Below are 72,089 nucleotides of genomic sequence, written 5' to 3' on the forward strand. Positions count from 1 at the left end.
AGTTTTAGACTAAACCCTCCAAACAACTGCCCAAATTTGTACCATACCCTCTAAAACCAAAACCTAAAAAAGTACTGAAATCAATAGATGAAAACCTAATAGAGAAACGAATCACCAAACTTTGTACTGTTCCTTTTAATATTTCTATTCTCTAAGTTAAGAAAAAGAAAAAAAATTCAAAAGGCGGTGATATAAATTTGTCCAGAACCCCCAGAGTATAATAGTGATTGCCCACTTTCTATAGCACCAAACTAAAATATGCTTTCATCTTTGGTGTACAATGAAGTTGAATATTTTGCAGCTATAAATCTGTTTTTGATTCTTTCAGCATCTTTAATTCAAAGAGTTATCTGCTTATTTTCTCCTGAGAAACTCAGTAATACCTATTTGTATTTATGACTATAGTGTTTGTTGAGATACCCTCTTAATTTTTAAAATTTCTTAACAAGGACCTCAAGGGACTTACATTTCCCTATATTCTGCCAATATATTGGTCAGCCTTGTTTTACTCTAAAGTTCAGCTCAGCTCTAGGACTGACTCCATCTAGCTACTTATTTGTTTTATTTTTAATAGGCTATAAGCTTTCTGAAGAGAAGCAAAAATTTTATCAAAGTATATTATTAGCTGCAGTACAATTTATACTAAAGAGGTAAATGTCTCACTCTTGAAATGTTAGTAACCATTCAGAATTTTTCCCAGTTAGTAACTAAGAGATCATAACAGATTATTCCTTGGCTATGGAAACAAAAAAAAAAAAAAAAAAAAAATCTTCACTGGCAGTTTTCAACATAGCTGTTTGTCTCTCAGGCTGGCTGGAACTTCTTTTGCTTTTATGGCTTTCACCTGATTAAGTCAGTCCCACCCAGAGTAATGTCTCTTGGATCATTCAAAGTCAACTAATTAGAGACCTCAATTACATATGCAAAATCCTCCCTTCTTTGTCATGAACATAATCTAATCATTTAAGTGCCCTTGATCATAATCTACCTACCTACAATGGGAGAAGATTACACAAGGGCATGTATCTCTGGGAATTTGGGGGGTCATTTTAGCATTCTGCCTGCTGTACTGATTTTCAGAAATTGACTCAATACTATATCACTTAACCAAGTTTTTCTTAACCAAATCTCTTAACAGGGAATTTATGCATATATAGGCTTTAAAATTTGTGCATACATAGGCTTTACACATATATTTTGTGCTTTAAAAATGAACTCTTCAGCAACCTCTCATTATTGGCCTACCGCATCACGAATCTTGTTACCTATTCATACATAAGAGATATGAACAAGCGAAATCTCTATTCTGACTTACCTTTATGGAATCATCACAGACCGATATCATACCACTGTTTTTCTATTGACCCAATGTCAAAATCCTACTCATCTAAAGTCAAAAGCAGTAGTTGCCAACTTGGCAGAGGCTTCTACTAACATGATTTTATGATCTACCTTAAACTTAATTGTTCTTTATGTTGCCAATCTTTGATGTCCACTGAAAATATGCAATATTTCCTAGCAAAGTAGGCTTACTTACTGAAATTTTATTACTGTCTTCCTCCCATATTTCTATTTGTCATTGTAATACTTTACTGCTACCTTTTTTCTATCAGAAGATGTAAGCTCACGACTCCCTAACCACTGTTTATTAAATATCCAATAGATTTATTAAACAGCCTAATAAATTTATTAAAACATTCCCAGAAATCTAGATTTAATCTTGTTTGTTTATAGGTCATATCCTAAGAATGAAACCAGAAAATATCAGCCAGGATACATTGGAACATATCTTAACTCACCACTAGAATTTGATCCCCTCCCTAGAGGCAAAAATATGCCTAGTTGACAGAATGTGTTGTGTTCCTAATAGTTTTCTGGCTGAATAAAGAGAAGATGGTTTATATACAGTAATCATAGAAATGCTTTGGGATAGTCTGTGATTTTGGAAAGCTTTAGAAAAATTAAAGGTGCTTAACCTAACTAGGATCCCTAATTTAGAATCGTTAGTGGATCAAAGGCATTTTAATAACTCTAATATTTCCTAAGGGGTTGGCTACTAGATGCCTGTTTAAAAAGAGATACCATCAATGCAAAAGAAAATGCCCTGATTGGTCATTACACCAAATAGGCAGTCCTCACTAAAACCCCAAATCCATAATGCTCAAAGAGACCATATGTTTGATGATGTTCAAAGAGAATATTATGGAATATTATATTAATGCCAGTCTTTGGTTCCAGAGTCAGAAAAAGACATTTATTTATTTATTTATTATACGAAAATAACTTCTGGCAAACTTAGAGTGGTTGCTTGGTGGACCCAAGTAAAATCTTAAAAAATTTTGTGACATTACCCACACATGGAGGACAAATTGGCCACTATATTCAACCAACATTAGTGAGGAAACAAATTTCATTGCCTGTTGCTGGACTACTTTTGAACAATGGTGCCAAAGAATTATAATACTTTCTGACAAACCCAGAAGGGCATTTTTGCCCAAAACCACATCTTTGGGTGGTCCCCAACAACAATTTTAAATTTGAAGCACAAAAGCCTACTCTGAATTATCCAAAAACAAAACAGGGCTTTGTTATTTTGTTAAACTGATGTCTGCCTTAAGGATAGTGGCCAGTAACATAACCTAGCATATATTTTGACCCATCAGTTTCTCCTCTCAGAAAGGTAGATTAATATATTTTTGTGGATATTTTACATAGACTGAATCATCTTTTAAAAACTTTATTAAATGTGTAATGTATAGAAAGTATGTTATTAACTGCCATAAAACATATAGAACACTAAACTGTGTATGTATGCATGCACACATGCACACACAGGCCTGTGGTTAAATTTTAAAAGATCTTCCAACTAGATCTACACTTCTAGTGTATAGAAGTGATACGGAAATTCTCAATCAGAGGATTTTAATTTTTTCATGAAGTTCTAAATATGCAATGAAAAGATAAATAAATCAATAAATTAGAAAGCCGGACTCATATAAGTATTATAACGATTAATTTGATGAAAAGACCCAATTGGAATCACTCTATTGAATGTCCAACTGCTAAATTAGTCCACAATTCTTTTTAACCATTGGGTCTTGGTTTGGTTGAAGTGAATATCAGTATCAAAATTTCTTAAGTATTTCTAAATAGGAAGACAGATTCAAATCATATGTAAATTTCAAACAAAGGACTATCACCCAGGAGTATTAATAAACACAATATAAGCATCAATGTTAATAAATACACTGTAACGGTCACCAGGAAGTGTTAATAAACACGATGTAAACAAAAGACATTTGGGCTCACATGTGGGCAAGTAATGTTATCAAAGTGATAGATAAAAAATATATTAAAACCCTATAAAAGATCTTGTGAGTAGTCAACTCCAGTGGCAAAGCATTCACGGGGAAGAACCCTTAAAATATAGACCTCATTATTCTTATTCATACAGCTGCTAAAAACAGTGTGCGATATGTAGTTATATTTGTCTTAACCTTGTATGTTTATGAACATAAGAAATCTTGTTTAAAAAAAATCAGACAGTAAATTGATATACTTTTTCTTTCATGGAATAGCAGCTTTCAAGGCAAATTTCTTGGTATAAAACTCTTAAATGTATATTCTATTTCTTTGACCTTTACTATTTATAAATTCAGAACACAATTAAAACAGGTAGAAAGATAAGGGGTAAGGGATAGTCAAGGAGAAAGATAGTTCCAAAATCAGGTTTTTTTCTTTTCAGTTTTCTATATTTCATTTGTTCTGCCCCCTCCCAAAACTGGATTGAGCTACTAAAAGGTGATATGAAGAATCTTCTACTGCTTTGGTAATCACTTACTATTTTGGATCTCATTCCGTTATTACTGAATAACGTAAAAGGCCACATGAATCTGTCACCTTTCTGCTCCCTCCTTCACGAATGTGTGTAGTCGAAACTCCAGCCTCCTGCACCCCACGCCACTGGGCCCGGTGTGCCGCCTGCCTCAGATGGCCTCGGTCATTCTTCCTAACAAGGCCTCCTCTTTAGCAGAGCCATAACTCACTTGGGATTAGGGAATTGACCCGGCTTCAGCCACCTCCAGCCGTCCTGTCTCATCTCTGAAGATGAGGGAGCTAAAAAACACTTGTGAAGATTACAGACTGGGAAAGGAGCCCACAAAAAGACTGAATTTTAATCTCGAGATTATAGAATCCTTTTTCTCTCCCACTCCTTACCACCACATCAATAGGACTCCAGTATCATAACAGTGGATTACAGCTGTGGGGGCTAAAAGTTGTAGACTTTATATAAGAAAACGTTCTTAGGAAAAGCTTAAGGAAACAGCTGAGACAAAAACAAGGATGCTAGAGGAATTTGAAGTCTCTGATACTTACAAGTGGTTGCAAATATTAGACACAACCCAATTCTAAGGCAGATTAACATAAAACCTTACACAAAAGGCCTATTTACCTCTGCTCCTATTGCTAAATACCTCATGTCCAGCCTTCAAAAAAAAAAAAAAAAAAAACCAATTACAACTCATACTATTAATATGAGGCAAAGAAAAGCAAGAATCACAACCAGATTCAGGTATCACACAGATTTTGGAATTATAAGACAGGGAATTTAAATTAAATGTGATTAATATGTTAAGGGCTCTAATGGAAAAGGGAGACAACATGCAAGAATAGGTGGGTAATGTAAGCAGAGAGATGGAAACTCTAAAAAACTGATTTTTTTTGAATGCTAGTAATAAAACTACACTGAGAGAAATAAAGAATGCCTTTAATGGGCTCTATAGAAGACTGGACATGACCAAGGAAAGAATCAGTGAGCTTAAAGATATGCTGATAGAAACTTCCTAAACTTCCCTAAAAAGCAAATGAAATGAAAGAGGCCTTAACAGAATATGCAATACTGTGATACAATTACAAAAGGCATAACATACACGTAATGAGAACACCAGAAGAAGAAAGAGAAGCAGAAGAAACACTGAAGATAACTAATGAAAGACAAAATCACTAATCCAAGAAGTTCAAAGAACACCAAGCAAAACAATCTACACTTTCCCTGTCATGTTAAAACTGCAGAAAATCAAGAAAAAAAGAAAAACTTGAAAGAAGCCAGGGTGAGGGGAACACTTTCCCTATGGAGGAATAAGGATGTGAATTACAGTGAATTTCTTATCAGCATCCATGAAAGCAAGAAGGAAGCGGAGTGAAATGTTTAAACTGTTGAAAAAAAAAAAATTCAACAACCTAGAATTCTATATCCAGTGAAATTATCCTTCAAAAGTGAAGAAGAAACAAGGCTTTCTCAGAACTACCTCCACTTCCTCATGAAGGAATTTATCATCAGTAAACCTCCCATGCAAGAAATGTTAAAAGAAGTTCTTTGGAGTGAATGGAAACTACATAGGTCAGAAACTCAGATCTACAAAAACAAGAAAGAGTATTGGAACAGGCTTAAATTAAGATAAAGTAAAGTATTTTATTTCTCTTATTTGTAATTAATCTAAAAATTAACTGATTAATTAAAATAATGACAACAATATATTGGGTGTTCATAGCACATGGATAAGTGAAATAAATGACAGCTTAAAGTGATATGCTGGATTTTATTAAAATTAAAAACTTCTGCTCTGTAGAAGACATGGTAGGAGAATGAAAAGAATAGTCTCTGAGAGAAATATGCCAAAGACAGATATATGATAGAGGACTAGTTGCAAATCACCCTTAAAACTCAACTATAATAGTGCAAACAAAGTGGGCAAAAGATCTGAGCAAACACTTCATCAAAGAACACGTACAGGTGGCTAACAAGCATAGGAAAATATTTTCAACATCATTTTTCATTAGGAAATTGCAAGTTAAAACAATGAGGTACTGCTACACACTTGTTAGAGTGGATCAGTAATGGGCAATCCCAGTTGTGGTGAGGATGCAGAGCAGCAGAGACTCTCATTCATTGCTAGTGAAGCACCATGGTACAGGAATTCTGGAAGGCGGTTTGGAAGTTTCTTACAAAGTTATATATAATCTTACCATAAAATCTAGCAATCACACTCCTGGATATCAATGCAATTGATTTGAAAGCTTATGTCTACCCAAAACCACACATGTCAGTGTCTATAACAGCTTTATTCATAATCACCAAAAAATGTAAGCAACCAAGGTGACCTTCAATAAGCTAATGAATAAACAAATTGTGGTATATCAATACCAGTCAATGATAAAAAGAAATGAAATATTAAGCAATAAAAAGACTTAGATGAACCTTAAGTGCATACTTCTAAGTGAAAGAAATCAGTCTGAAAAGGACTGATTTCTTACGTAGGGCGTAAGTTCAGTTATATAAGGGTCTGAAAAAGGCACTTAAGAAAACAATAAAAGGACTAGTCCATGTTAGGAATTTGGGAGAGAAGCATAATTCCCCACTCCTTTAATGTGGGCTGGGCAGAGTGACAGCCTTCCAAAGAGTGTAATATGGAAAAGGAAAAAGAGTAACTTTACATTGAAGAATTGAATAAACACCACCTAAGCCAGATGATCAAGGTAAGCTCCACAGTGATGAGGCGTACTGACGGTAGGTACCCTTGAGATGATGTGATGAAAAAGCCATTTCACCTTTGTGGTCTTCCTTCTGAAAACTTATTATCCTCAGACTAATCATAAAAAAACCCCAAAACCAAAACCAAAATCCAAACATCAGACAAACTCTATTTGAGGGACATTCTACAAAACACCTACCTCAAAACTGTCAAGGTCATCAAAAGTAAGGAAAAAGTGTAACTGTCACAGCCAAAGGAGCCTAATTGTAACATGGTATCCTGGATGGGATCTTGGAACCAAGAACAAACATTAGGCAACAATTAAGAAATCTGCAAAAGGCATGTATTTAATAATAATGTGTGTCAATATTGGTTTGTTAATTATGAAAAATGTACCATAAAATGTAAGATGTTACTAATAGGGGAGACTGGCTATGGAAGTACATGGAAAGTCTCTGTGCTATCTTTGAATTTTTTTCTGTAAATCTAAAGCTGTTCTAAAAAACTGAACTTTATTTTTTAAAAAACTGTTAAAAATGTCACAACAATCTGCCTCGTCATTCATATAATCGTGCCTCCACAGCTAAGAAATATAGGATTGATTAAATGGTTCTTTTGTTAAAGAAAGTAGGAAAGGAAGTACGTTACAATCAGACAGAGGAAGAGATAGAGGAAGTCAGCTATGCCGTTTTCCCTTTTAGAACTGTCCAATTCAAATGTTCTCTGACAGATTTTGTTTTACATTATTTAATCTGAAAGTGTTTTTATAACTCTTATACTTGTGCCAAAATTAAGATGCCAGGAGAAGTATCCATTTCAAAGGAAAAAAGAAGGGGCTACCCAAGTCTTTACACGAAGAATTGTGCTCCAGAGAAACGGGGAAATAAACCAGATAGAAGATCACATGTTAGGCGAAAATTGCTGACAATAATTGCTTAAGAAGGCTTGGAAAAATAAGTGGAAATTCACAGTGGGTACTTTCTGTTTTCTTGCTTGCCGAAAGAGACATAGAAGCAAAGTGTCAAGTACAGATAGTTCTAAGGATATGCAATCACACAAGAAATACCGCTTGAAGCAAACTTTTTAATGAAAATCTGCTTTCCTTCAAATCAATTTGTTAAAAAATTATTTTCTATTCAGTGTAAAGGAAAGAGTATTTCATGGATCTTTTTACAGATAGAATGAACTAGAAATTTGAGAAACCATTGCTATATTTAAAAAAATAGCAATTATTTATAAAATGCATAAATTATGGCAGATGTTGCCCTAAATATTTAACTTAGGCTATTTTATTTAACTGCCAAAACTATCATATGAGGTAGACGTTACTATTATTATTTCTATTTTACAAAAGAAGAGACCATCTATGAGAATTTAATCAATGTACCTGGTAAGAATTAAGCGCTGGGATTTCAGCCCAGCAAGAGTGCTTCAGACTGATGCGTGGATCCACTTCATAGCACTGCCTTCCAGTCAGAAGTAAATATGACTACTTAGTCTAAAGAAACTCTTCCTAATTGTCAACAGAATTAAATCATACAAATATTATTTGATTTTCTCAAGTTCTAAAAATAAGATCTACATTTAGCTATGAAGATTTGATAAGGCAAAGGTATAAGGACAGATGAGTTTATGATTTCCATTAAAATATAAGTTATTAAACTGAAACAGCAGTAAGAGCATGACAGCAAAATATAATGATGTATCCCTAATATCTGCTATGTAAAAATCCTTATTTACAGTTTTATAATGCTACAATCTATATGGCTATCTTTTCTATTACATAGTTTTATTTTCTCATACTATTAATGCTGTCTGACTCATCTTTGGTGTATATCGAGAACTCTTAAAACTCAGAGAAGAAAAAAAAAAAACCCAATAAAAATAGACAAAATATTTCAGCAGACATTCCACCAAAAAATATACGTAGATGGCAAATATACATATGAAAGATACTCAGTATCATTATTCAATAGTAAAATGCAAATTATACCCAAACTAGATAACACAAACTAATCTCTCAGAGTGGCTAACTAAATAATACTCAAAATACCAAGTGTTAGCAAGAATCCAGAAAAACTGTTTTGGACCCATGTATTGCTGGTGGGAATGCAAAATAGTACCCTCCTTTTGGAAAACAGTTTAGCAGTTCATTATAAAGTTAAACCTGTATTTCCCATCAACACAGCTGTCCTACTTTTAGGTGTTTACCCAATTGAAAACTCATGTTCATGCAAAAAACCTGTATATGAATGTTTACAGTAGCTTACATTGAAATTAGAAAATAATTTGGGGATAATTTGCACCTTTACTGTGTTGAGTCTTCCAATCCATCGATATTTATTTAGATTTTCTTTGATTTCTTTTATTAGCATTTTGTTTTCACCATAGCAGTCCTGTACCTGTATTATGATATGTATATCTAAGTATTAAATTTTCTTTAAAGTGATTGGTAGTTTATTTTAAATGGTAAATGGTACTTTATTTTAAATTTCAATTTCTATATATTTATTGTTACCATATAGAAATGTAATTAATTTTTGTTTCTTGATTTTGAATCCTGCAACTTTGGTGAACTCGCTAGTTCTAGGAATACTTATTTTGTAGTATATGTCATGGGAGCACTTGTGCTGAGCTCCCTCTTGCTGGTGAAGAGCTACCTGGGAATTCTGGGATTGGGATCAGCTTGGTGGGAGAGTGCTTCTACTGGCCACTCAGTGTTAGCTCCTGGATCCCTCTTATCAGTGGGTTCTTGCTTGGTATTGTTGGAAGGACACCTGTTTTATCCAGGAGTGGCATGAGCCTGCCTAGATCACATTCTTTTGCTAGGTTATGAATTGGAAAACACTTGGCTTAAGTGGCCACCTTCTGTTGGGTGGAAATATAAGACAAACTGTCATTTTTTTTGGGCGGGGGGGTGGTTTCCTCTAGTCCTAGAATTCTACACCAGTTTGTCTTCTTCTTTCCTACTTAGAACTTTTCCCCTAAGGGTATGCAACACCTCCATTTTCTGGATTTTACCTCTCTCTCCAGACAAAACCCCAGCCATATTGTCTTAGTCATACTGTCAAAGAAAAATTACACCAATCAGAGTTAAATAGGCTAAGAGATTATTGTAATTGGAGTCAAGTCTATTGCACTGGGGGAGAGAGACTGAATTTAACTCCACTGAAACAAAAAATGAAATGGTTTTTAAGTCCTCTAGTGAAAAACTACTAGAAGACTTTGTAGGGAGGTTGGTAAATGGCCAGCTGTGTTTACTAATTGGTGTGTATCTAAGTTAGGCTCCCACTGAGCCCAAGAGAAGGAGTCTCTGTCTTTCTTGTTGATTACATTTCAAAGGGACAGCTCCTAGGGCCTTGAAAAAGACAGTCCTGGGCTGTGAACTTGAGTTCATTCATCTTGTGAAAAAGCCCCTAACACACTTGTCTGGCAGTTACTCACTGATTATTTAATGAATAAATGGATGAATGATAATTTATAAAGCAAAATTATTTTTTTTAAAAATGGAAATCTTTTATCAAAACTATGAATATTACACTAAAGTTTTAAAAATTGAGCTTGCATAAGAATTAAATGTCTTAGTATTTATATCTGTGTAGTAGTTATGTCTGTTTTACTCCAAATATTCATTTTCTTGATAAGAAATACTCTTTTTCTAAATGATCATATCCCTCTTCTCCTAGAATCAGAAACTTTTTTTTTTTAAATTACCCTGAATTTAACAACTCAAATAGCTCACTAACACACTGACAATCTTGTTGTAGAAGAACGGCTTTCTTCTGGGAAATTCTATATTTATGCATTAAATTCTGCTAAACTATTTTCCCATATTATTTAGAAAGCTATGAAAATTTTTGTTTTTCAGCCTACTATCTTTGTATTTAGTTATCAAGCTTTAGCTTATCAAACTACTGAATTTAAGCTTTGTCTAACTGCCTCCTACATTAGCAGTTTGCAATTTTCATTTCTCATTTCAGGTAGAGTACAGGACACATTCTCTCTTCAGTCTCATGATCTGTGAACAAAACCTGAAGTGGAAACCAGAGAACTCTCTCAGAGCATAACTTTTCAATACTTCTGTCCTAGTGTAACCCCTTAGCAAGAAAACAAATTTGACTGAGTCTCCATCTAGTCCTCTCTGCGTGGGCTCTGACCTCTTTGGCAGTGGAAAGGAACAGGTACAGTGAATGAGCAGAGGGCAGCCACAGTCATTATCAAACCACTATTTCTACTCTGAGTTACTTCCAAATAGCAATGCCAACAGGTAGGAGAGGTGAAAAAAATGAGGATAAACACATATTTGGTTTATTGAACTGGGTCTTACCATATCCAAATGAAAAACAAAAGGCAACTCTCAATTTCAGAATTTTGTTCAGAATTATAATTCTCAGATGCATTCAACTTCTTTTGATTCAAAATTCAAATTCTTATATTGGATATATCTTATAGATAAATTTCTCTCAAACTCAACTCTAGCCTCCTCCCTTTCTCTTGTAACTATATGAATCTATATATTTTCAAATCCAAGAGCTCACCAGATGTTATGAATCTATATATTTTCCATACCGAAGTCTGCAAATATTTTGTTGACTGAAACATAACTTTCTGTGAACAAAATTTCTATTTATCCATATCTACTCATTTCTTACACTGTATTTCAACCAATCAAACATAACTAAGACCACATACATATTCCATTTTATACTGAGAATACCTTAAAGGCTAATTTTTCATACTTTGTAATTAAATTTAAGTTTGTCTCAATTTTCATTTTTAAAAATCCCTCCTAATTAGTATCCACCATCATTTATATACACTCTCTCTCTCTCCCAAGCCAACTTCCTTGAATAAGATCTCGATTTTTCACTTCTTAAATGAAATGAATGGTTTTAAAACACAGACGTGTCTACATATAATAATATAAAACATGTCATCAGAAATGCATTGAATGCTTATCATATGCCAACGTACTTTCCAATAGGGAATTCAGAGTTTATTGTGAACATAAAATATGTAAATAAGAAAAACAACATAAGCTCAATAAGCGCATGTACACACAGAGTACTCCTGGGACACTGAGGTCTGGGACCACAGGGAAAACTTCTTGAAGGTTAGTTACCACTGGATTTTTCCTTTGGTGACACCTCTTTGTTCGTATGCAGTATAATACAATTTAACATAACATTTATGTCTTTTGTGATAGATGAGACCCAGGAGAGAAATGCAGGCTGAGTTAATGTAGCAAGGAATTGGTGTGGTATTACAAAGTATTAAAGCACATGTATGCTTCATTATCATTAAAACTCTATATATCAGTGAGAAAAGACTATCTACAAATAAAATTCTATAGTTTGTGTCTGTCTTTCACAAGAGAGATTTCATATATCCAAATACATATCATATATTTCATAAAATTTCATCTATTCTTAATGAAAATTATACTTTAAGCAGTGACCTTGGGCCACTATCATGGCATCATCTGAATCTAGATTTGGAGAACAAATATTAAATTGTATCCTTATTATTATAACATTCTAGTACAAATTGAGACTTTTCCAATGGAAAATAAATCATAAAATCACAGTAAAATAAGGCATGACTATAGGATTTAGTAGTGTGATTAAAACAATATTTTATAGTTTCCATTGTCCATTTCAGATAACTACACCTTGATTTCTCAATGTATGTAATGGAGAAAAAGCATTGTCAATATTTATAGTTAAGTCTTTATTGAATAGCTATGCTCTTTTCGGAGTAGGACTTGGAGTTGCAGAGATGAACGAGACCTAGGCCTAGCTCTCAAGGAGCTTATAGTCTTCACTGAGTTAAAATGTTCTTTCTTACATTAAACCTACTATGTCATTCATAGTGTCTAGGAAGGTTTGTTTTTTTTTTCCTTTTGTTGCTTTTTGATATACTTCAGGCATAGGATATGTAGGAAGCAATACAAAATTCTCTATATTCACAAAATAGGCAAGTTAATCTGGTTGTCTTAATTTATTTAGAAGTTTTGATTAAATAGATTCACAGTGCCATAGTCCCATCAATTCCTCCCTTTTTTGAATATCTGACATAGTATTTTGCTTCATTATACAGTAATCATTGGAAACGCTGTGTGACTCTGTGATAAAAAATGTAGACTTATGAGTCAGCAATTTGAGTTTTGCCTATGGATTGCATGAATCACTTAGTTACATGAAATTATGCGAAGGCGTAGTTACATAATTTGGAAAATGGGAACTTCTCTCATAAGTTTGCTTAAGAGAATCATGCACTGGTAGAAACATAAAAAGTATGTCCCAAATGTTAACTATATAGGTTGACTGTATAATTTATAGTCAAATCAGAACATTTTTTACATCAAAAGGAGGGAAATATCAATAAGTACACTGGGACCACAGGTACAAAGCAGAACAGCCCAGGACAAATATGGGTACAGGTCAATCTAATAAGAAATGACATTGTAGACACTTAATATTAGCAATTCAGTAACTTCCATTGTATTCCTCTTAGAGTAGATAGTCCAAACCCAGCAATCAATTTGCTTTGTGGAAATTCTATCTTTACAATATTAATGTAATTTCTACTTGAATTCCTTAAGAAAATCCAAAAGTTAAAGAAGTTTTTGAACCGTTTTCTTTAGCACATGGAACAAATAAAAACGCCTAAATAAGATTTTGAAATGTAAAAAAATTATTTTTAATTGATCTTAATTTTTACTTAACAAATATAGATTTGTTACCAATTTGAGATTATTTCAGAGCAGCATATTTAACTACTTTTAGGCAGAATATACTATTTCCTGAATTTACTTGGTGTTCTATTACCACTATTAATTCTCCTCCCAGAAATTAATTACAAAATTTTTAAAAAGGAATTATATTTTATTACCAAAGTTTTTAAACCTTTTTTTTTATTTTATTTTTTGTTTGTTTTTCAGCTCATTAAAGGGGTACAAAAGATCAGGCTATATACATTGCCCATGCCTCCCCATCCCCCCGAGTCTGAGCTTCAATTATGTCCATTCCCTAGACAGTACACATCACACTCATCATGTAGGTGTGCACTCCACCCCTCCCCCCACCCCCCCCCACCCCAGTCAGAACTTCAATCGTGTCCATTCCCCAGGCAGTGCGCATCGCACTCATCAAGTAGGTATACACCCAGCCCTTCCACCCAGCCCCGACCTCTGTCCGATACCCAATTGGTGTTAATCCCAAATGTGCACTCAGGGAAACCAGTTTGCTGGTGAGTACATGTGGTGCTTATTTTTCCATTCTTGGGATACTTCACTTAATAGAATGGGTTCCAGCTCTCTCCAGGAGAACCAAAGAGATGCCATATCGCCATTATTTCTAATAGCTGAGTAATATTCCATGGTATACATATACCACATTTTGCTAATCCATTCATGAATCGATGGGCATTTGGGTTGTTTCCACATCTTTGCGATTTTGAATTGTGCTGCTATAAACATTCCAGTGCAGGTGTCTTTTTTATAGAATGACTTTTGTTCTTCTGGGTAGATGCCGAGTAATGGGATTGCTGGATCGAATGGTAGGTCTACTTGAATCTGTTTAAATTCTCAATAAAATCTAGCAAATCGAATCCAAGTGCTTATCAAAAAAATAATCCATCACGACCAAGTGGGCTTCATCCCAGAGATGCAGGGATGGTTTAACATACACAAATCTATAAATGTAATTCATCACATAAATAGAAGCAAAAATAAAGATCATATGATCCTCTCAATAGATGCAGAAAAAGCATTCGACAAAATTCAACACCCTTTTATGATAAGAACACTTAACAAAATAGGCATAGACGGGGCCTATCTAAAAATGATACAAGCCATATATGACAAACCCACAGCCAACATCATACTGAGTGGGGAAAAACTGAAAGCATTCCCACTTCGAACTGGAACCAGACAAGGCTGCCCACTGTCCCCATTACTTTTCAACATAGTATTGGAAGTCCTTGCAAGAGCTATCAGGCAAGAGAGCAGAATCAAGGGAGTCCAAATAGGGACAGAAGAGATCAAACTCTCACTCTTTGCTGATGATATGATGTTATATCTAGAAAACCCCAAGGTTTCAACCAAGAGACTCCTGGAATTGATCAATGAATTCAGCAAAGTCTCAGGATACAAAATCAATACACACAAATCAGAGGCATTCATATACGCCAATAATAGTCAAACGGAGAACCAAATTAAGGACTCAATACCCTTCAAAATAGCAACAAAGAAAATAAAATACCTAGGAATATATTTAACTAAGGAGGTAAAGGACCTCCTATGAAACACTGAGGAAGGAAATCGCAGAACATGTAAATAGGTGGAAAACCATACCATGCTCATGGATAGGTAGAATCAACATTGTTAAAATGTCTATACTGCCCAAAGTTATCTACAGATTCAATGCAATCCCTATTTAATTACCAACATCTTTTTTCACAGACATAGAAAAAATAATTTTACGCTTTGTATGGAACCAGAGAAGACCCCGTTTAGCAAAAGCAATCTTAAACAACAAAAACAAAATGGGAGGTATTAATTTGCCAGACTTCAAACTTTACTACAAGGCTGTGGTTCTTAAAACAGCCTGGTACTGGCACAAGTGCAGGGACACAGACCAGTGGAACACAACAGAAAATCCAAATATAAAACCATCCTCATATAGCCATCTAATCTTTGACAAAGCAGACAAAAACGTACTCTGGGGAAAAGATTCCTTATTTAATAAACGGTGCTGGGAAAACTGGATATCCACATGTAGAAGACTAAAACAGGACACACAGCTCTCACCCCTCACAAAAATCAAATCACGGTGGTTAACAGACTTAAACCTTAGGTCAGAAACTATTAGAATTCTAGAAGAAAACGTAGGAAAGACTCTTACAGACATTGGCCTAGGCAAAGAATTTATGAGGAAGACCCCTAAGGCAATCACAGCAGCAACAAAAATAAATAAATGGGACCTGATCAAATTAAAAAGCTTCTGCACAGCCAAAGAAACAGTCACGAGAGTAAACAGACAACCTACAGAATGGGAAAAAATTTTCGCATACTACACATCAGATAAAGGACTGATAACAAGAATCTATTTAGAACTCAGGAAAATCAGTATGAAAAAATCGAACAACCCTATCAAAAAGTGGGCAAAGGACATGAATAGAAATTTTTCAAAAGAAGATATAAAAATGGCTAACAAACATATGAAAAAGTGTTCAACATCTCTAATCATCAGGGAAATGCAAATCAAAACCACAATGAGATATCACTTAACTCCAGTGAGAATGGCCTTTATCAAAAAGTCCCAAAACTATACATGTTGGCGTGGGTGTGGAGAGATAGGTACACTCATACACTGCTGGTGGGACTGTAAACTAGTGCAGCCCCTGTGGAAAGCAATGTGGAGATACCTTAAACAGATTCAAGTAAACCTTTTAAAATATTGGAGTTAAAAACTACCAGTGCATTTATTCTCATATAAGTTGTTCTTACTTATATTTGAATAACTCTCATAAAATAAAGCCTCTAACTCATACCATGTTTTATTGTCATTCTAGATAAGAACTAAAATTGACCTTTTGTTAGGCATAAAGTTCATGTTATGTAACCAAATGACACAACCATAATATCTTTATCATTTTTTTTGATCAATTAGGCTTATGTCACTAAATGTTATCCCAAGAGAAATAAATGGTTTGGAGCATTTCCCTCTTCAGTTTAAAATAACATTTTTATGCCAATATAACACAATGAGAATTTATCCTCTCTGGGAAAATTTCAGACATAATAAATTCCTCTTACTTCCAGAGAATGTGATTTTCCTGAACAAGAGGAGCAAGGATCAATGCCATTCCTTCCCAGATTCTCTCATCTGAAAATAGTTAAGCTGTTACTTCAGGTAAATAAATTTACTTTTCACTTCTCCAGTACAAGGGTTTTAATATTTATTACAATAAAAAACTTACACATTTTACATAGATGTCATGCAGTGCACATTGACACTTGTTGCATTGGAACCACAAAAACAAAAACAAACAAACAAAAAAATTGGCAAACCTTTAGCCAGACCAAGAAAAAAAGAGAGGAGACTCAAATAAGAAAACCAGAGTTGAAAAAGGAAACATTACATTACAACTGCAGAAATCCAAAGGATCATTAGAGACTACTATGAGCTACTATAATGCCAATAAATTGGAAAAGCTAGAAGAAATGGATAAATTCCTAGACACATACAATCTACCAAGATTGAACCAGGAAAAATTCCAAAACCCAAATAAAGTAATGAGATAGAAGTAATAATTAAAAAGTCTCCCCTCAAAGAAAATCCCAGGACAAATGTCTTCACTGCTGAACTCTACCGAACATTCAAATAAGAGCTAATACCAATCCAACTTAACCTATTCCAAAAAATCGAGTAGGAGGGAATACTACCAAACTCATTCTATGAGGCCTATATCAACTTGATACAAAACCAGACAAAAATTTAATGAAAAAGAAAACTATAAACAATGATGCAAGAATTCTCAACAATATACTAGCCAACTGAATTTAACAATACATTAAAAAGATTATTCATCATGATCAAATGTGATTCATTCCAGGGATGCAATGATGGTTCAATATACACCAATCAATCAATGTGATACATCATATCAACAGAATGAAAGACAAAAAAACATATAATCACTTCAACTGATGCTGAAAAAGCATTCAATAAAATTCAACATCCTTTCACAATAAAAGCTCTAAAAAAACTGGATATAGAAGAAATTTACTTCGACACAATAAAAACCATATATTACAGATCCACAGCTAGTATCATACTGAATGGGGAAAAACTGAAAGCCTTTCTTCTAAGATCTAGAACAAGACAAGGATGCCCACTTTCACCACTGTTATTTAACATAGTACTGAAAGTTCTAGCTAGAGGAATCAGACAAGAGAAAGAAATAAAGGGCATCCAAATTGGAAAGAAAGAAGTCAAATTATTCTTGTTTTCAGATGATATGATCTTATTTAAAGAAACCTAGAAATTGCACACACACACACACAAACTATTAGAACTGACAAACAAATTGAGTAAAGTTGCCGGATACAAAATCAACATACAAACATCAGTGGCATTTCTATATACCAATAGTGAAAAAGAAACCAAGAAAGTAATCCCATTTGCAATAGCTACAAATAAAAAAAAAAAAAAATACCTAGGAGCAAACTTAACCACAGAAGTGAAATATCTCTACAGTGAAAACTATCAAACAGTGATGAAAGAAATTGAAGAGGACACACACAGACAAAAGGAAAGATATCCCATACTCATGGATTGGAAAAATCAATATTGTTAAAATATCCATACTACTCAAGGAAATCTACAGATTCAATAAAATCCTCCCCAAATACTAATTACATTCTTTACAGAAATAGAAAAAATAATTCTAAAATTTATATGGAACCACTAAAGACCCAGAATGGCCAAAACCATTTTGAGCAAAAGGAACAAAACTTGAGAAATTACATTACCTGACTTCAGATTATATTACAGAGCTGTAGTAGTGGGGAGGAGGGATAACGTGGGATGATTAATGGATGCAGAAATATAGTTATATAGTTAGATAGAGTGAGCTACATTTGATGACACAACAAAGTGATTATAATCAACAATAGGTTATGGTATTCTTTAAAATAACTAAAAGAGTGGAATTGGAATGTTCCTAAAACAAAGAAGTGATAAATGCCTGAGGTGATGGATATTCCATTTCCCTTGATTTGATTAATTCATATTGTATGCCTATATCAAAACATCACATGTATCCTATAAATATATAAAAATGTTATTTACCATAATAATTAAAAATAATTTTTTAAAAAGTAGTGTGAAAATTGGAGAACATCTAGTCCAACATCCTAAGTGATAGGGATGTTCCCTATTCTGTACAACAAAAGTCTCTGTGAATTATAAAATTTTAGAATACGTCTTGTACATTCTTTTGACATGTAGAAGGTGTTTTAATTTGAATTGCACAAAACTACTATAAATTTTTTTCTCTGAGTAGCCACATATAGAATTGACATTATATCTTTTTAATGTTTATGGTGTACATTCTGGTCTGTTTTGTGGGCTGAGTTCCAGTAAAAGTTTAATTTCGAGAGTTCTTTTAATGTTATTCTGATTTGCTTTCCTCTTTTGATTCTGAAGGAATTCTAGCTCAATCCTTGTTGGTGCCACCTGTGGGTATAGAAGATCCTAGGCCACTATTGTCATTGGACCACTTTCAGGCTGAAGATAGGAGGAGCAGAAATCACTGGGCTTAGATCTTCCTACATCATTTGGTAGAGGGCTAGGACATGTCAGTCTTTATGAATTCTATGGCTAATTCAGGTTCCATTTCACTGCCCTAATTATGGAGCAGGGTTGGATCAGCTAGCAAGGGCTTTGCTGATGTCTTGGAAGGCAGATAGGTTAGCTAAAATAGTTACCTGGTTATTAAATGAGGGTTAGGTTGGTCATTCAGTGACAGGGGCCCTCAATGTGGAGTATGTTTTGAGTGAGTCTGCCAAGTCTTTGAAATTGCCACTGTGGGTGAATCATCATACATGTGTCCTGACTCCAAAGAAGGGACAGGAGCATCTTACTGGGTCTTTGTTGAAATTTTTCCATTCTCAGTCATCTGGACAGAAAGTGAAATATTTTCTTTAGTTCTTTGTTTTTTGTTTTGGTTTGGTTTTTGTCTATGCCTGTTGGAGGCTTTGGGTCAAAGATCTGTCTAGCACCCAGTTTGGGATATACATAAGAGATAAGAAGACAACTCAGAGAACTCACAGTGTTGTCATTCCTCAAATCCAGAGGTCACTAGTCAGTATTTTTCTTTTTAGCTTTCAGAGTCCTTTTGTTGTCGCCTGTTGACTCATTTCAGGGTAAATTGCATTTAGAAGTAAGGATTAGGGAAAACTGAATCTATACCACTTTGTTACAGAACATAAATTGGCCATAGATATTGAATGTTCTTCTCTAAAAAGGTAATCAAGTATAAACACATTTTGAGTAACACCTATACTACTCCAAAAAACACTTGTCATCAAGTCAACCATTATTTATTATGTGAAGAATTAAGTCAGGAAGTATATGAGATACCAATATTTGTGAAAGACACAAACGATGTTCTTGAGTATTTTCCAGTCTTACAAGGCTAGTGAGAAGAGGAAGCTAGTGAGGAAAAAGAAAATTAAATCCATATTGTGCCATAGAGAGGTATATGGTAAGTACCATATAAAATTTCAAATAATATGAAAATAGTTTTGAAAAATGTCTCTTAGATAATGTTGTCAAATAATTTATCATCTGAAGTTGAAAAGAAACACTATTAAAGCATATGACAGTTTAACATGTGTAAATTGGGACTGTCCCAGTAGTCCAAGATATATGGTCAGCTTACCCTTAAGAAATTTTTGTTTTAATTATTTGTTGTGGAAATATTTGCAAATATTCATATATTCAGAAAACAGTATAATAAATCCATTTTCCCATCATCTACATTCAATGTCTATCAATATATGGCCAACTTTCATTTTATGTACACTTCCTTCTCTCTCTTTCCTATCAATATTTAAGAGCAAATTCCAAGCAGTTTCTTAGGTCATTCCTTGGTCAAAGTGCTAATCACTTTTATTCTATGCTTTTCTCTTTCTCCTCCTTCCCACTGCACCCTCTCATAACCACTCATCCACGTGTTTCTTTTCATTTTACTCATAGGGCTGCAGCTCTGATGGTACAACTCTTCCAGAAGATATATCCTTAATGATTATCTTTGCACACTGACAAACTCAGAAGAAGGAGCCATACCAGCTGCGACTCCAGCCCTGACTTCTCTGGACCAATGTTTCCATAACTGCGGGCTCCTAATGGCTGCGATAGAAGCCCTGTTGAACATGAAGATCTTACTCCTGCTACACTGGCTTGGCGTGTTTTTGTCCTGTTCTGGACACGCCCAGGCTGAGCACCCTCGATACCATAGCCCCCCTGAGGTGGTGATACCCTTGAAGGTAACTGGTACTGACAGAGGAATCAACGCTCCAGGCTGGCTCTCCTATAGCTTGCATTTTGGGGGCCAGAAACACATTATCCATATGAAAGTTAAGAAGCTTTTGCTGTTTAAACACCTCTCAGTGTTCACCTACACAGACCAGGGTGCTCTCCTTGAGGACCAGCCTTTTGTTCAGAATGACTGCTATTACCATGGTTATGTGGAGGGGGACACAGACTCTCTGGTTGCTCTCAGTACCTGTTTTATGGGCTTTCAGGGAATATTACAGATAAATGGTATCACTTATGAAATCAAACCCATGATGTTTTCTGCAACATTTGAACATCTGATATATAAGATGGACAGCAAGGAGACACAATTTCCAATCATAAGAACTGGATTTATGCAAAATGAAATAGCATGCCAAATGGAATTTCAAGAAATTGATAATTCTACCCTGATGCAAAGTTCAGATGAGGGTTGGTGGATCCATTTTAGGATTGTTGAAATTGAATTGGTGATTGATAAATATTTCTACAATTACTATGAAAGAAATGACTCAAGGATGCTGGACGATCTATATTCTGTCGTAAATATGGTGGATTCCATTTATGAAGTATTTGGTATTAAGGTGTTATTATTTCGTATGGAGATCTGGAGTGATAAAAACCCCATTGTAGTGGATGATGTAAGGAAATCTGCGACCCTGTTTTGCAGGTGGAAAGCGCAAAGCTTTCTTTCTGAGATACACCATGATGTTGCACATCTTTTCATACATCGGGGATTAAGAGGATTAAGTGGCTTAGGCATACCTGGAGGAGCATGTACATTTAACCGTAATTGTGCAATTGTTACTTTGATGAATAAAACCTTGGGCAGATTTGCAATTGCTGTCGCTCATCATTTAGGTCATAATTTGGGCATGAGACATGATCAGCCTACATGTAAATGTGCACATCCTAAATGCATAATGCATGAAGATAACCCACCTGTAACTAAATTTAGCAATTGCAGTCAAGCTTATTTTTGGCACTATACTGTAAGCCGGACAAAATGTATGTTTGAACATATATACACAAGAGACATCTTTAACCTGAAGAGATGTGGGAATGGTGTTGTGGAAGGAGAAGAGGAGTGTGACTGTGGACTTTTGCAGCGTTGTATAAAAGATCCCTGTTGTATGCCAGACTGCACTCTGACTCATGGGTCTTCTTGTGCTTTTGGGCTTTGTTGCAAAGACTGCCAGTTCTTACCATCAGGGGCAGTGTGTAGAAAGGAGGCCAATGAATGTGACCTTCCAGAGTGGTGCAATGGAACTTCTCATAAGTGTCCAGATGATGTATATGTGGAAGATGGAATTCCCTGTAAGGACAGAGCTTACTGCTATGAAAAGAGATGTAGTGACCGCAATGAACAGTGTAGGCGGATTTTTGGTGGAGGGGCACAGAATGCAAATGAGAGTTGCTACACACAAGTGAACATCCGAGGTGACCGTGTTGGTCACTGTGGTATGAAAGGTTCCTCATATGTAAAATGTAATATCTCAGATGTCCTGTGTGGAAGAATTCAGTGTGATAATGTGAAAGAAATTCCCTCTATGGCTGATCATAGTACTGTGCATTTGGCTCGCTTCAATGACGTAACGTGCTGGGGTACCGATTACCATTTTGGGATGAATATGCCTGATATTGGTGACGTGAAAGATGGCACAGAGTGTGGTCCAGAACATATCTGCATCCACAGGCAGTGTGTCCATATAGCTGCCTTGGATAGTGATTGTTCACCTAAATTTTGTAACATGAGAGGCATCTGCAACAATAAGCATCACTGCCATTGCAACTATCTGTGGGACCCTCCCAACTGTCTGATAAAAGGCTATGGAGGTAGCATTGACAGTGGCCCACCCCCTAAGATAAAGAGGAAAAAGAAGTTTTGTTACCTGTGTCTATTGTTGATTATTATCTTGATTATTTTATTATGTTGTCTTTTTTGGCTTTGTAAGAAAAAAAGGCCTAGGAAAAAACAGCCAAGTGTTCAGCCTATACCTGGAACTGAAAAGGAAACAATTCCGGGTCATCCCAGCACATTGCCATCCCAGAGTCACGATGAGAAACAAAACCAACCTGGAAAAGAAAAGGAAAAAACTCCAAGTCAACTCAGCAGCAGGGTGCCATCCCTGAGTCGGGATGAGAAACAAAAGGGAAAATCTCCCAGTCAAGCCAGCAGCAGGGTGTCATCCCTGAGTCGGGATGAGAAACAAAAGGAAAAAACTCCAAGTCAACTCAGCAGCAGGGTGTCATCCCTGAGTCGGGATGAGAAACAAAAGGAAAAAACTCCAAGTCAACTCAGCAGCAGGGTGCCATCCCTGAGTCGAGATGAGAAGCAAAGGCAATCCGCACCAGTTCCAAAAACTGTATCCAAAAAAGATATCCATTAAAAAATTAATTCCTAGTATGTTTCTACTTACTCTTAGTTATTTTAAATAATTTGAAGATTTATTTTTCCTAAATTTGCTTCTTTATATTTTCTGGAAAAAGGCAGGGCACATGCGTGGCTCCCAAACTGCTTCCCCTTTTGTACTCTGCTTTATGGGAACCCCATTTCTGCTGTACCAGCCCTCTCCCTGCAGGGTTCTGCAATAGGGAGAATGAGTAGGACTTTAGAAACCTGAGAGATCTCTTTTCTTCCTTTATGTCCTCTCAAAGCATTTTAAAATTTTCTTTGTGATTTATTTTTTGACCTAAAGCTATTTGTGTTGTTTTTGTTTTTTTTTTTGAGACAGAGTCTCGCTTTGTTGCCCGGGCTAGAGTGAGTGCCGTGGCGTCAGCCTAGCTCACAGCAACCTCAAACTCCTGGGCTTAAGCAATCCTACTGCCTCAGCCTCCCGAGTAGCTGGGACTACAGGCATGCACCACCATGCCCGGCTAATTTTTTTCTATATATATTTTAGTTGGCCAGATAATTTCTTTCTATTTTTAGTAGAGACGGGGTCTCACTCTTGCTCAGGCTGGTCTCGAACTCCTGACCTCGAGCGATCCACCCACCTCGGCCTCCCAGAGTGCTAGGATTACAGGCGTGAGTAACCACGCCCGGCCTATTTGTGTTGTTTAATGTGCACATATTTGATAATTTTTCAAATGCCTGGTAGTTATTTCTAATTTCATTACATTGTGATCAAGGACAATCAACGGTAGGAGTAGCAATACCAAATATAGTATATATTATTACCAGAATCCAAAGAAACCCAACAAGCATTGGGTACCTTATTTGCTAGTAGAAAAAGCAGAGGTCCAACAAACTGCTCCGGACTTTAAAAGTTGTGGCCTGACCTGCTCAAGTCTAATGAACCCCTTAAATCTTTACTGATGTGTGGCAGATTCCTGCTTATTTGAGAGGTACTATCTTCCACAATCCGGCAAGCCCATCTCTTAATAAAATATATATATGATGCTTGCTCACCTTGTTCAATGAGCATAAAGTCACCAACTAGTGGACTGGTGTGATATTGTGCAGAAAGTGAAAATAATCGAAGCCCTATGGATTCTACTGTGACGTGGAGCAGGGCATTAAACGTAGTCCTGAAGCAAAATAACGAAGGTGTACTGTTTTATTTTCTCAGAAAGTTGAAGTAATTTTGTTCCTTTTCACTGAAAACATTTCTAGAGAGAGTCATTCACAAAATCAAGTTTCATATCATGTACACAAGGCTAAGTGGATCTGTTGCAGTGACCATAATATAGTTGACCCTTCAACAACCAGGGGGTGGGGAGCAGCAACACCCCCACACAGTCAAAACTCTGTATAACTTTTGACTCCCCCAAAACTTAACTACTATTAGGTTATTAAACATGAAGTGTCCACTTTCCGTACGTACCAAGTTTGACAGTTGATATCTCTGACACTTCACTTTGACATTTCTTGTTCTATTTTTATTGTGAAGGTACGTCCTCTGTCTTTCAAATGCATGTTTTGGCTTATGATTAACTTTCAAATTGTTTTTTACAGCAATTTTTGTGAAACCACGGATAAGTCAAAAATTCATGTTATTTTCGAATATGAGTTCTGCCGTGGAACTAAGGCAGTGCAGACAGCTTGAAAAATCAACAGTGTTTGTGAAGGATGTGGCTAATGAAACATGGTACATTGACGGTTTGAGAAGTTCCATTCTGGTGATTGTAACCTTGAAAATGAGCCATGTGGGTGACTTGCGACCAAGGTGGATAATGATGAGCTGAAAGCTGTAGAGGAAGCGAATCCATCTCAACCTACCTGTGAATTAGCAAGAAGGTTTGATGTTACTATTCCAACAATGCTGGACCATTGGAAACAAATCAGCAAGGTAAAGAAGCTGGATAGATGGGTTCCGCATGAATTAAATGAGCATCAGAAGAGAAACCATCTCAAAGCTTGCCTTTCTTTGCTGTCACAACATAAAGGCAAACCATTTCTACCACTGTGTTGTTACATGTGACGAAAAATGGACTCTTTTTGGTGATTGCAAGCATTCAGCACAATGATTGGATAAAGATGAAGTGCTGAAACAGAGTCCAAAACTGAATATCAGTGTGGGCATGAAGCTCCTGCCCTTGAAACACACACGAGTGCCCCGGCTCCCTGCCCCCTCCCTGGCCTGGCAGGGGTATAGACAGGCAGTAGCAATGGATCTGACCCCCAGGAAATCACAGTGCTCTGGGTCTAGGGTCTCAAAATGGCACCATCTGCAGCACCCAGGATTTGCAAGCCAGGGGGTAACTGCTATCCCTCTCTCTGGAGCGACACCGCTGCACAGTCTCCAGCCAGCTCCATGTGTCAGTGCTGTGACCTGCTGCAGCAGAAGGTGTGTCCTTGGAAGGTGCAGCTTGGATGGCAATGTCCATGTGGGAAGTGTGGAGCTGCAGGATTGTATCCTCTGTCCTTCCCCATGTACCTGCAATCCTACCTCTTTTCCCTCTCCTTCACTTTGGGAGCCTCCAGTCACCTCTCTGTTGATTCCCAATTCTCTCTGTTAGACGATAGATCTGAACGTGAATATCCACTTGCCACTTTCTGTCCTCTCTGTGAAAGCGGTGTGTGCAGGCTGCTTCTAGTTCATTAGTGTGGCCCCAATTCCCCCATCTGTGAGTTTTTTCAAGGTTTCACAAAGTTCCAAACAATTTTCCAATATACTTATTGAAAAAACCTCATATAAGTGAACCTGCATAATTCAAACTCATGTTGTTCAGGGGTCAACTGTATATCCAGTACAGCACCCCTGACTGCCACTACCACCTGGTTAGTTTTATGATATTCCATCATTCCCCACCATGATCCACATATTTTTGGAAAAGCCAGAAGGGTGAGCCAAATAGAAACATAACAGGCACTATTATCCTAGCATTTTCCAAGTCTTTATTGAGGGTGTTAATTACAGAAATTTTTTCAGGCATTACTCCTTGTTTCCTCACTTGATCATATATAGGGACTTGCACTTGAACCCTCTTGCTCTAACGGCTCTGCTCAGGTCAGGGAATAAATGTAATTTCGTATCAACTGCTTCAAAATACTTACCCTAATTACACATTTGGAGACAGAGAATAAAGCTAGGTCTGCAGATGCATTGCATGCACTATGAAATTAATTCAAATTAAAAACTCCATTTGCCACCTGGTTCCCATAAGCTCTGAATAAAACAGAGGACTGTGTGGCATTTTGTGTTCTATGAAATGAGTCAGTTTTATGTAGTCCTCTGAAAATCCACATTTATCCACCTGAAGAACTACATGTTCGTTTGGGAAAAGTTTAAAATAATTTGAAGTTCATATACTTGCAGTGACATTTCAAGATCTTTTCTTAAGGGGTCCCAGTCTCCTCTTCAACGTATTCTGGATCAGTGAACTAACTTAGATTTGTAAAGTCAGATGAGGGGCAATGGTTTTCCACAGTAGAAGCTGATGTCAGGCTTTTTCTCACTGATGTTGATTTTTTTTTTTTTTTCCATTGTAGAAAGTAAGAAATGTCCTAGGTTACCATTTACTTGTTTTACACTATAAACACCATTACACCAACACCATAAGTTCCTGCAAATAATGAAACATTGAAAGCCAGTCCAGTCTTTCTGCCTATTCTGATAATTATGAGTTCTATGTATCTGATAATACAATTCTGTCTTACTGCTTCTGCTGCTCTGGGATCTCATCATCCTTATGGATGTTGGGCATAAGGATTCTGTGCCCATACAGTCAGTCCAAGTCTCTGCTAATGCATTATCTTTAATACGATGGAGTCGGTCTCACTGCAGGATTTCTTACTGCCTTAGAAAAGGGAGCATCCTCTGTCACAGCCCTGAGACAAACAGCCAGGTAGTAGATCCACCCCGATATTTTTATCACCCTTTACAAGACTACTCTAAGGAAGTTCCAGAATACCTGCTTCATTTCTGTAGACCTTCTCAAATCCAGATTTCAAGGAACTATTCTGGTGTTAAAACATAAACTTAGGCACATTAAAATTTTAAAAAGCTTATTTGAGGAGACAGTGATTTGTGGATCAGGCAGCACCAGTTCAGTGCTCCACTGGGGTGGGAATTGGTGCAAGAGAGAAACTTTTATAATGTGTTCATGGATCCAAGACAAGGGAAATGTATTTGATTGCTAAGAGTGGAAAGTCCCTAGTTAAAGGTGCTTTCTGATTGGTAAAGTCCCTAGTTTCATCTTACTGTTTACATTGGGCTCAGTTTGCTTAGGTGAGAACCTACCACTAACACCCACCCTGGAACCATCTCAACTCAGTGGCATCCCGGTTAAAAATGTTTTTGACACTGAAAGACTATTAAGACGAGCTTTCACAGTCCCTGCCAAAACATGTATTTAATACATCTCTGTCATGTAAACTCAATTTTGGTTTGAAGTTTTGTTGTTTTGTTTTTTTTTTGCAAACTTAATTCTGTTTACAGGGAAGTACAGAATATTTTACACTAGCTTAATTGAGGAATAAAATATTTATAATATTTCTGCGAGTTTAGAAAATTGAGTGAAGTTATTTCTAGACTGTGTGTTCTAGTTTCTCTTTGATCTTATGTCTTTGAGATGTTAGGACATCAGTTTTTTTGGAGATGAAATTAGACAATATATGTGAAAGAGATATATAAATAGGAACATTTTATAAAATTATATTATAGCATTATTATCACTACCAGGAGGACACTTCCTTTGTGGGCTGTAATCCCACACTGAATTGACCCAGCTACAATAAATTGCTTTTCCTTAAAAAAGGAGAAATACTTGCTTTTTTCTTTTTGGAAATGTTTATTTTCAAGGTCATCATAATAAAAATTTTTGTTTTTCTATGAACTTTCTTTCAGTTTTTCTGCTTTCTAATTTTCCTTAATCTAGAGTATCAGATGTGAATGTCATCTAGTACCCTCTGAATTTAAATTATCATTAAATTAATTATATTAATTGCTCTTGGAAAAAATACAATAGAAAAATATTTTGAAATCGTCTACTTTTTTATCAGCCCTAGTTTTTGTTAATGCCAATTAAAGTATTTAATGACATGAATTTATTTTAAAAATAATTGAATTAGTACATGACTTTCAGATGATAAAGTCCAAATATAATATCATTGAAATGATTTTTCACTCAAACATTTGAATTTCATAGACATGAATAGTAGTTGCCTTCATTTTCCTGGGCAATAATCTCTAGCAAATAACATTTTAAAAATATTGTGTTTGTGTAGATTTGGGCCATATATTTATTTTATGCTGAGGTGTAAAATATGTAGGTAAAAATATTTTTTTTTTCTTTTTTTTTGTTTAATCAAAGGACACAAATTAGTCAATTCTATTTCTGATACTGAAGCTATCTTTTCTTTTTTAATTTTCAAAGTTGATTGCTTAGCATGCTCTAACAACTCAGCCATTTTCCACTTTCCTTCACACCCATTCTACCATTTCCAGTGATCATTTTGCCTTTGATCAATATCCAGTAGCATGGAACCTTCCTAGCAATGCTTATTGAAGTGCATTTCACATTAATGATCTTGGTCTGCTAGAAAACCAATTACACATTCTTACATTCAATTTCTGCTCTGTAACGGATAGTGTTTGCATTAAAGATGTGCCGGCAGTGTATTGCTGCAAGTTCAGAAGGACATGCAGCTGAGATTGCTCTAAGAAAAATGGTTCCAGCAAGACGGTACATAAGACACTCCTGAAATGAATTAAGGTAGTGAAATAATTTGTCTTTTTTTACTTCAAAAAAGCATATTTATTTATGCTCTAATGTTTCAAATGACAGACCCGTTATGTTATCTCAAGTGAGTAAGTTAATAAATATATCCAATGTCTGTTGGGAAAAGTTAGGTAATATATTATAAAAATATCAATCAACATTATTTATTAAATGTCCAACATATTTAAGGGATTGTGTTTAAAACATAAATATCATTATTTCACTTATGTGAAAAAGAAAGTACTTACAGATTTAGGTAAGTATAATTATTCTGGAAAGATACACAGATGTTAATAATGGCTACCTCTGTGAAAAAGCAGTTGGAAATCTGGAGAAAAAGAATGACTTACTTTCCTTTGCATTGCCTTGTCATTTTTACATATATTATTTATTTTGCTTTATCATTTAAAATGCTATTTTAAAGAATAAAAATATTCAAACCCAAACCGGTTAACCTATATTATATTAGCTTTAGGGAACTGTTAAAAGAAAAACTAAACAAATTAAATTGAAGAGTTTAATTGAGCAAAGAACAGTTTGCAAATCAGGCAGTCCTCAGAACCAGACGAGGCTCAGCGCCCTCAGCTCCACAACACGGACAAGCAGCACGTAGGGACAGGAAACAGAAGTGAAGCAGGGAAACAGCGTCATTGGTCACCCCTTGGTGTTTGCCTTATGAACACGGTCTGATCAGTTGGCCACCTGTGACTGACCGAAGCTCAGCTACTGTGATTGGCCGAGATTCAACTATTCAACTATTTGTTACAAAAGTTTACTCCTGAAGTAGGCTTTTAATTTATGTACAAAGTTCAGTTGCAAACTTATGGCTCAACATTATTTCAATATAGACAGTTTCAGTTTGGCCCCAAAATATTGGATAGCTTAACACGGGGGCTTATAAGTCATAGGTGGATTCAGAGATGTTTTTGAACTAGCGATTGGTTAAGGAACCAAAGCCTTGTCTAAAAACTTGGGGTCATAAGAAAGAAATGTTAAGGTTAGGCTTGTGGGTGTGACTCTCCTCCAGGCCCGTCAGGGAGACATTTAGAATAAAGAACTGTGGTCAGAGTTTAATCCTCAGTCTGCCCTTATCTCAGGTCTATTTGATAAAGGTCAGCATCTTCCATCTGGTGGGTGTCTGGAAACAACTCAAGAACAAATGTTTGAGCTCAGGAGTTGGAGACCAGCCGGAGCAAGAGCGAGATCCCGTCTCTACTAAAAATAGAAAGAAATGATCTGGACAGCTAAAAATATATAGAAAAAATTATCCGGGCATGGTGGTGCATGCCTGTAGTCCAAGCTACTCAGGAGGCTAAGGCAGGAGGATAGCTTGAGCCCAGGAGTTTGAGGTTGCTGTGAGCTATGATGCCACTGCCCTCACTCTAGCCCTGGCAACAGAGTGAGACTGTCTCAAAAAAAAAAAAAAAAAAAAAAGAACAAATATGAAGATGTTATTTTTTAGTTTCTATAGGGAACCAAAACACCTTGCGACTCTAACTTGTTTGAGAGGCTATTGTTCAAGTTATTACTATTTTCTTGCTTATTTAGGTTGTTCGTTTACTTCTGACAGCCAGCAAGGTGCCTGGAACCACCCTTGATGGGACTCAAGATTTTTCCTTTCTTCCCATGTTCTGGTGGTGGGGGACAGTACGCCCCTAGGAGGGGCCCGTTCTCCATCTCAGTATTTAAGAATCTGACTCTGTCTCAAAAAAAGAAAACAAAAAAGAAAGAAAGATGATATTCCATGTGCATAATTTTCCTTCTATAAATGTACTTATAGGTCCTAGAATTTGGAATGAGATGAAGTGTAGTTAATCCAGTGTATTTTTATGTTAATGTTTTAGAATGTATCTATGTGAAAACTGGATGCTATACTTTTAGTTATATTTAATTTCAATTTTTCTATCTCATAATGCTTCATAATTATGTTAAGTAATAACATTTCAATTGAAAATTATAATTATAGGGTTCTGATATTCTAAACTTTGAAACAATTAGTTTTTCTGAAGTGATTATTTATAATTCATTTGGTTGACTGGCCAATAAATCAACATAACATTTGATATGTTATGTAAAGTAACATTTACTGAGTTTTTATCTTGAACTGGGCTTTGTGCTACGTGCTTTGAACTGATTTTCTCATTCAGTCTTCATAACAAGCTTATTAGTTTCACAAGCAAGATATTTAAGAGTTTAATGATTTTTCCAGATAACACAGCTCTTATATATTAGAGCTGGGCTTCTATCCCTGAGAGTATAGCTTTACATTCTATGCTCTTAAAACTTATTTCCTTAATGTTAAAAATATGGATTAGTTTATTTTATTTCTAAAACATATTGAGCAAAGTCAAATAGCACCATGTATTTATTTAAAAATTGGAATTATAATTCATGAGGACAGAAATCATTGCTCCAATAAGTTTTAGATATGTTGGAGAAGATAGGAAAAGCATTCAAAACTCTTTGTAATATTGATATTGTTTGCAATTATCTGTCTGTTGAATTGTTCAGAGAGTGGAATATCATTTCCAAATAATGGTAATTTTACTTCTACTTTAAAATTTTTAGAATCTTAATCATTTGTATTTGTCCATCTGTATTGGTTGGTACCTTAGGTATAATATTACATGACTTTAAATGACAGTAGTTATAAGAGATCAAGGGAAACTTCATTAATCAATATATTTCCACTGACTTTTATTGCAGAGACTCCCTTGGAAATTCTAGAAAATTAGACAAGGTAAGAATTTACATTTTATTTGGAATTCAAAAAGAGAAAAATTGTTCTTATGGTAAATTATTGAATAAAATGTGCTTAGTCCTCCTTTGTAAGAAAGGTAATTGCAAGTGTGGAGCAAAATCTGACTATGTTACTTGAGTTCCTGAAGTAACTGTAATTATAATTAGCAAGACCTATTCTATAGTCATATTTTATCTCTCTTTGTAAGTATGATATTTGGTTTGCATAAATGGAAAAATAACAAACTGATAAAATACTTGAACAAGAATTTTAAAGTAAATAATGATAAATATTTATGTGTTCACATTATGTGTATAGAATATTATTCTAATAATTATACTTAATTGACTTTTTTGAAGGAGGGGATAAACAAGCTAATCCTTAATTTCATATTTTTAAAAATTCTAAAAATAAAGTAATGAAAAGGAAATTAATTGCCTTACGAGATAGTCAAAGGTAAACTAAAGCTACAAACAAGAGTGTTACTGGTGTGTGAATTAAAAAAAGAGATCTATGGTATCTAAAATTCCAGAAGTAGATAAAAAGCACATAGGTAGGAAAATGGTGGCAGCTTTGCCAAACACTGGGACCAAGGTAATGAAGTTGCAGCAACTATGTAGTCATCTAAAAATTAAAATATTTATATCACTGTAAGTTCCAAATGAGTCAAATATTTAAATATAAAATCTGAAACAAAATTATTACCAAAGGTAATTTATCTATCATTTCAAAGTAGAGGAAGCTAAATTATTAATAGAATAAAACTAAGAAGACATCAGAAAAAAATAAGTAAAAAAGTGACATTATTATATGGCAAAAATATGGTAATTAATGTCACAAATGTAAGAAAAATAAATTCTTACATCATAGAAGAGACTGATATGCTTTTAAAAAGGAAATTCTACAAATCAATTTAAATAAAGATCAAGAAGCAAGCAGAAAAACAGGTTTGGGAGAAAGAAAACAGAAATGGCTCTTTGGTATACAAAAATGATTCTTGGTCTTATTTATAACAAGAGAAATACAAATTAAATTTCACGAAGATATCCTGCTTTGTTATTGAGAGTGGCAAAAATCAGGATGCTGAATTGTGTTTCTGTGGTAACTGTGAATTGCAATACTGTGTTGGCAGGCAGATGAAAAAAACTGACACTCAAAACATTGCTTGTAGGATTAAAAATGTGTGTAATATCTGCTGAAGGCAATCTAGTAACAGCTAACTAAATAACAATTCACTTTCCATTTGGCTCAAGTAATCTTTGCCTAGGAATTTATCCCATTTAAATATTCATTGCTCAACATAAATATTGCAGGGACAAAACACATGGTTTTTGTATTTTGGTTGTGCAGCTCATGCATGGCAAAAATAGACTTGCTATAAGAGTTAAGTATATACACACTCCGTATACACTACATCATGGGGTGCCCAGGTTAAACATTATTTCTGGGTGTGTCCGTGAGGATATTTCTGGATGAGATCAGTATTTGAATTGGTATTGAATCAGTAAAGTGTATTGCCCTCGTCCAATTTATTGAGATCTTGAACAAAACAAAAATGCTGAGGAAGAAGAAATTTGACCTTCTTCTTCCTGCCTGCCTGCTTGAGCTAGAATATTTGTCTTCTGCCTTTGGACTGGGAATTATAGCACTGGCTACCGTGATGCTAGGGCCTTCGGATTCCAGCTAGAATAACACCATCTGCTTTCCTTAGTCTCCAGCTTGGAGACTGCAGATCATGAGATTTAGCTTCCAGAATTGTATAAGCCAATTCCTCATAGCAAATAGATAGATGTTAGATAAATGATATAAATAAAAATATTGTTGATTTTGTTTCTCTGGAGAACCCTGACTAATATACTTGGCCAAAGGAAAGCTAGAGGCTGATATTCAGATGGGATATATACACCCAGAAGAAGGTGCAACTTTTTCTAAATAATACACAACACTTAACAGGCCAGGAGTATATTTTACTTTATAGTCTGTGGGATGGGATTGAGGGCTGAGAAACACAGATTTTATTCTGGTGGGATAGAAGTCCAGTTACAAATTAACTCAGTACCAGGAGAAGGAGAGATCATATTTTGGAAGCAATCAGTACTCTGTGATAAAGTCTTTAGCAATTTCAAAACCATTATTGTTCTACTGCCTGATGTTACTAAAGTAAACTTACAGAAATGGGACAAAATAAAGTGAAAAGATTACACTTCAAAATAGGGTTAACTGTTAAGCTCCAGATTATGATATTTAGCAAATAGTTTAACATTGAAGCTATTTTCTTATGTTCGGGGTTTAACAGTTAAAAATCTGTTAAACCTGGAATTATTGCCAGTTTTCTAACAGTATCAGTCCCTGAGAGTTTTTATTTTTAGTTAATAGGAGAGCAAATACAAAAAATATTTTATAAAGTGGTTTAAGATTTATAGTACTAGCTGTGTTTTTCAACAGAATATGTTCAATATTTATTGTGAAAAATTACTGTCATCAGATTTTAACATGTATAACTTTACAAAGTTATATTTTAAATACTGTGCATTACTGAGTATAGTTCTAATTCAATAAACATGTTTTGAGTATTTGGACCCAGTGCTAGGTAATGCATAAAAATCCCCATATTACCAGCATCTGACCCCAGGTAATTCAAAATTCAAACGCTAAGTTCCACTTTTGCTTTTACTATACTGGCAGTCAAAGTTCCCATGAACAGGTTACCTATTCCAATATCATTAATCATTGAAGTCTAATATTTAGATGCCAATGGAGAGAGACTTGTAGTAAAAAGAATACAACAGAAAAATAGAAAATAAGATAAATTCAAGTTCTATAGATAACAGTGATTATACATAAAAAATTCCACATTTTAAACCAACAAAGTACTTTATTTTTTGTTATTTATTATTAGTATTCTACCTATTGTTTTATACATTAACTTTTTTATCTGTTATTTAAAATTATGTAGTTCCAGTAGTTTTTTTTGTTTATTTTTTAGAATTTTCTGTATATGAGATCCGATCATCTACAAACAGGGACAATTTTACTTCTTCCTTTCTGGCTTGAATGCCTTTTATTTCTTTTTCTTGCCTAATTCCTCTGGCAAGGATTTTTAGTACTATGTTGCATACAAGTGGTTTGCATTGGCATCCCTGCCTTGTTCTTAATCTTAGTAGAAAATCTTTCAGTTTTTCACCACTGAGTATGATTTTAAGCTGTGGGCTTTTCTTTCATATATGGCCTTTATTATGTTGAGATAATTTCTCTCTGCTCTTAGTTTGCTGAGAGTTTTTCATATGAGAGGATGTTGAGTTTTACCATATGCTTTTCTGCATCTATTAAGAGGATCATGTACTTTTTATTGTTCATTCTCTAAATGTGGTTTATCAAATTAATTGATTTTTATATGTTGAACCATCATCCTTGCATCCTAGGGATAAATCCCATTTAGTCATGCTGTGTGATGCTTTTAATGTGCTATTGAATTTGTTTTGCCAATATTTTTTGAGAAATTTTCATCTATATTCTTCAGGGATACCGGCCTGTAGTTTTCTTGTGGTGTCTTTGGCTTTGCTATCAAGGTGATGCTGACCTCATAAAAGGAGTTTGGAAGTATTCCTTCCTCGTCCATGTTTTGGGAGAGTTTGAAAAGGATTGATATAAATTCTTTGAATGTTTGGTAGAATTCATCAGTGAAGCTATCTGCTCCTGGGATTTTCTTTATTCTGAGGTTTTTGATTATTGGTTCATTTTTTAACTAATTATAGGTCTCTTCTGATTTTCTATTTCTTCATGATTTAGTCTTCATAGGAATTTATCCATTTCCTCCAGGTTATCCATTTTTTGTGTGTAATTATTTATAATATTCTGTTATAATCCTTTTTATTTTGGTATCATCCATTGAAATGTTTCCTCTTTTATTTCTGATTTCATTTATTTGAGTTTTCACTCTTTTTTCTAAGTTTGTCTAGCTGAAAGTTTGTCAATTTTATCTTTTCAAAACACCTATTCTTAGTTTAGTTGATTTTTTTCTGTTGTTTTTCTATTCTTTATTTCATTTGTTTCAGCTCTAATCTTTATTATTTTCTTCCTTCCTCTAATTTTGGGCTCAGTTGGTTCTTCTTATGCTAGTTCCTTGAGGTGTAAGATGAGGTTTTTTACTTGAGATCTTTATTCTTTTTTAATGTAGGAATTTATTGCTATAAAGTTCCTACTTAGTAATGTTTTGCTGTGTCCCATACGTTTTGGATATTGTGTTTCTGTTTTTGTTTGTCTTAAGATATTTTTAAATTCCCTTTAATTTCTTTTTTGACACAATGATTGTTTAAAAGTGTGTTGTTTAATTTCCACCTATTTGTCAATTTTTCAGTTTACCTTCTGCTTTTGATTTCTAGCTTCATTCCATTGTGATTAGAAAAGATATTTAGTATGATTTCAATTTGTTAAGACTTTTTTTGTGACTTAACATGTGCTCTATCCTGGAAAATATTCCATGTGCCCCTGAAAAGAATGTGTCTTCTGTTGTTATTGGGCTGAAGGTTTTATATGTCTGCCATGCTTATTTGGTCCATGATGTTTTCCAGTCCAGTGTTTCTTTGTTGAATCTCTGGTTGATCTTTATCAAATGAAAACCATAATGAGATAACACCTTATATGTATTAGGATAGCTATTATTAAAAAAAAAATGCACACACACACACAAACACACACACAAAAATAGAACAAGTGTTGGTGAGGATGTAGAGGAAAGGGAACCCTTGTATACTGATGATGATAATGCAAAATGGTGTGAATACTATGGAAAAAAATATTAAAAAGAGAACTAACAAATGATCTAGCAATTCCAGTTCTGGGCATTCATGCAAAATAATTGAAATCAGGATCTCAGATAAATATTAGCTCTCCCATGTTAACTGCAGGACTATAGTACTATTCACAACAGCTAAGCTGTGGAAACATCCTAAATATCCATTGACAGATGCATGGATAAAGAAAATATGATATATAAAAATGGAATATTATTCAGCCTCAAAGAAGGAAATAGGCAGTAGGCAGTATCATGGATAAAACTTGAAATTATGCTAACTGAAATAAGTCAGTCATAGACGGACAAATACTTCATGGTTCCTGTTGTATGAGTATCTAAAGAAGTCAAACTCTGGAAAGAAAGGGGCAGAGTGATGATGGCAAGGGCTGGTGGAAAGAAAGAAATGGGGACTTGCCGAGCAACATGTATAAAGTTTCGGTTATACAAGATCAGTAAGTTCTAGAGATCTGCTGAACAACATTGTGCCTGTAGATAATTTTTTACTGTACACATAAAAATCTGTTGAGAGGGTAGATCTCATGTTAATCGTTCTTATCAAAATTTTAAAAAGAAAATATTCTAAAAAATAAAATTATATAATCATAGTGTCCTTAGTAATTACTTATGTAACCTTTGTTATTCACCCTTCTTTTTATTTTCATTTATTTTTATTTTATTTTTTTATTTTTTACTTTTTCTATTTTTCCCAACAGCAAGTCAGAAGCTAATCCACCCTTCTTTTTAAAACCTAACATAACTTGTAGGGACAGTTATATTCCTAAATATTAGAACTACAGCTAGGTACATTTTTCAGTTTATTCTTTTTGCTTTCAGTAACTGTATTATGATTACTAAGGATAGAAATACTCTTTTAAGTTTTATTAATCCTCCAAGTAATTGTTAAATTGGTACCGACTAAATCGGTAACTATACAACCAAATAAAGTGTGGGAATCTGACTTGTAAGGAATAGAAAATGGCATTAGGTCAGGGTGATGATGGGAACAAATGGAAAAGTCAGATAACCATGGAAATAAGTTGCTGAAAACTCTTTTTTTTTAAAATTTTTGTTTGTTTGTTTCAGCAGCAAAGTCACCTTTGCAACCTGGGAAATAATGCTAACTCTAAAATTTAAAACAACTAGATCAAATTGTTTGCATCCTTTAAACTTATGCAATTCAACAAAGAAGGGAACAGGAGAACTACACATGAGTGACCTTCCTACTGGCAGAAAAGAAAGACCTGAGGTTATTGTCCACTTGCATTAGCTTATCATGTATTTCAGGGAATACTTTATGAATTTTAAATGGATGCAAAAGCAGCTCCATTGCTATTTTCCAAGGTGAACAGTGTATTTTTCATTTAAGTGTTATGTAATAATTTGTTTCAATTGGTATTATTTTATGTTTAAGTTACTGAAATGCTTCTAGGACAATCTAGAAATTTGTGATATGCATTTTTAAGCTTAGATTCTCTTTTATATGAAAATTATATCATACAAAAAATTCCAAATAAATGTTAGAAAGGTGAATATAAATATAAATGGCTTCATATATGAATTTAAAAGAATTTCTTGTTCATTATAAATATATTTGCATGACATTGAGAGGAGCATATTCAGATGCTCCTTGATTTGCAATTGGGCTATGTTCCAATAAACCTATTGTAAGTTGAAAATATCATAAGTCAAAAATGCATTTAATACACCTAATCTACTGAACACCATAGCTTATCTTAGCATGCTATAAACATGCTCAGAAGACTTACATTAGCCTACAGTTGGGCAAAATCATCTAACCCAGAGCCTATTTTATAATAAAGTGATGAATATCTCATGTAATTTATTGAATACTGTACTGAAAGTGGAAACTAGAATGTATGGGTATTCAAAGTATGGCTTTTACTGAATGTGTATCACTTTTGCACCGTTGTGAAGTTGAAATCATTAAGTTGAAGCATATGCAAGTCAGAGACTATCTGTAATTAATATAAACAATATAGTCAAAAAAGTTCTATGTATAAAACAATGATTCACTCTTTTGACTACTTCAAATTTTAAAATACTAGAAATCAAGTTAAAAGACAAAAATTAAGCAGAAACTGGAAAAGACAAAAAGAAATTAATTTAATTTATGAAAGGTACTTATAAATTGGTAAGTAAAGCACAAAGATCCCAAGAGGTTAAGTATATTCCTTTCATGATATAGTTATAAGTTTCTACCTTGTTTTCTACTTCTGTATGTGCTTGTTAATGTCTCTTATTGGCTCCTCTTGAGAACATATTTCCAATCAAATTATTCTCAAAGGACTTTAAAAATATAAGAGCTCAATAATACTATTATATCAAGTATAAATAATCTATTTGAATGCTGCTAATAGTAAACTGACTCTAAGAGAGACCACTATAGCCATAAAATTGATTTTGAAATCACTAACAAACAAGAAAATACATATTTAAAGTAACTATAATGGCCAGATATAGATATAAAATTAATTGAATAGTCGCTTCTCTGCCATTTGTTACTTTTTGCTGTTAAATACTTTCAGTCTCTACCAATGACTATCAGGTAATATATTTAACTATCTGGGAGCAGCTTTGTGAAAAGAACCTGGGTGAATTTTTTCTCCCAAATCCTTAGGTATCTCTGGACAAAGGTTTATCAGAGAATATTGCTTTTGTAAAGACTTGCAGAAAAATGAGATAAATATGATGCATAGTTTAGTCAAACTTCAAATGTTAGTTATTGTTTTCTTAGACTGTCCCTGTTAATTTTCACAGGAAACAAATGAACACATATTCGTTACCTTTTCAAGTGCAAGTATAACTTCCTAGGACTTTTACCCACATAAAAAGCATTTTGTGAGCACTTACGAGGCATTTTCTTAAACTCAAGGCATAAAAAGGCATGCAAACTATTCTTCTTTACTCTGATAAAGAATCTATGAATTATTGAAAAATCCATCATGTATAAATAAAGATGTAAGTAAATCACAGTTATAATTAGAAGAGCACCTTGAAATGCAGCTCATGAACTGGTAGATCCAGCTAGCCTACTGTTCAGCATGTTCAGGGTAGAATATGTTTTATTGTGTTGCTTGAAAGTGAAGAATTTTAAGAGAATACAAGCAAATATTGTGTTAACACAGTTTTTATTTTGATGTTTATTTTTTAAATAAGGTATTTGGTTTTTGTTTTTTTGTTTTTTTTTTTTTTTTTGAGGTGGGATCTTGCTCTGCCCAAGCTGGAGTGCAGTGGCAAAATCATAGCTCACTGCAGCCTCCAACTCCCGGATTCTAGTGATCCTCCTGCTTCAGGCTCCTAAGTATTAGTGGTTGGGAATACAGGCTATATCTCTGTGCCTGGCTAATTTTTTTTTCTTTTTATGTATTTATTTATTTACTTTTAAAGATGAGGTCTCCCTACGTTGCCCAGGCTAGTCTCCAACTCCTGGCCTCTGGCAATCCTCTTGCCTCAACTTCCAAAGTAGCTAGGATTACAGGCTTCAGCCACTGCATCCAGCTTTTAAAAAGATGTTTTTGTTTGTTTTTTGGTTTTTATAGAGATGGGGGTCTTGCTCTGTCACCCAATCTGTAGTGCAGTGGCGAGATCATATCTCCCTGGGCCCTCAAACTCCTGGCACAAGTGATCTTCCCACCTCAGCCTCCTCCAGTAAATCAGGATTACAGGTGTGAGCCACCACACCTGGCTCTATACATGATTTTATCCAGAATGCGAATGCCAGGTTTTTGTTTACAGATAAGTTTATAGGGTAATATTTGCAACCTACAGCATTAATCTTTTAAGTATACCTATACCCTGTCAATAACAACCAAAAATATACATTATCCATACTCAAGATGGTTCACTGATCCCAATATTGCTTTCATTTGTACTTAAATTCAAATGCTTATATTGATACCTCATAAGCCTAATTACCACTTTGTTTACAATAAACAAATGCTATTCTTAGTGTATATAGAACATGTTGCATTATATTTATTCATATTTTACGTTGGATATATGCAAAATTATTTTAAAATTCTCTATATAAAATATTAAACTAATTTAAACATATTTAAAAAATTTATGTTTGTTTCCTATAAAATGTGTCATAAAAGTATCAGGCATCTTCTTGGTAAAAGGACACATATGGTTAATGAAAGAATAGTGTTGCTATTCTATTTTATTAATTATTTTTCAGCTTTATTGAGGTCTAATTGAAAAAATTCTGTATACTTGCAGTGCACAATGTCATGATTATTACAATGTGAAATGATTGCCAAGATCAAGTGAGTTAATTCATCTGTCACTTCACATTGTTACCATGTTATGTGTGTGGTGAGATCTACTCTCAGCAAATTTCAAGTGCACCATACAGTATTATTAACTATACTCTGAGATTTAATTTGCATTGATCCCTATCTGGAATATGGGAATAAACTAACAATTTTTCATTCCAAACTTGAAAATACATTAAATAAATATCTGGCTGCTAATGACTTTTAAAAGATATGTGGGGATATCACCCTCTAAAGGTTACCATGATTTAAGGAAATCATTTAATAGGAAAAACACTCACGTTCTATTTCTCATGTTTTTAGAAGACAAGAGACATTTATGCTGCACTCCAAAGAGAAAATCATTTATTTATTTTTAATTTAATTTTATTTTTTGAGACAGAATCTCACACTGTCACCTGGGTTAGTCTGCAGCGGCGTCATCACAGCTCACTGCAACCTCAGCCTCCTGGGCTCAAGCGATCCTCCTGCCTCAGCCTCCCAAGTAGCTGGGACTACAGACCCTTGCTACCACGCCCAGATAATTTATTCTGTTTTTACTAGAGATGGGTCTCACTCTTGGTCAGGCTGGTCTTGAACTCCTGACCTCAAGCCATCCTACCACCTTGTCCTCCCAGAGTGCTAGGATTACAGGCATGAGCTGCTGCACCAGCCCAAAGAGAAAATTATGAGAGAAGTATTTCTGTCTTTTTTGGCAACCTTTTACTTACTCATCGGCAAAAGACAACTGATGAAATGGAAAAAGGTTGTAACCACATGTGAATAAGGTCTTCCTTCCTTTTTCGGGTCGTTAACTCAACTCTGATTAGATACTCATGTTCTAATGGAATATTGTAGTGTATGCTAAGGGTAGATATTCAAACAGTTATAAAAAATTCTGCTTTAATAAATCGTCACATTTTCTTGCCTAAAGTTTAAACTATGCATCTGGAACACTGAATTGCTCCAGTTATAATATCAGTGGGCAGCAATTAAATATAATGAACTCCAGCCTTTTAAATAACATTTTCAATTTTCTTTGAGTTTTGTTCAAATAGAAATCATTCCAAGAGCCCTAGCAAGAAAAGTTATCATAAAAGGAACTCTTAAGGCTTTGTTTAAGTAAAGCTTCTTGGGTATTATTTCCCAGATTAATTCCATTTGAATTAGTCTATTAGGAGATCACATTGAGGTTTAGATGAATTGATTTTTGCTATTTTATGTCATAAAATTTAATAGTTCATTTAGGCCAGTAATGATTTCTGGAAAGAATTACTGTAACCATAAATTTGTGAGATTCACAGAATAAGTTTTTTTTCCCCTTGATGAAACATAACTTTCAGATAGAATATGAAGAAAAATGATTTTAGTTACAACAAAATAGATTGTAGGTACATATATATACATATACATGCATAGGATGCATATTTATGTCCTAAAGAGGAGATCAGGGATTTTATATCACAATTTAAGGAAATATTGTCCTTTTCTGAAGGTTTTTCTGAACAAGTTATTTTTAAAGAGACTTACTGTTTGCCTTATACTTTATCAAAATACAGAGGTAAAATCTTCTTTATGATTTCTTAGAAACAATTACACACAGACTTAATTGTATATCTAAAGTAGTAGAGTTTATTTGGAGATTGCTACTGTTTAAAATGATATGTTTATGGGAAGTCCATTGAGATTAGAACAGATTGATAAATAATTTTGAAATAGGCTTAAAAAAACACTAGAAATTATTTAGATGATTGTTTTATTTCTTGCTGGATCCATTTTAAATATCTCTAGTTTTGAAGCTTTCTATGTTTTTATTTTACAGCTTCTCCTCATAACCTGAACAACCTTAACAATTTTAGATAAATCTTCATTTTTATAATCATGCCTATATTTTTCATTCTCTCAACAGTTTTAATGGACTGGATAGTAGCTGCCAAATAAGAAATGCAAAATAGGACTCTACTATTTAAGTAATCTTAGCATTCTGTGCCCCAGTTGGAAGGAGAGAAGTGATAGGGACCCTATGTATTGGCTCTGACAACTCACACCTCATTGAAATTGTCGGAAGTGAAACCTTTTTTCCGTCCATCATACCAAAGTAGAGAGATGTGGCCCCCCGTGGAGGGGCCTGCCTTTATGAGAGCTAAAGTGTCTGTTTGAGAAAAAGAAAAAAATGAAAATGTTGATATTTTTGCTAATCCTTCTTTGGTTATTTGTTCTGTCTGTAGGATGGAGGGACAGCTCCTCAGTGAGGACCTCCCCCGTATATCGCCCCTTCTGTTAATCTGTCTCACGGCTGGGCGTGTCATCCTAAACCTTGTTTGGTACAAGTATTTCTGTACATGATTTCTGAATTTGCAGAAGCCGGTCTCTCAGGTCACCTACAAGGTACAACTAACAGCTCTGCATTCAGAGGTCCCACGTTTCCTTTCTAACCCAGGCCTGTTTCAGACATTGTGCCCAAGGCAACAGTCCATTCCACCTTGTCGATCCTCATGGTTATAGTTATTGCTTATGCCATTCTTTATCTGATAATCTGTGCCTTCCATCTAAAACGTCTCCCAAATTCACCAGGAAGTAGCTTGATGACTGTGTCATTCCTTCTCCCATAAATATGGAAGGGTAAAACTGACAGTGGGGGATATGTAACAGAGAAAATGGCCTGGAAAAGGGTAAAAATGTTTTCTGTCTCTTCCAAACCCCCTTATCCTTTTTGAGAAGTAACACCTATATCCCTGCCTCAGGCGAGTGGTCCAAAGGGGCAGGGGAGGGTCCTCTATTTTTTGTGTCACAGGAGATGGCTCAAGGGACTTGTCTGGATGGGGGTCATGAGATCATCTTAGCTGAAGATGGGATAAATCCAGTGTCTTAGATGAGGATGGGATGAATCAGAACCTTTAAAAGCTCTGTACTTCTGCTCAGAAGCAGGACATTGGTACTTTGAGACAGGAGTCTGCCAACCTCCTCATTTGCTGTCAGTTGTTTCTACTGTTAGCCATTGATCCTCTTCAATTAGAACACAAAGAAGATTAATTTTTTCCCTACAAATTGATGTGGATGATCTGCCACTGCAGGCTTCATCTTCAACATTGTTTCATTCTTCTTAAATGAATACCTTATATCCACTTGTACACTGCTGAGTTCTTTGGGGGGTCATTACCCCCATAAAAACTTTGAAAAGCATCAATGATTTCTTCACTATAAATTCGATGTCTGTTCTTGCTTCAATTTTACCAGAATTCATGTTGCTCTGGTATAGGCTCTTTTAAACTGATGTTTTATCTTTTTAGTGCCTCATACTAGATCCTATTCAGACATGATTTAACAAGTTAATATGATTTTACTTTGGTGCAAAAAATTTTGAAATCCATGAATAGTTTTTAATAATATGCATTTTCCATGAACTTTTTGAAGACCCCTCCTAGGCATGGAGCCAGAAGAACCTACTGAGAAGAGCTTCCTTTCAAGGCTGCAGAGAGGCAACAGCACAATCAGCAACAGAGATGGCTGTGCCCAGCAAGAGGTGGCAGCACAAGACCGCCATTCACAAGGAAGCAGGGGCGTAGAATGATGAAACGTTGGAGCAAAATAACCTAATCGACTAATATTCTTTAAATATAAGGAAAAACATGACACAGTTAAAACGTTAACTTCCATTGAGCACATAAAGTATGTTCATGATTTAATAACTATGATGTAAAATCAGGGAGTGTAATCTCAATTTGAAATCAGATTCAGATGAGGTCTGAGATATATGGATCATAATCTTAATAAGAGAGAATTTGAGATAATGACAATGCCTGATGCTATAAGGGTTTTTGTTGTTGTTTTTTAAAAGACAAAGTTAACAGTTGCTGACATTTGAAAATATTTTTAGGAGGAGTCGGTATTTCAGCTAATTAAAAAAAAAAATTGTGCTTTTTGGCTACATGTGGGATAAATCCTTCCCAGGGGAAGGAACTACTTGAAAAAAGACTGTATGAAATACAAGATGATTTTGAGGACAAAAGAGTGCCTGACTGGAACCGAGGTAATTTGATGTTCCAGTTGACTGTCTTCGAGAGGGATGAGTGAGGAATGCGGTGGCAGGAGTGCACGCCTTCAGGTCTCTGGGTGTGGGTGACTGTGTGCTTGATCCTGCATGTAGCCATTTGTGTTTCATCAGTGGATCCACAGGTGAAATCAGAACGCAGCCTACATTCCCACAGATAAATGAAATCTTCTAGCAGTTTTCCACATGCATAAGTAGTGCGTATTGCCATTTTTATGCATCGTTTTTTTCCCAAATTTGAAATCAGTTTCTCTTCAACTTTCCCCGAATTTTAGGTGATTCATTCTTCCTTGTGTTTCTTTTCAAAATTTCTTGACTTTCCTCTTAAGAGAAAAGTTGTTGAATCAAATGAATTGAATGGATTTAAGCCAACACAAGGTCTTTTTGCTGATCTGATTTTGATTTGGTCTGGAAGATGTTTTTACCAAGTTTTGGTTCATCATCTTAAAAAATATGATGCATATTATTAAAATAATTTTATTCTAATTGTCATATGACACTTAATAGATTGATTTAAAGGAACTAGTAATTTTCATACAATGCTCTGTATCCAAACATTCATTAAATTTACTACCACCCAGAATATTTGAAATACAACATGAGGAGGATCTCCACCTACAAAGATTTGGGAATTGAAATGTAGTATTGTCTCAATGTCTTACATCTGATTAATTAAGAGTCCACCCCTAGTAGGAAAGTCAACCTTGATTTCTTTTGAAGTGAGCATGACAAAAGCAGTTGACCTGGCTGGGTGTGGTGGCTCATGCCTGTAATCCTAGCACTCTGGAGGCTGAGGCGGGAGGATCACACAAGGTCAGGAGTTCGAGAACAGCCTGAGCAAGAGTGAAACCCCCGTCTCTACTAAAAGTAGAAAAGAAATTAGCTGGACAACTAAAAATATATAGAAAAAATTAGCTGGGCATGGTGGCACATGCCTGTAGTCCCAGCTACTAGGGAGGCTGAGGCAGAGGGATTGCTTGAGCCCAGGAGTCTGAGGTTGCTGTGAGCTAGGCTGATGCCACTCTAGCCCAGGCAGACTCTGTCTCAAAAAAAAAAAAAAAAATGCAGTTGACCTGTTTCAGCCTCAGATTTCTGTGATTTTACCAGATCTAGCCTAGAGTAGCTTCAAGTGATGTGGAAGCTCGTCAAATCTAAAGACTATCAGAATAGGCAGCAAGGTAGAGAGCCACCAGGAGGAGCCCACACAACGTCATCTGGAGGGGCAAGTTGATAGTGCCCAGGAGGCTGACTCTTAACACTTTAATTCAGAATTCAGATAGAGGAACAGAGCCTTTCGGAAGACTTTCTACATGTTGTAGAATACTTGCTACTTAAGTCAGAGAAGTTGTTATGTAACCTCAATATGTTTTATATTTTACTTTTACGCTTCCCACAACGATGTTTCTTTATAGAAAAGCCTGACAAAGATACAGGTAGAAAGAGATAAGCCACAGATAGAAGTCATTTTACTGTAATAACTGAGAGTTAAGTCTGAAATATGGAGGAAAAAAAGAGAGATCAACTAACGAGAGCAAAGGCAAATACCCAGGACATCTTAGATCACTGGGAATTGTTTTTTTTTTTTTTTTCAGTATGTCTTATATGTCAGAAACATTTTAACAAATTAACAGTTATAAACGTCTAAACTAAAAAGACCCTGTGTGTGTGTTAGGAAAGGGGTTGAAGAAAATAAACAAAATAAAGGATAAAATCTAAAATAGCCCTAAAAAGTAAATTAGAGAAGACCCAATGCTCAGAAGGTCTGTGTAGTTCTTCAGAAAGTACTTGGACTATTACCAGAGTACAAGAAAAAGTTATGGTTACAGCTCTATTGGTATTTGTCCAATAGATGGTTGGTAAATTGGATAAATAAAAGGTTAAGTTACTCACAGGTTGGAGGGGAGGAGATATAAAGTAGAAGTTAGGGGCTCGTGCCTTGGAGAAAGAATGTCTGTTTTTAAATCCTGGCTCCAATTTGTGTTAGCTAAGTGACCTGGAGAAACATCTGTCACCGATCACAGACTTAGATGAATTTTCTTGACCTATTGGACCTAATATGATCTTGTCTCTGCTATATTTCTGACCCCATTTTTCACTAGTCCATCTAACTCATACTGTACTTGCTTTCCCAAAGAAGCAGTTGAGGCCTTTGCACTTGCTGTTCTTGCAGCCTGGGATGCTGCTGCTCCTCCTCCTCCACTTCCTCCTCCACTTCCTCCTCCTCCTCCTCCTCCACTTCCTCCTCCTCCTCCACTTCCTCCTCCTCCTCCACTTCCTTCCCCTCCCCCTCCCCCTCCTCCTCCCCCTCCTCCTCCTCCTCCTCCTCCTCCTCCTCCTCCTCCACACGCAGACTGCTCCTTTCCCTTCTTCCCAATCTGCCCCACATGGGCTCTTCAGAAAGGCTTTTCCTGATCACCAGATGTAACGTAGCATCTCTCTACCATCACTTTCAGCACCTTATCCTGTTTGATTTCATTTTTTATAGTACTTATTACTGACATTTTATTATACGTATGTAATTTCCTATTTTTTACCTATTTGATTAGAATACAAGCTCCATAAAAAGAGGAAATTTAACCATTCTATTCATCAACCAGAGTACTTGACACATAGTTTCATAAATGTCTGCTGAAAGGACAAATCAAGTAATACAATTCATAAATCAACTATGAGTTAATGGATAAAGATATTACACATCTCATAACTTTATAGGTAGAGTCGCTGAAACATTGAGAGAACCTAATAAATGTGACTAGTTATACTGGTATCATTTTTCTTTTTGTTAATGTTTAAAATGAAGTAAGCCATAATTTTTAAATAACTATTTTATCCCGTTTTCCATCCTAGGTACTGCTGCATTGATTAGTACAGAAACAACCCTCGGTCTGTTAAAATAGCTGCACCGTGGTCGTCATTACTCATCCTTTTAGTGCAGGGGAATAAAGAAAAGAGACTGTGGAGTCCTCAGTCATTCTATAAATAAATAAGATTCTGCATACATTCTTTTCTCACTGTAAAGAATTTTTGTTAAAATTAAGTCAAATAGATACATGAATATTATTTGATTATATTTATCCAGATAAAGACTAAAACACTTTTTAAAAATTTTGAGTAAAACATCTGTTGCTTCTTTTCTTATCTGACTTTTTTTTCTATGCAGGTCAGCTTAACCAGAAAGTCATTATGACATTAAAAAAAATTGGTATCTTAAAAATAAACAGATTCATAAGCAAGCAGCTAATGAGCTCTATAATATTCACAATATTAAATATAGTCCAATCCTTTTCCTCCAGAATATTGTATTAGGAAAGTTTTTTTTAAATCCCCAAAATCAAAGAAGAATATAAAGTAAAATAAATGTGTTTATTTTTATAATATATTTACTATAACCTTTTACAAAAATATTTTTGATTAATGTGGGATTTAAAAAGTAACAAAAATATATAGCACTTCTTTTTTATATCTTTGTGCTGTATGTGTATATCTATCTGTATATGACAAGATAAGTAGGCATCATAAATGTGATCTAAGTATTTCCTGCCAAGAGTAATATTTTGTGTTATATATCTGACATTTATTATGTTTGATATTGTTATCCACATTGCTGAAAATGTGAGATTGCAGTATGGTACTGTTTTGAGTTTTTTGTGTTTTGTTTTGCGTTTTGTCTTTTTAGTCTCAATTTGTTTCTTGTAGTTACGTTGGATTTTTTTCTTTCTTCACTCTTTTTTTGGGATGTTTGATTTTTCTAACTACTTGTTTGATTTTTTTTCTTCTCTTATATTTTAACACTACTGGTTTGTAAATCATGAAGATATTTGCTATACTTTTAATAGTTTACTCTATTCCAGACCATGAAATGACTTAGTCATTTGAACACTGCATATGACTTCTGACTTATATAGCATTTTATCTAACATTTTGAATATATCTTTTAGTTTATCCCATATATTAAATAATTTTACATAGACCTTACTTATTTAAGCTTTATTTATATGTCTGCCAACTTATTTATAATTTATTCTTGCATCTGTAGCTGTCTTTCTGGAGTTACTCTTTACCTGAGATGATGCCTTTTGAACTCCCTTTGATGGACATCTGCAGGTGATAACCTCATTTTGCTTGTGTGTGTGTTGGTTTTTCTGAGAACATCTTTATTTTTCCCTCATTTGCAAAAAATAGTTTTACTAGGTACACTATACTTGAAAGACATTACTCTACTGTCTTTTGGCTTCCATAGTATAAATTGAATGACTGTGCCTTTTTCTTTGTAAGAAGAAGAAAAGGATGATAAGTGTAGCCATGGGGATGTTTTTAGATTTGGTGGTAAGAATATGAGTGATTTTTAATCTGAGAAAAATGGTCAGTTGATAGATTTGAGAAGATGGATAAAGCATGAGATAAACCATCTCAGGGAATGGTAAAATGTATATTCTAGGAAATGATAATAGGGTCACCATATAAGGACAATTATGACTTTGTTTTTTGCTTTTTGTTGTTTTTAGAGACAGGATCTCACTCTGTTGTCCAGGCTGGAGTACATCATAGCTCACTGTAACCTCAAATTCCTGGGCTCAGGTGATCCTCCCACCTCAGCCTCCCAAGTAGCTAGGACTACAGGCATCAACCACCATGCCAGACTAATATTTTTTTAAAAATATTGTAGAGTCAAGATCTTACTATGTTGCTCAGGCTGATCTTGAACTCCTAGCCTCAAGCGATCCTCCCAGCTGGCCTCCCAAAGCGCTAGGTTCACAGGCATGAGCTACCACACCCAGCTGGACAAGTGTTAGTTTGTCCAGCTGACATTAGTGATTAAAATTTAAAGAAAAGCCTGTAGGCAGAGTATCATGATTTTTCCATACTGACATTTTGTTTCTTATTATGCAAAGAGCAAGAAGGTAAATTTTGGAGTCCACGACAAGCTATTGCAAGGCACATATGGGTAAGAGAGAATCAAAGAGCAAAGGTGTTCAGATTATATGCAAGAGAATGGTCTGTATTTGAACCATTGAACATACTCTGGATAGGAGGAAATTAGAAACAGATTAAAGCTAACAAATGGATAGAAAGTAGTGGGTTCAAAGTTTTAAATGGGATTAAAAAGTTGCAGAAAAATTTCTAGAGAAAAAGATCAAAAAGGTCATGATCTATGGTTAACAAATAGGGCATTTAAGACAAATTTTAGAAGCAATATTGTATCTCTGATTATGGTATGGTGGACTGAGCGGACAAGGCTCTTCCTCAGAGAAGGGGCCATCCACACGGATTTGGAGATAACTCAACATCCATGTTGTTCAACATAGTCACTTGCGTTATTTTGAATATATTTGGTAGAAACGATGTGTTGTGTATTACTCATTGAAGCAAAATTTGCATCTTATTTTTGTGTTAATCATACATTCTATTATAAAACCAAATTCTGGTGCTTAGATTTGTTTCTCTGAATACAGTAAAGATACACCAAACCTCCTGTGGTAACAGTATTTATTTAGCAGGTTGGGAAGAGTAAATTCTATTTCCAACTACATTGCCATCTTGTAGCATAACCTTAGCCAAATCAAATAATCTTTCAAGGTTTCAGGTTTTTTGTAGGCAAAACACAGTTTGAATTAATGATCACTGAAAATAATTTTTGCACTCAAAGCCTTTTGGTTTTACTATTTATTTATTAGCTATAGTTCAATTTGTTGGCTTTGTGAAGTTTATATAATAACTTTTATTGCAAATTTTCCCCCCACTGAGATTGTATGCTTCTATATATTTCCATGGTATCTGTCACCATGGTATCTAGATATCCAACCAACACAACTATGTAAAAATAGCAGGTATGTGGGAAGGAAAGATGTCAATCCCTATCTTTCTCTTAAAGCAGGTATTAGTGAGACATAAAGATTTTATCTTGGGTTTTTATTTAGAGCTTACTGCTTACATGATTATAGAGAAGTTTAAGGGAAAAAGGACAATATTTTTGTTTCTCCAAATGGATGAGCATTCAACATAATATCTAGCGTTGTAAAATAAATAAATAACTACCTCCTTTGTAATCATCACTAATATATACTCTGAAGGACAAGGAACTATATATAAAATGTGAAAACTACTGCAAATGCGCGCAGATAATAATGGAAATGATTGTTAGTGGTAGAAAAGGGACAGCTAAAATAGACTGCTCATAAGGTTTATCCTTTTTGTTGTTTTTATTTCTTAAAGAATCTACCATCTTGAATGGTTATGAAGCAATTAAGAATTTTTAAAAAATGTAGGGCTAGAATATAAGTAAGAAGGGAATGAGAAGTAAGGAATGAAATCAGAGATACTGAGTTGCTATAAAATATTAAAATGGGCAGCCCAATATAAATCTGGAAAGATTAGAATCACAGCCATAAATTTGGGAGTCACAGGTACTAAAATGTTATCTTTAAAGCTGTGGGGGTACACGTCACTTGCAAAGAGTGTTATAGGTTGAAAAAAAAGAGAAGGGCCGGACATGGGTTAGAGTAGTCCACTATGTAGGGGTCTGGAGAAGAGCAGGCACCGAAGACGGAGATTAGAAGACTCTGCCAGTGAGGAGGAAGGAGAAACCTTGGTATTAGGAGTCAAGGGAAAAATATTTTAAGGAAACTATGGTGGGAAAACTATATCCAGTGCTATTGCTATAAATAGGGTAATTAGTTAGTTTAGCAAGTGATGGTTGATTTAATCATGGTGAGACGATATAATTCCAGCCATAAACTATAATTAGAGAACCCTTGCATTGTTGTACATTGTCAAGTTAGTATGCACACTTGTTGGATGTCTTAGGTTCTTTTCAGTTAAATAAGGGATAAAACTAACTAAATAAATTACTAACAAAAAGCAAAGAAATGGAGAGCTAGAGAGCAAACGACAGAGAGATTTGGTGTGCAGCTAACAGAAATGCAAACTCAAAAAAAGGATCAAGATAAGGTGTGTCCTTTAGGTTAATAGTTCAATAAAGTCATTACAAACACAAAGTTTTTTTTTTTTTTTTTTTTTGGTCACTCTAATGTAATCACGTGAGGACTTTTCACAGTCACAATACACTTGTCAACCATTATATTCAGGTGAATAACGGACTTCCTCCTTATTCTTTTAAACAGAAAAAAGAAACAAACAAACAAAAAATCCCTTCCTAAAAGCTCCTAGTAGATGTTTCTCTCATTTTATTGCTAGTGTTATGCTATTTGATCATGTTGCAAAGGCCTCATGACTAAGAAGAGAAATGAGACCACCGAGATTGGCTGAGAATACGGAGGACCCAACCCTGAACTTGAGAATGAGTTTAGCATTACTAGCAGCACATTTGAGCTAAGGATTATTTTTCTTTGTTTCTTTTTGTAATTTAGCTGCTACTGGCTTATTGGCTTTTATAGTTGTTTCTTTTTTAATTTCAAAATGTTAATGGGGTACAAATGTTTTTGTTACATGGCTTGAGTCAGGGTTACAACGTGCCCATCGCCTGAAGTGTTCATTGTACCCATTAGGTGGGTACTTTCCCCGCTTCCCTGCCCCACCCCACTTGATTTCCAATGACTTTTACTTCCTTCTGTGCACTTGTGTGTCCATTGGTTAGTTCCAATTTATCAGAGAGTACATGTAGTGTTTGTTTTTCCATTCTTGAGATATTTTGCTTAGGATAGTGGTCTCCAATTCCTTCCAAATTGCTGCAAAAGGCATTAATCCATCCTTTGTATGGCTGAGTAGTACTCCATGGTATACACACACCACATTTTGCTAATTTACTCATGAATTGATAGGCACTTGGGTTGATTCCAGATTTTTGTAATTGCGGACTGTGCTGCAATAAATATTAAGTGTAGGAGTCTTTCTGATAAAATGCCTTTTTTCCTTTGGGTAAATACCCAGTAGTGGTATTGCTGAATCAAATGATAGGTCTACTTTTAGTTCTTTTAGAAATCTCCATACTGTTGCAAAGGTGTTATACTAATTTCCTTGCCACACACTGCATATAGGTATTAGAGTGATTAATTAGAAAATGAAATGTTCAAGGTAAGTAATTCGGGCTGCGAAAACCAGATATATAAAAGACTATCCCCTACATAGCAAGGCTCGGGCTGGGGAATGTGATCTCGTTAGGCATAGTTAGTGATGGGAAAGCTCACCTATTGTTTTTTAACAGCTTTGTCTGCCTAGGGAAAAAAATCTAAATATTTTAATATCTGCCTTCCTAAAAAAATTCATCATTGGCCTTTGTTGTAATCTCTGGAGCAAATAAAAAAAGGTCTATTCCCTACTACCCTCATGCATTTTTAAAGTGGTGCTGAAGATGGAATATGTTATAGGAATTCATATGCATTTAATATAACCTGAGGCAGGAACCTCGTGGGAAGTAGCTGGAGCCAGGAATTGAAAGGTTATAAGGAAAACCAAACAGCTCTTTCTGCACATCAACTTCATTCTTTTCTATTTTCTCACTTGGATTCTCTCTGTAACCTACTTGGCAGCAAAGAAAGGCCGCCAAGTTCCGAGAATCTGATTGTCTTCTCTTAAGGGTCCATCTCTTGTCTCATTAGTTGTGGTCAACTGGACCACAGAGTGGTGGAGTTACACTCTTAAAGGTGAGGAAGGGTTGAAGCAGAACTCTTTAACCCTTCTTTGCAAATACCCATAAAAGAAGATTATAATGCTTTAATGACATTATAGCATTAAATTCAGCCATCCCACTTTCCTAACATTCTCAGTCCTATCTTCTCTAGCTATTTCACATGTTCTTGACAGTATCCAGGTTCAAAATGCCTCACCAGGTGGGTGCCTACTTCTCAATAGCTGGTTAATGTTTCTGAAATGATGTTCTCATGACTGGAAAGGAAATGTCCTCCATTTCAACGTAATACCAATATTAATATATTTAAATATGATCTTATATATTTTGTCTCAAATATATTTTATGATAATATTCTATGTTGAAAGTACCATTTAAGTGACAGCTTATTGTTACTGTATACAGATATGATCATCATATGTTTTCTTCTTCTATCATTTATTTTTTTCTGTTTTGGACATTTAAGTTGTTTACATTTAGATCTATGCCACAATGAATATCTTTGGGCATAAATGTCTCTGTGGGTGGTATTTCTTTGGAAGATATGCTTTGAAAAGATCTGATCTAATATGCATTGGTTAACTGGTTTTCAGAATGCCTACATCAAAAGGATTCACAAATGCAAACACTATGTATCAGCCTTTGTTCATCTGAAGGGAACATTTTGATAAATACAGTACAGATTAATCTAAATCATATGGTATTCAGATTCATCGTCACCCTCATCTTAAGAATTAATGACTACCTCGGTATAGAGCAATAATAGGCCACCACTTCAAAAAACAAGAGCTAAAGCAATGAAAAGGAATATGAAACATGTCATTACTATTAGAGTATACACAATTGTTTATATAGAAAATTCAAGAGAATATTTATAAAGCCTTAATAAAAAGTATTGCTCTATTTATAATCAAATTGTATAAAGCAACCATTGATTTTATCATTTGATTTACCAGCTAATTAAAAAAGCTAGAGAGATTTCAGCGTAATAAGGGAAATATATGACAAACTCACCCCTAACATCATACCCAACTGTGAAAAGCTGAAAGCTTTTCCTCTGAGATTATAAGCAAGACAAGGATGTCCACTTCCACTCAATATATATATTACTGGAAGTCCTAGCCAGAGCCATTAGGCAAGAAAAAGAAATAAAGCATTGAAATTGGAAAGGGAGAGGTAAAATCGTCTCTGTTTGTAAATGACATGATCTTATATACAGAAAACCCTAAAGACTTCAACAAAAAACTGTGAACTAATAAATGAATTCTGTAAAGTTACAGGATACAAAGTCAATATTCAAAAATCAGTAGTGTTTCTATAGACTAAAAATGAACTATCTGAAAAAGAAATTTAAAATATCTTATTTACAATAGCAACAACAGCAAAAAAATAAAATGCTTAGGAGTGAATTTCACCAAGGAGATGAAAGAAACTTTAGCTCATGAGCACAGGGATACTAGTACATGGCTGTTCATCACAGCATTGCATGCAGCAGCTGAAAGAAACAGCTGGAACGTTCATAAATAGAAGGGTGGCTAATTTATCTCTGGTAAAGATCACACAATACGATACTCTCCAACCAATAAAGTTACTAGCATTGAGTTACTTTTATCAACAGGGCAAAATATAAAAACCAAAAAATGAAACAGTAAATAGCACAACAATGTATATGGTGTATGATGTGAATGCAATGATATAAAGTTTTAAAATAAATTAAAATTATTTTACAAATATATGTATATATGGAAAAATTTTGTTAAAAATGAGACCCTGAAAATGTTAAATATCAATTCAGGATTGCCTGAGCTGGGGAGTGTGGTAGAGAAAATGGGTGTAGTGTGGAATGGTGCAGTAGAGCCATCAACTTTTCTCTAATATGTTGCTTCTCAGACAAGTGGATCTGAAGTAAATATGGCAAAATGTTAAGATTTGATAAAACCTGGTGCTGCATACCCAGGTCAGTAGTAATTTTCTCCAGATTTTAAATGTCACAATTAAAATGAATAATAATAAAGTAAAATAAAGACCAAAGAAAACTGGTAAATACAATGGAATTTATGGAATGTAGGACATCAAAACTTTGAAAAAAATGATATTAGTGTGAATTCTTGCCAAGGGATGAATTCAGAAGATACAATAAAAAGAACTAGTGCAGCAGAGAATACTAAGGCCATTCAAAAGAGATTATAGACTAAAGTTCTTTGAGAATTAGCATTACATTTAGAAATTTAAGTGATACAAACATTGAAAAGTTGATCACAATAGCAATGTTAATAATAGTATTATAAATAGAAAAAATTATGAGAAACCAGTTAAAGAGATATAAGCATACTAAATTACATGTTTCTCATAATTGACTCAACAAATCATCTAAAACTGAAATGTGGTGCATATTTGTTAACTTAGGAGATATTTTGCAAATTAATATATCTTGGACATAAGCATTTGAAGAAATTTTGGTAATACTTTAGGCAATATTCTTTGAAATTTAAGTAAATTTATATTTATATATTTTAAGTGAAAAATAGCATTTACAATATAATTCTATGTAAAATTTTTATTGCATGTCCATCTGTCTGCATGTCTTTCTCATTCTTCCATTGGAATATGTATAGAGACGTATGCATAGAATGATGTTCTGCTACCATTAATAATAGTTATCTCTCATCTTGGTGTTTGACAGTTATCTGGTTTTATTTTTTTTACTTTCTTCTTTTTTATTGTTTTCTTATGAACATGCAACATTTGGAAAGCTTTAGTCAATATTCCAAGTATTATTATTTAAATTCAGTAGATACACATCACTGAACTTTATATCATAAAACAAAAAGAAAAATTGAGAAAATAAAAAATGAATAATTCAGAGTTATAATATTTTGTGTTAAGAATGGTTATTCAAAGATACACATGATCAGATCACTTGACCTGTTAAAACATAAAAAACGGAATCCACTATATTTATGGATTTCATTACATATAAATTTTATATGCATATTTGTATACCTGTGGTCATATGTCTGCATGTGTATAAAATATTGAGCGGCAACCTAAAAACCATAAGACATTTACAAATATCTTTTTCTGTAGCTCATTCTATCTTTTGTATCAAAAGAATTTACATTAGAGCAAAGCTCTCTGCATATGGACAAATGTGGAAAAAGTGTTCAGAATGTTCATATTTTAAACCACTTTATAGAATGTCAATTTCAGAGAAGCATTGTAATGAATATAAAAACTAGTTCAGGTAAAATACATAACTTATTCAGTATCTAAAACCATCCCTACGCATATAAAATAAAAATGGAATAGCACTCCTTTTGCAGTCTCCACAGAACTCATACTAGAAAGCCAACGGACTCTCCGTGCTTCAGGAAAGCCCTGCAGGTTTGGGAAAGCCTTCTCTAAGGAATATTTTCCTTAGTGGCATAAGAGAAAGACTGAAAGACCCTTGAATACAAGAGTCAAGAAGGTATATTTTCGTTCAGCCACAATCCAAGACCTTCACTGACTCTTTAATCCAAAATTAGGTCCTGTACATTTCCTTCCTTTTACTTATCACATTATATACATATATTCATAAGGTTATAATTGTTTCATTAACATTTACTGAGTTAGTTTCTCCCATATTAAAGATTGTTCATATTGTAAATTAAATTTCTTGAAAAATTGCCTTCATTATCTGTTTAAGTCTTTAGAGGATATGTCCTATGCTAACTCATACATAAATATGCTCGTGTTCCAAGGCTTGTGGAGCAAACGCTGCAGGTTCCTTTCAATCCAGCACTAGCACAGCTCTGCAGTTAGTTCATCCCTGTTCACACCACAGACCACTCTGATACCCACACACCCACCCATTTCAAGAGCTCTTAAAGTGTCTGAGGCTACTGAAAGGGATTTTCACCCTTGTTCTCATGTTGGGAGGAAGGGGCTGAACACACTTACGAGTTGCTGGGAGACATCCTTCCTGGACGTTGCGGTTGGTGTACTACCTACTTTTTAGGAGGGCGCCTCATGAGATGCCCACAAGAAGGACAGTTAACTTAGTTCTCTGGCACTGGCAATGTTAGACACTATCTCAGCTAGTGGAGCAGTTTGAACACGGGTAGAGTTCCCATGTGCTTGCCTCATGCTGGTGATGTATGGTACTGCTCACATAGATTCTGGAATTCTCTCCAGCTGATTCTGCTTATGTTAACATGGCTCTTGCAAGCACTCGGATTATTTATGAGTCTCAACATAACCTCATCTTTCTCAAGTCCCCAGAGACTCAGTAGGGGTAGGGGTAGGGGTAGATGGGGAGAGACTGGTCAACAGGTCCTCAGTTACAGTTAGATAGGAGAAATAAGTTCTGGAGGGTGACTATAGTTAACAATATAGTATTGTAAATTTCAAAATAGCTAGAAGAGAGGATTTTGAATGTTCTCAACACAAAGAAATCATAAATATAGATGTGATGGATATGCTAAATACCCTGATTTGATCATCACAAAATGTATGCATGTATCCAAACACTATAGTGTATCCATAAATATGTAAAATTATGTGTCAATTAAAAAAATAATTTAAGAAAAGATTCTGACACTACTGTGTAGCAATTGCTGGAGTTGAGTTATGAGCCTTATGGAAGCATCTCCAGCAACCACAAGCTTGCTAAATCAGAAGCCAGCTGGTGCTCTCAGTCCTTTACTCAGAACGGGAGGTGAATATACACATCTAGGTGGCTCTTAATTTTATATACATATAAAATTATACATATAGTAAAATTATATATGATAAATAATATAAATATATAATTATATATAATTAGGTTTATACATAAGCACACACGTATATATACACATATACATAGATATTTATATATAATTCAAAATAATTAGTTAAAAGGTAAAATTGTTGACATTTTATAAGTACAAATACCTTATAAAAGAATCTATCTGCCAACATGATATCATACATTATTAATAAAAATTTTTTAATATAGACATTTACTGTTTCTTCTCTAGGGAAGAACTGTGAAAAAAGACTTTTTAAAAAGTAACATTCCATTACAGCCATTGGCATTTTTAGGCAAAGACATGATTCTTTAATGAAAAGCTATGACTCAATGTCATTTTAATAATTACATTTCCTCAGTAAATCCAAGAAAGCTAAAAGTGAACAAATTCAAATGAAACTGCATTATTAAATGAAAATCCAGCTGTTAGGGAAAATACTGCATCAGTGTAAAGCTTGCAGCAGGCCCATACATTCCAAAGCACTGCCTCAGTAAAGAATGAATAACTTGTTGAAATTTTTTAACTGCCAGTGCATTTTACTTCCCTAGCTTACAGGACATAATTATCATTGACTTCTAGTTTAATTTGTTCACTTTCATCTCTCCTGACTATGTCATTACTTAAACTAATATGTATTTTGTAAATGATTTTTTTTCCCCTTGGCTTCAATAGGCCTCGTGTCTGTTTGCCACAATCCAATCTCCTCACCAATTTTGGCCATAATGGTTGAACAGTTGTTATAAATTATCAACAGTCTAGATTTAAAACAGGATACAGTTAAAAGCTATTTTTCTCTAATGGAAGTGTTTTTACTATATCTGAGCTGGGTTTGAAACACATTTTAGTGAAGGTAGCAAAGTGCCTACAAATCAAATAAAAATCAAGCTGTTAGAAAATATGCAAATTAATTTTGCTGAAAATATATCAAGTGGAAGAAAGAGGAAAAAAATTAGAAATTTTCTCAAAGATACATAGAGTAAGATTTTAAGTAAACAGATTAATTTTAGGAATGTTGCTACTTCAATCACTTTTATACATGGTTTGGATTTTCAAATTCTTTTGTTTTTTTCCCAAGAAATTTCACTTCATAAATTCAAATTAATTACTTTAAAATAATCATAATTAAGTACAAGAAAATGTGGGCCTTTTTGTTGATTTGTCAATATAATTTCTGAAATTAAAACTTTTTTCTATAATTAAACTCTTCAGTTCACTATTAAAATATACTTTTCATTTTCTTCAGATCTACCTAGACCCTCTTGCATCTCAGAAAGTTTCAGGGCTTTTCTGTTCCCTGATCTCCAGGGATCAAGACTCTTCTCTCCTGCCCCTTCACTGTGCCCCTCTCCCCAGCATCCTGCTTTCGAGGAAATTTTTTGCTCTTGACTTACTGTTTTGCAAACTGTCTGTAAAATGGTGCTGACTGTCTTGCCTTTCTGAGGCACACAGTCTAATTTACATGTAGTCTAAATACATGTAAATAAGAAATTGGAGCTATGTTCTCAGAAACAATATAGTTTGAGGAAGAAGGCAGAGCGGCAGGAGGAGGAAGCCTTTGATTAGTACAGGTGTTTCAACCAACCAACGTGACATTCAACTATAAATGTAAATGGGCAAGTTCAGAAAAGACCTAGAGTACCACGAAAAGAAACTTGTACTTTTTCGGGAGAGAATGGAGTCATTGAGATGCTTTAAGGGGTGGGGCGACTTAATCAGATTTGCTTTTAGACATATCTCCCTTTGATTTCTCATGGAGCAAGGTTGGGTAAGGGAGGTTGTAAGTGAATTAATTTTAAATTTATCTCTGAAAAGGACATTTTTATTATTGTTTTAGAAAAATTTTTAAAATATATGTTTAAATTCCAGGACAACTGATTTCTGAAAAATTTGTTAATTCAAGGTTTATAAGCATAAAGGATGAGACCCTTAAATCTAGAACTTCAAAAATCCACATGTAATAGGGCATCTATCAGAGAGGATGCTGGACAGCAGAAGAAAACTGGATCTATAACCTCGGCTCTATGTGCTATTGCACAGCAAAACACAGGACAGGCCTTTGTCACTTTGAGCTCATGTGTTCTCTACCATAAAACAAACAATTGATGATCTTGAAGACATTATTCTTTGTTACTATTTAGAACGACATAATATGTAACGAGCTATGGTAAATAGGTGTGCCTGGTTGCGATAAAATAGCTAAAAAAGGGAAAAGTTAGGTAAAAATAATTTTTAGTGTTTATTACTATGGCCCCCAAATTGTACTTTAAAAAAGCTCAACACTCTGTGAGGTTCTGTAGACAGTTTTTCCTCCTAAGTGTCCCCATGTGCTGCTGCCATGCTGGCCACGGGTAATCGGATCAAAGTTCAAAGTAAACCCAAATAAAGTAGATCTTCTGATTATGAAGCACAAGGAGAATTTTCAGAGGCAATAAAGAAGCACAGAAGTGGAGAGACACAGAGAAAGTCCGGAGTAAACAAAACCCATAAACTGAGACGCTGGATGCAGAGAAGGACCGCGGGGCGGTGTCAGTCACAGGCGAGGAACAGGCCCCAGGGAGAGAGAACAGGAAAGGAGCAGCAGACTCCAGAGGGCTTCCGCACGGGACCAGCAGGGAGGGATACTTGCTTACGAAATGACAAAATATGTGATAGTGACTTTACCACGTGCAAGTCATAAAGTAGCAAGAGGGGCGTCGAGTGGGGAAAGAGATAAAAGACCAGGTTGTCAGGGCAACTGCTGGCCATGAAGAGGAGAAACCAGTTTACTGAAGAGCAGCCTTCTGGGAACGAGTCAGGAGAAAAATAAACGGAATTCCATGATATCAGAGGCTGTTACGGATGGAATTGTGTCCCCCCAAAATTCATATTTCGTATCCCCAAGCCCCAATGTGACTGTATTTAGAGATAGGGCCTTTAAAAAGGTAATTAAGGTTACACGAGGACATGAGGGTGTGGCCCTAATCCCATAGGATTGCTCCCCTCCTAGGAAGGGACGAGACCCCTGAGCCCCTTCCCCGTGCACAGAGGACGGGCTGAGAACTCCAGGAGAACACAGCATGGCTTCAGTGGCAAAGCCATGAACGTACTTTAATGTACTTTAATCCACTTGATAATATCCTCTCCTTCTATTTTTCCTTATATATATCAAAGGTAAAATTAGAGCAGCTATAAAACTACTTCTGACCCACTACTGTGCTAGATTCAGGTGGAAATTCTCTCTCAGTCAAATTAGAGCTCAGCTCTTTTCATATAACCAACAGAGGTTTTTGCTTTCATATTTTTAAGAGCGGTTTGCTTTTTAAAACCCCTTCTTCACTTCATAATTTCTGCCTGAATTTTTTAAAAAACTTATTCATTTTAAGGAAAGTAATGTTCTATTGAAGCAAATTTGGAGTGAGATATATATATATAGATATAGATATAGATGTAATTTTAAGAACGTGAAATTACACATTTCTTACACATCTCATTTCTCTTAGAGCGGAAATAGTAAGCTATGGATTTCAAAATCACCTTCTTTTGTGAGAGTGTTACATTCATGTTCAATACCTTAAGTCTTTTCAAGGTTTGTGGTAAGTCCACAAAATTAAAAAAAAAAAAAAAAGCCATAGGAGACTTACATGCGATTTTACATTCGCCTGTGTATTTATGTTCTTCTAAATGAGTAGCCATTAAACATATGAATGAATAAACTAGATGAATATAAATGTCCCACTGATGTATGTTCTGTGTCAATCTGGCCACAGTAAAGAAAGCATTAACCCTAAGAGTCTCCTAATTTGAAATAGTTATTTTAGTTTTAAGGGATAAGCACTTTTATACCTACCTTTGTTTAAACCCAGTTTTGATTTCCTGAAAGTATACAAAATATTTTAGAAATAAATGACATTTACAGGTAGCTGTTTCGTGTTGCAAGAGCAGCTGTAATTATTTCTTCTCTGGTGGTTCTCACCCCTTTCAACAGCTGGCTGAAAAAAATCAATTGCATCTCCATTTTAATTTTTTATCACGGTATTCTTATTTCCAAAGAATGAGCTTATAATGAAGAAAAACCATGCCAATATGTAGATTTGCTCTTTCAGCTGATATTTAATTAAATAGCACCAAGTCAACATTCATATATTTTCATTGATAAGAACGAAAAAATAATTAGCAGGCAGCTCTGGACGAGGAGGCGGGATCCTGCATGCCTTGGTGCCGGCTCTGCACAGCTTAGCTGCTTAGTGTCCAGCGAGTATACACTTCTGGATTTTAGTTTTGTTCATTTGTAAAGATAGTCGGGCTGGGATTCATAATCTCAAGAATGCTTCTGGCCCAGTAGTCTTTATATTTCAAGTCAGAAAATTGAAAAGCATAAACTCAGTTTGAACACTCTGAAAACATGCCATGTGAAATAGCCTGAACACCCTCTTCACCGTGGGTGGTTCGGTGGACATAACGCGGCAGGGAAGCGTCTAAGGATCTTTGCAGGCAGGGCCGTGCACTGTTTATTTACAAATAGGTGAAGGGTTTCATTCGTTACTTTGAATAAACTGAAAAAAAGTAAGATTGCTAGTTATGGAATTCTATTGATACAAAATATTTTCATAAGTCTTTTCTGACACACTTTACACGTCATGTTACACATAGCAAATGTCAAATAAAACCATGCCTGGACTGTGGAGCCCGTGTGTAGCCTGGCCTAGATGGGTAATTTGGGTTCTAGGTCCATGAGCATGCATACCTAACTTTAATTTCTTGCTGCTGACTTCCTGATCTCAGAGAAAAGATTTGAGCTTTCAATGTATTTTTAAATTGAAGCCTCCTTGAGACAAAGACCTCATTCTCATGCAGCTGTGATCCTCCACCAAGGTATTAGAATGTAAGATCAAAACAAATGATTCTGAGGTTTTTAGGGTCAGTTGGCTGTCCACTGAAAATCCCCCTCTCCTTGCATAGTTGTGACTGCCACGTGGCTGCTCAGCCAGTCTATAAACCCCAGCTCCTCGTGCTGGGGAATTGCATGGTGGCCAAACAGCTAACTATGGCCAGTGGACGGTGAATGGGTGGATGGGAAGTCACTTCTAGGCTGATGGGATTAAGAAGTGAGTTTGCCTTCTCTAGCCTCTTTTCCAGCCAGGAGCAAAAGACTCTAATGTCCTAGGAGATGGCAAAATCCCAAGAGGAAAAGCAGCTGGCTCTGAATCAGCAGGTCGAAGGCAGCCCTGACACATCCTGGTGGTCTGTCACACGAGTGGGAAATTAACTGTGCTAAGCCGTGGGGGTGCCGGGTGCTGGTTTTTTACAGCATTTGAACGTCCTTGATTCAAACACTGTAGGCAAAAACACTGGAGGAGAGACATTTCATGTTCATGGACACTACTAACAGAAATCCCAACTGAATCAAAATATTGATTATTATTTGGCCAATAACATTTTAGAGAGACCTTTCCTATTTCTAACATTAATTTAAAATTTAAAAAAAAAAAATTCCAGCCCTCTCCCTCATCTTGATACATATTTACCCAATATCATACCTGCATTTGTCCACATTATTTAATTTGTTGTGTGCAGTGGCGAGCCAGGACACAGTGGACATGGACCAAGGTAACCTAGACAAACTCAGCCTCCATGCCTGTGAAGTCCTGTTAAACAGGCAGCCAGTTTTCTCCCTTTCCAGTTGAATTACCTCCCCTTCCCTGCAGGGGGCGATATTCCCAGTGGAGTGGCTGTTGCTGAAGCAACCCCACAGCATGTCTACAGAAATTTCTAGTGAGGAGGGTGAAAAATGTGTCCTTACATTTTTAAAATTTATTCTCACGTCACAAAGCAATATACATACAAGCATTATATGGACAAACATTTCAGAAAAGTTTCTACATTTTGGTATATAGAATTAAGAAACTTCTTCAGGGACACTTCCCAAGTTATTACAAAAACAATAAAAATCACAGTTTTAAAATAATTTCCTTCAGTTACATCTCCGTTGTGATTTCAGCCAGCTTAATGGCATGTAGGTTATGTGTTTCCCTTTCACAGCGCTAGCATGACACAGATGTTCCTTTCAGATGGGAAGCACAGCTGGCCATTATCATTAACATTTCATCCGAAGGCACACGATGCAAATGAAGAGAAAGCCTTTTACAAAGTCAAAAATGAAGCTTTTGAAAAAATTCTAACATGTATAAGCTTTCAATCTTAGTGGCTTCAAAACAATGAAAGCTTTAGAACTGTTAGGATTTTCTTGTAAACCAAGGAGGAATCATATGAAATTTCAAGAATATGTATAAACCATTCCCTGATTCCCTGTAGAGAATTGATTTGTATATATATTTAGTGACTTCATTTTTCAAGATTGAAACGTCCAAGTAGAATCCGTAAATTTAGAAGCATAAATTCAGTTGTGATTCTTCTTGCTTTGGTATTGCCAAACAAAACAATCTTAAACTTAAATGCATTTGCCAATATAATTAGATCGAGTGGGTCAGTGTGTTTAACGTTTCTAAGTACTATCATGTGTAATTACCATGTTGACTTAAAAAGCATGGGGTCCTCCTGAAAACGTTCCCCAATGTTTAATGTAGTATTAGAAAAAAATACGTTTATGAATTATGTTTGATGGGCCACTGGATTCAGTACGTTTACTGAATCTATATTCCGTAAATTCTGCTTCCTCTGCATAAAATGTGTTTCCTTTATTTCATATTCCTTTTTCAGTGGTAGATTTTGCACCAAGGCCTCTAGTATTCATCTATGAACTAATATTGGAACCTACCTAGCTCCTTCCATGGCTGTATTTCTATGCTCATAATTTAAATCCACTTGTACACTCAACTCTACCACATCTTGTTATTCTGGGAACAATCCTTGTGGCTAGTCTAGGAAATGTCAAGGGAGGTATGTCTTAAAATTGGCTCTATAACTTCAGCCCTGCCAGCCTTTACCATATAGCATCAGCTTCTTTATTGTTCTGTGTGAGCAAGCCACCACTTCCTATAACCGATTTCACAAAAGAATCTTGGCTTTGTCCCTTCTGCATGAATCCTTTCTTTTAAGGCTAGTGACTCAGGCTGCCTGAACTTGGAGCCCTGTGGTTTGAATGCTGGTTTCTGCAAGTGGGACTTTGCCACATAAGACCGCATTTCTTAAACACCACCGACTGCCAGGGTCTCATGCCTGATCTCCCTGGGTGGTAAGTGGCTGCGCTCAGCACACCATTCAGAGAGGTGAGGAAACCTCAGGAGAATGGCAGGAAGCGTGACCCTGACATTCTTGATCCAATGAACCAACACCACAACTATCTCTCCTCAAACATCTCGTCCTGCGAGAATAAACCCTGGTGTTTTATGTTTCCATTCTACTGTTTCTGCTGCTACTAGTCAGCCACTGTTATTAACCAATACAGTCCTAGAGCATCTTGCTTTCCTCTGACATATTCTCTCTCTTTGATAATGAGAGCAAAGCACTTAACCTTCTGCTCAGGCAGCCACAACTCTTAGAGTCACCTTTCATATTTAATCACAGTAACTGCGGTGACCTTTATCATAGGTTTCTATGTCCCCTTCTGCGCTGTCAACTGTTTTTCTCTTCCCACTTCCATTCTTATTCTTATTCTGTCTTTTTGAAAACTTCCTCTAAGTGCATTTGAAAAGAGTAGGGACATACGGATTTAATTTTGAAATGTACTTATTTACAGCACTTCATAAAAATGATACAAAATTCCCCAGATATGTAACTCAATCATTTTTATGATCAGTCCCCATATTGTTCTGGATCTCAAATGCCATTAATCACTAAATGAAAGAAATCTATTGAACATGTGTCACTTTACCAGGACCAGGGCGGGACGTCAGGGAGAGGGAAGAAAACAAGATAGTCAAGGACCTAACACTCGTATAGTTTATAGGATCGAGTATAACTTACAGAGAATTTGGATAGTGGCTTCACTTTTAACAGTTAGAATAACTAAGTGAATATTTAGCTCGAGATCTAAAACCAGGTACCTTAAATTTATGCTGACTACCCAATACTTGAAAAATAAAACTGAAAGCTTTTTTTTTGCTGAAAACATCAGTAGAGATAACATCCACTTTTATCATGATTCCTTCTTTTATCTTTATTTCATTTGTGTCTCTTGAATGCTAATGATTTGGGTTTAGCTTCAGTGAAATCATATCTTTATTAAAATTCAATACCGTATTATTCCAAAAATAAAAACCAGAAACTCTACTTATTGAAAGCAATTGAAGAGATATATCTGGACTGGTGATCTACACAGGGTCAGCATTCCCCGTATGCTTTGTTATTTGATGTGTTCCCTGAAGTCAGGAGAATATACCTGAACGGAATAATTTGTTCTCCAGAGAAATAAAATGCTGTAGTTTGAAAATGGGTCAGAGACATGATCACTTCCCAATAAATATAAACTGAATGAGTGCACTAGTAAAATGCAGTGTATTATAGAAAAATGTAGTTAACACAGGACCCAAATAATCAAATACAATAAGTGTTTCTCAGAAAGTTTCAAAAGTCTATTTTTTAAGTTGATAATTCATGTGATAAATACTTTTAATAAGCCGGAATATTAATTCTGTAAGCTATCTCATTATCTCTTTTCATAAAAAATTTGCATGAACTTGAACATTATTTACCTAACATGTCTAAGACTTACCAACACTTTTTAAAAAAATATTAGGCTTTCTTTTTATATAGTGAACACAGTCATTTCTAAACAGAGGAGGGAAATTACTTGCGTGAACATTTGTCCCGGGGAGATTAGGGAAATGATCCACCAGCTTCGTGGGAAGCAGCGCATTATCTGTCCTTGTCGCCACCTCTGAGTTCTGCGCAGTGGAAATAGCATCTGCTCAGTCATTTCCGGATTGCTGAGGCAGGAGCTCACACTCAGTGTGCAGACTGGCAAGCATGCGCTGCAGGCTCTCGGGCAGGGCTGAGCTAGCGGCCCGTGGGGCCTCCCCTCTGATGCTTGAACAGGAAATTGCAGGGCCCATTGCACTGGGGCAGGGGAACCGCATCGTTCCTAGAGAAGGGCAGAGTGTGCAAACCATCCTGTCTGGTGTGGCGTGGTGGAAAGAGTGTAGAGGGATGGCCAAGCTTGTTTACAGGGCCTGCTCTATCACAGAAAATTGTGTGCCCATCCATCAAATGTAGGATGACTTGTCTGCATTAGGAAACTGGTAGAAAAATGAGAGGATAGGAGGAGAGATCTTTAAGATGCATATTACCCTCCACATACCAGCTGTGCACCACAGGGATCCCATGCCACCCTGTCCTTCACACCAGGATGGCTGAGATACCCACACTTTCTAAATGAGTTTCCTTTCCTTCGTCCCATAGTCCGCTTAGAAAATTTTCAAATAAATTTGCCTGAAAACTTTAAACACTTTCATCATCCAACCCCTTGCTTGCTGTTTTTCCCTTGTTTTTTTTTTCCCTGCCACTAACATATTGCAGATTCTGTAAAGACCTACGACATGCCCGTTTAATCAGAACATGGTGGATGCTGACCTTAATTCAGTTCTGGTATTTCACAACAATTATAATCATTTCCTTTTGTCACTGGAGGAATTCTTTAAAGTATGAGAACATTTAGTTCCCAAATACTCACTGCCCTTTTATGTCTAAATAATGGTTGTTAACTACATTTTCTTTCTTAGTGACAGTTAAAGTTTTATAAGACAGATGGTCTCATCAGCCTGAGATGCTTGAAGACATCTATCCTTTTCCTAACTAATTGGCAGTGCATCATTATTTAAAGTGGTATCACGGTAGAGACAGCACAGATATTCGACATGGAAGCTTCCTGCCTGAGTAGTCTTCCTATCAGAGTACTGAAGAATGGGGTTCCCAGGTTAGTATTTGGTCACAAGTAGACAAATCAACAGTTGCTACTAACATTGCTCCATTTCAACATTTTCACGCATCTCTTACTTTTTATTTAAACAGGTGGTATTGGATATATCCCAGAGTCTCAGAGTCCCTCTAAGAAGGGTGGAGAGAATATTGTTCAAAGATATCCAAAGTGCAACAGTAACATCGATGACCTTGGAAGAAGCCTACCTTGTGGCTTTTCAGGGACTGAGACCACTGTCCCCTCTGTCAGGTCCTCCATGTAAAGGCAGACTGACTGGCTCCCTAAGCAGCGCCCCTGCTATTTTGATTTCTTTCTGTCCCTGCCTCTGGCGCAGGAAACACGCTCCGTGATCCTGACTGTGAGGACTGTATTTTTGAATACTTTACAGGTCTCATCTGTAGACTCCGTGTATATCCTGGAGGAGTTCTCTAATAGGTACCTTGGTGGGGCCGGAGGGAAGAAAAAGATAAAGGAAAGGAGGTAGTGGCATATAAAAAAATGCTCCCCTTCGAAGGAGATCAAGTTTGAGATATAACATGGAACAGGAAGATTTGGGTTCATTCAGACTGACAGCATCTTGTATGCTAATATCTGCCAACTTACCTTCATGACAAACAAAGGAGCATTTCCACTCAGATAAGTCAAATCTGCTGTGTTTGTGGAATTTCCAGATAGTTAATCATGCCTAGATTTGGCTGTGCTCTTTTAAATATTGCACACGCAATAATATGGAATTAGCAGAAAGTGACTAATCCAGTCAACCAATTAACTCAACCCAGAGGCTGCACTTTTACATCTGAAATTACTTCAAAAAAAACTGGGACAGGAATATTAAATGAGTGAGTAATATTTTTGTGGAATATTATGTATGGAATAAAATCCACATAGGATTACTCAAACTCAAACCATTTATATTAATACAATATTTATATTGGTACAATATCCAGTTAGGCAAAAGTTTGTTTTGTCTAAACTATCTATTGTTTTGCACTGAAGTGTGGCCATATGTAAAATTATTACTTAAGCTTCCAAAACATTATTTCTGTTTCATCAGGTTACAAAATGCATCCTATTATCTGTGCATATACTTCAAGATTTCTGCCCCCCAATATAATCAGTATCTTCTCATCAAACCAAACTTCTGACATTGCATTTGAAGAAGACAAAATGTACTTTTATAATGACAATTCTTATTTAATATGAATACACCTATGCAGGAAAAAAACCCTTAACCTTTTCAAATGACTTCCAGTCAAGAAAATATGCTCCTCTCACCTACTGGAAAGTATAACTACATAGACTGCACCCAGTTTCAGAAGCCCACAGCAGGGCTGGTGACAAGAGTGATGACTTTCTTCATAGCTTAGGAGCATTAACAGGCGAGAAGTGTATGGTTCTCTGAAGGATGAAGAGCACAACCCCTCTGAGAAAAAAATATGATTTTAATAGTCACTGAGGAAAAAAGAAGAGGAGAAAAGGAGGAAGTTGGTTATGCAGAAGGCAGAAATTGAATGTTTGGCTATGAAGTAATCGAGGATAAAGGATTAAAACAGGTTGAGGAGATGAAAGTAACGTTGAAGTTGACTGTCAAATGCTGATCACGTAACAGTCTGAAATGTGAGTTGGCGAAAACAAGCCCACATTCAATGCTGCACTACTGCCGTAGTTTCCTATCGTCTGTAATTATAGATTTGGTGCATCTCTTTCTGGTACTATCAGTGCTAATGCAAATTATAGACCCAAAGTAATTTTAGAAAGTGACATTCTTAAACAGGGTTAGATGAAATGGAGAGGATTGATGATAAAAATGTCAAGTTTTCTAACAAAGCTGTGAACTAGTCAATATTTCCTTATTACTCTGAGGATGAAGATTATACTGTGAAAATTATGCCTCTAAAATTTCAGCTTATATTACTGTCATTTCAAAAGAGTTGGATGGAATTTTTTTAATGCCACATTTGCAAGAAGAAAGGAAGGAGGGAAAAGAGGAAGAAATAGGGAAGATAGGCAGATAGGCAGGCATTTTTTGTTTTCTGAGCAAAGTTTTCCGATTATTTTCAGTTGATGTCTACTTGTGACTATTCATTATTTTTATGTATATTTTTTTAAACAATGCATTTTAACATCTAATATATTTTCTTCTCATTAGATACTTTTTCTGATTATTTACTCATTTTTCTTCAAAATTTAATTTACATGATGCATATTGTTTCCTTTCTAGATCAAAGAAACACATAGTCATTATGGAAAATTTTTAAAAATATTCAGCAACATGAAAAACAATCACACTTAATTTTATTGCCAGTTAAATAGAGAATGTAACAAAGCTAAATATCATTCTTTGGAAAGATTAATAAAATTGGTAAAACACTTAGAAATGCAAATAAAAATAGAAAAAGAAAAAATTACCAACATAAGGAACATATGAGAGGACAAACATCACTATATATCTTAAAAACATTAAATGTGTTGTAAGAAAATATTTTGAATTAGGGTGTCCTTTCCTGAGTGTAAGTTTTTGTCTGCTTTGTCAAAAGTCAGTTGGTTTTAGCTATATGGTTTTATTTCTAGGTTCTCTATTCTGTTCCATTGGTCTATGTACCTACCTTCATACCAGTGTCATGCTGCTTTGCTTACTATAGCCTTGTAGGATAATTCGAAATCAGGTAGTGTGGTATCTCCAGGTTTGTTCTTGTTGCTTAGGACTGCTTTGGCTATTCAGGTTGGAAGGAAAGAAGGAAGGAAGGGAGGGAGGGAGGGAAAGAGTGAGAGAGAGGGAGGGAGGAGGAGAGGGGAGGGAAGGGAAGGGAAGGGAAGGGAAGGGAGGGGAGGAAAGGAAGAAAAGCACCCCAACCCTAGCCTCAGATCATGCAGGAAAATTAACTCTAAGTGGATTGTACATCTAAATGTCAAAGATAAAGCTATTGAACTTTTAGAAACATAAAAGAATAACTTTACAAACCGGGTATGCAAAAATTTAGTAGGACAAAAAAAAATCAGTTAAAAGAATTGATAAAGTGTACTTCAACAAAATTTAAAATTTCTGATCTTCAAAAGACACTTTTTAGAAAGCAAATAGGCAGGCCATAACTGAGAAAAATATATTCATAATGCATGTATCTAGCAAAGGATAAGTATAAAGAATATATAGATAACTCTTCTATCTCAATAATAAGAAAAAAGCATTTGAACTGATGCTTCATCAAATAAGATATTGAAATGACCAACATGTATATTAAAAGATGCTTAGCATCTTTAATCATCAACGAAATAGAAATTCTATCCATGGAGTACAACTACACAACCAGTAGGATGGCTAAAATTAAAAAGACAAAAAGAACTATGAATCACTGAAGAAGGAAATTGCAGATGATGTAAACAAATAGAAAAATATATCATTCTCATGGATCAGCAGAATCAATATTGTTAAAATAGGCCGGGCGCGGTGGCTCACGCCTGTAATCCTAGCACTCTGGGAGGCCGAGGTGGGCGGATCGTTTGAGCTCAGGAGTTCGAGACCAGCCTGAGCAAGAGCGAGACCCCATCTCTACTAAAAAAAATAGAAAGAAATTATATGGACAGCTAAAAATATATAGAAAAAATTAGCCGGGCATGGTGGTGCATGCCTATAGTCCCAGCTACTCGGGAGGCTGAGACAGGAGGATCGCTTGAGCTCAGGAGTTTGAGGTTGCTGTGAGCTAGGCTAACGCCACGGCACTCACTCTAGCCTGGGCAACAGAGTGAGACTCTGTCTCAAAAAAAAAAAAAAAAAAAAAAAAAAAAATATTGTTAAAATGTCTATACTACCTAAGTGATTTACAGATTCAATGCAATCTACATCAAACCAATGTCATTTTTCACAGATCTGGAAAAAATAATTCTATGCTTCATTTGGAACCAAAGAAGAGCCCAGATAAACAAAGCAAACTTAAGCAAAAGGAACAAATCTGTAGGCATCACTTTACCAGACTTTAAACTATACTGCAAGGCCATAATAACCAAAACAGCATGCTATTTGCACAAAAATAGAGACATAGGCCAATGGAACAGAACAGAGAACCCAGACATCAAACCATTCACATATTACCATCTAATCTTTGACAAAGTAGACAGCAATATACACTGGGGAAAAGAATCCCTATTCAATAAATGGTGCTGGGAAAATTGGATAGCCACATGCAGAAGATTATAACAGGATGCATATTTCTCACCACTCACAAAAATTAAT

At 35.3% G+C, this 72,089-nt stretch overlaps 1 protein-coding gene across 1 annotated transcript; it reads left to right on the forward strand.

Moving 5' to 3' along the window:
* Positions 1-20,478: 20,478 nt before the first annotated feature.
* On the forward strand, positions 20,479-23,010 carry ADAM29 (ADAM metallopeptidase domain 29). Its single transcript, XM_069493707.1, has one exon. It carries the CDS (start codon positions 20,479-20,481, stop codon positions 23,008-23,010), a length of 2,532 nt encoding a protein of 843 aa, XP_069349808.1.
* Positions 23,011-72,089: the final 49,079 nt, after the last annotated feature.

This window comes from Eulemur rufifrons, chromosome 18 (genome assembly GCF_041146395.1).
Source record: "Eulemur rufifrons isolate Redbay chromosome 18, OSU_ERuf_1, whole genome shotgun sequence".
NCBI lineage: Eukaryota > Metazoa > Chordata > Mammalia > Primates > Lemuridae > Eulemur > Eulemur rufifrons.

Coding starts and splice junctions, on each gene's coding strand:
- ADAM29 (XM_069493707.1), top strand. CDS start 20,479: ATGAAGATCTTACTCCTGCTACACTGGCTTGGCGTGTTTTTGTCCTGT.